General features: G+C 40.9%; 3 protein-coding genes across 4 annotated transcripts; all 3 read left to right on the top strand.

The window, feature by feature from the left end:
• Window positions 1–1,908: 1,908 nt before the first annotated feature.
• LOC138608262 (exosomal polycystin-1-interacting protein-like) lies at window positions 1,909–3,548 on the top strand. Its single transcript, XM_069680801.1, has one exon. The coding sequence runs from the start codon at window positions 1,909–1,911 to the stop codon at window positions 2,635–2,637; it is 729 nt and encodes a 242-aa protein (XP_069536902.1). The 3' UTR covers window positions 2,638–3,548.
• Window positions 3,549–7,206: 3,658 nt separating this feature from the next.
• On the top strand, window positions 7,207–17,780 carry crfb1 (cytokine receptor family member b1). The gene is made up of 8 exons (XM_069680750.1): window positions 7,207–7,306; window positions 8,096–8,202; window positions 8,329–8,449; window positions 12,067–12,227; window positions 13,661–13,812; window positions 14,173–14,329; window positions 15,674–15,759; window positions 17,151–17,780. Exons 2-8 carry the CDS (start codon window positions 8,106–8,108, stop codon window positions 17,778–17,780), a joined length of 1,404 nt encoding a protein of 467 aa, XP_069536851.1. The 5' UTR covers window positions 7,207–7,306; window positions 8,096–8,105.
• Window positions 17,781–23,781: 6,001 nt separating this feature from the next.
• On the top strand, window positions 23,782–60,533 carry LOC138608238 (interferon alpha/beta receptor 2-like). Of its 2 annotated transcripts, XM_069680772.1 has the most exons (13): window positions 23,782–23,844; window positions 24,455–24,604; window positions 25,243–25,372; window positions 27,857–28,032; window positions 28,143–28,288; window positions 28,433–28,592; window positions 28,843–28,958; window positions 50,975–51,110; window positions 51,838–52,026; window positions 52,601–52,746; window positions 53,377–53,542; window positions 58,020–58,125; window positions 59,668–60,533. In XM_069680772.1, the coding sequence occupies exons 2-13, from the start codon at window positions 24,556–24,558 to the stop codon at window positions 59,735–59,737; spliced, it is 1,590 nt and encodes a 529-aa protein (XP_069536873.1). In that variant the 5' UTR covers window positions 23,782–23,844; window positions 24,455–24,555; the 3' UTR covers window positions 59,738–60,533. The 2 variants fall into 2 exon arrangements, with proteins under 2 accessions (XP_069536873.1, XP_069536874.1); XM_069680773.1 differs by lacking the exons at window positions 50,975–51,110; window positions 51,838–52,026; window positions 52,601–52,746; ... (1 more) ...; window positions 58,020–58,125; window positions 59,668–60,533 and adding an exon at window positions 47,443–49,533.
• Window positions 60,534–72,089: the final 11,556 nt, after the last annotated feature.

Here is a 72,089-nt window from a genome sequence, read left to right as displayed (position 1 = left end):
TGTTCATCTGCAAATAGCTCCACTTGCTGTCCGTCTCAGTGCTCTTAACCATCCAAAATTCCCAGAAGAGTAATGTACATAAAGTATTGTTATACAAATTTTACCTTTTTGAACCATACAAAGGGTAAAAAGATAATTAATAATGTACACGAATCATGAATAAGGAGAATACTGGAGTTATTGCCTTGACCAGGCCAATGTTCTGTTATTATTTAGCACTGAAAAACAAATTGCTAGCTTCATGGGAGGTTTGGAGCTCTGGACAGGGCGAACACCCTTACTGCAAAGAGCTTAGCAACAACAGCTTAGCTACATCAGGTCAGAACATAGCTAAGTGTGCAACGGGCAGTCTCAATAAACAGTCCAGATCCACTTGTCAGAGCTGGGACTGACATTGCAAAAGGTGACGTCTGACTACCCTAACACACGCCAAGGTCTGGCCTGCAGCTACCACCTGCTCTCTCATCACAGAAGAAAGATCTGAGGAAGTCATTTATAGCTCAACTGCAAAGCGGCGGCAGAATCATTCAACCGGGTCTGCACAGCTATAGCTTTATGTAGTTCAGCAAGCAAGCCATTCATAACCCTGCAGTTTTTGCTAGGGCAGGTGGCCTTGCCAAGCATTGAGCTGGAGGGAGAGACCAACAGAGAGAGGGCTTTCAGGGGGTGTTATATTAAGGACCTTGCTGCCCTGCCAAAGAGCTCAGCTAGGAGAGTACATTTTTCAATATCCACTTCATCTGAATCTTCCTCCCGTCAGCTATTTTTCCACTTATTTGCTTGGGAACCTCAGGGAGAGAGAGATTGGCCTGGTTCAGCAGCAATGTCCATGCACGACTGGGGGTTCTTCCTGGACAATATTGCTTGTTGGTGCCCCAAACACAAATACACATTTACCATGGCCATCCTCGAATGGCATAGCACAGCTAACACAACTATGTCCCTTCGTTTTTAGTTTGAAGGGCTGGGACCGGCAGTAACCCAGACAGCCGGAGACAGGAGCACTTTACCTGGGGACCACCAGTAACAGTGCAACCAGTAAAAGAAACAAGAACAGGTGAACAGCAAGCCTGAGACAAGCTCCCACTTACAACATGTAGGTGGACTAACTGCTGTAACCCCACACACTTGCTCTATAATTTTTGCTTTGTTTGTTTGAGGTATCATTGATTGTCACACAGCACCCTGACTGAGGTAGAGATCTTTCTGATTCCACTGGTGTATCTTAAAGAAGTATCCATGTACCCTGACGGCAGAGGAATCATTCTCCGTACATCTGGAATATTTAACTTTAATCTGATTCCAGTGCAAATATATGTTAAAAGGATTTTTTGTTACCAAATCACATCACAGACAATTTTTTGGACAATAAAGCAGACTGTGTGTAATACAGAGTGAGGAAAAGTTGACTAAATTTTCCCCCGTTACAGAAATGAAGAGGTCAGTGTTTGATTGCTCTCTTTCAACCACAGAGCACCAAACAACAGGAACTAACAAGCAGCTGAGCACCAGGAACTTTAACAAGCAGCTGAGCACCATCTACAGATCCACAGCAGCCTGAAGTATGGAAGAAACTCTGCACTGAGAGGCTCAATTGTGTGTGTGCGTGTGTGTGTGTGTGTGTGTGTGTGTGTGTGCGTGTGACTGACTGGAAATAAAGAGCTGCATTCAGTGTGCTGGCCTCCACATGTTGTAAAACAGCAGCAGGTTACTGCAGGGTACAGAGAGAGAGAGTGTGTGTGTGTGTGTGTGTGTGTGTGTGTGTGTGTGTGTGAGTCATAGAGGGGGGAGTTAATGTGTGACTGTGCTGCTCTCAGTCCTGTGTGTCCACAAGCTAACTCTCTTCCTCTCTGCTTGCAGCTCGTCTCCGTCCATCCTTGTGGTGAAGATGTAGTCCGTCTCATCTCCATGGAGATGTCTCCACACATACCGTCCTCTTCCTGGTTGCCGTGGTTACTTTGGTTGCCGATCTTCCTGGCCTCCCCCTCTGAAGCCTCTCCGCCTGTAAACACCACCCTGTTGTTCGACAGCGGCGCCCCTGGCTGCAGCCTGAGGAACTGCAGCTGCTCCACCCCAGTCAGGGACTGCAGCGAGGCTCTGGCTAACTCTGTGTGCATATGTCACACAGTGCAGCGCTCTGCTCTGCCCCCTGCTGGCCTCAGGGAGCGTGGACACCTCAGTGTGTGGGTGAGGGAGCTGTGGATGCTGCAGGAGCTGCTCAATAGGAGCACCGTCGCACATCTGAGGCTGTCTTTCTGTGGAGTGAAACCGATGGACGGTCAGTACCTCGCTCTGCTGGGCCTGAAGACCTTCAGGATCCACAGTGCAGCTCCTGACGCCCCCTACCCCACCCAGGAGATCACAATTGCCCCCCCAGGAGCTGTAGAGGAGGCCCTCTCCTCATCCTTCTCCTCCTCCGTCCATGTGACCTTTGTGGATGTGTCGGTGCTGAACGGACACTCCGCTCTGAAGGCTTACAGTGTACTGGGCCCCCCAGCTCACAGCATCTCACAGTATTTTCCCCACCTGGACCTCCCCACAGCCCTCCACCCAACTGATGCTCCTGATGAACCATCAGACCCCAGAGGTCTGGCTGCTGAGAGCCTACAGAACCTGCTCCTCACATTTATCTACTAACCACATTGGTTGGATTGGAAGGCTAAAGAAGAGTGAGGAGCAAATATGTGACAAACCTCTGGAAAATTTGTAGTGTGGACTTGACTATGAACTTTTTATACAGCTGTCTGTCTGCCTCTGAGCAGATAAACAGCTGATATTTGGGTGGTCCTTCTTCCAGAGAGGGACCCTCCTGGTCCAGCTGCTGCTCTGTGTGAGCTCTGCAGCATCTGATCTGACAGGTGTGTCAGGTACACCCAAAGAGCAGGATGAGAGACAGGAAACAAGAGGAACAGAGAGGGGATACCAGCAGCACAGGGCTGAGGAATCAAACCTGGACCACTGCCATATGACTCAACCTTTGAACAGGTGCTGCATGCTCTACCAGGTGAGCTGGGTGCCTCGAGGAGGAGCTGTTTGACTCCGGGCAGAGACTACATGTAGAAACTTAAAACTCCTCAAACACAATGTCTGTTTTCTTATTTCAGTTGGTGTTTTGATGCATGATGCACATCTTATTTTTTATTTTAAGTTGTCACAAATGACTGACGTACATCAGAGTTTAGGACTTCAGACCTTCAGGTTAGTGTTTCCAGAGTGAGATCAGAGTCTGTGTAAGAGCTGGATGTTGTTCTGCTTTACAGACACTGTCAAAAGAAGACTGTCAAAGAGAACAAACAATAAACTGTTTTTCAGCTGCAGATCTCAGCCTGATTCACTGCAGATGGCCTCATAAAAACAGCTCTTGTGAAACAGGTTAAAATGGACGCCACGGGGCCCAGAGAGCAGGGTTAGAATCCTGTCTGGAGCAGGCCGACAGAGCTCTCTCTGGGGAGAATCAGAATCAGGGGAAGCTGAACACAGATTCCTACTTTTACCATGTTTGTCCGTGTGTCAGAACCTGCTGACGTTCTGAAGGTTTGTGTTTTTGTTTGTGGTCGTGTTAAAAATCAGAGGACAAAAACAAGTTTCCCTCTGAGTTTCTGTCTCCGCCTGCAGCTGAACGTCCTCACAGACACTGTTAAAGCTGCTCACACAGAGCAGAGCCAACGCTTCATCCAGCCCTGCTGTGTGTGCACGTGTGTGTGTATGTGTGTGTGCGTGTGTTTGCATTTATCCTCCCCTCAGTGAGAGTGCATGTGTGAAACATGCTGCATGTGTTGTAAACACGCTCTGACTCTGTTCCTGTGTACTCTGCTCAGCCTGCAGCTGAACACATGCACACAGGTAACTCAGGTGTCAGAGACACCAGCTGTCCCACCTGTGAAGATAAACAGCCCTGATGTTAAGGATCCATTATCATGTTGAATTTATCCAGATGGCTGCGACATGATTCTGAGAGGTTGGAAAGAAGTCATAATAGAAAAGTGCTTTCTTACCCTCGGCTCCTCATAAACCTCCTTGTGTCCTTGTCTCCTGGAGGAGAGGGAATGATCAAGGTTAAAGAGGAAGTGAGGAAGCATGGGTCATTTCTTAAAGGGACAGGTCCTTTGTTAAAGGGAAAGTGATTCTTAAAGTGATAATCTGGAAGATTTTCATGTCTCTCTCTCTCTCTGAATGAGGTAACACACGGTGACTGAGCCTATGGCCCACTGATGAAAGCCTTTACATCTGCAGTATATAGTATTATTATGGGCTGGGTGTCTGTGGCGGCGCCCAGTTAGTGACGCGTTTCCATCAGCCAGCAGTGGTTGGTCTGACAGAGAGGGTAGGCGGAGCTAAGCGGCTGCTTTTCCGCTCTCTGCAAGTGTTGCGAGTAAACAGTAATCTACTATGGCTGAACAAACAAAGAAAAGATGGACGACTACAGATACAACTTCAACAAGAAGTGAAAATCTCTCCTTCTTCTTCTCCTCCTCCTCCTCCTCCTCCTCCTCCTCCTCCTTCTTCTTCTTCTTCTTCTCCTCCTCATCCTTCTCCTTCTTCTTCTTCTCCTCCTCCTCCTCCTTGTTCTCCTTCTTCTCCCTCCTCCTCCTCCTTCTTCTTCTCCTCCTTCTCCTTCTTCTTCTTCTCCTCCTCCTCCTCCTCCTCCTTCTCCTTCTTCTTCTTCTTCTCCTCCTCATCCTTCTCCTTCTTCTTCTTCTCCTCCTCCTCCTCCTCCTCCTTCTTCTTCTTCTTCTCCCTCCTCCTCCTCCTTCTTCTTCTCCTCCTCCTCCTCCTCCTCCTCCTCCTTGTTCTACTTCTTCTTTGTCTTCTTCTCCTTACAGCACCTTAGGTTCTGCTTCAGGTAAAGGGATTATGTAAAGATGGGTTGTGGCTGTAGATGATAACCCACTGATTAATTTGTAATTATAATTATTTGGTAAAGACGACATGGATGGTTACTTCTGTCCACAGAGCATTAAAGGTTGAAAAAACTAGTTTGTGTTTGTGTTTCTTCAGTTTAATAATCATCCAGCAGACCTTTGAGCCAACATGAGATGGAGCTGAGACTTTAAAACCTCCACCTGAGCAGCTGGAGGACACAGGAAGTGTGAGCTCAACCTGCATACAGTGTAATATTCCCACCACAGATAATGTACAGAGAACTGTACTGGATTTTTAACATTATCGTTTGATCACAGACGGATTTCATCCACTGGTTCGGCAACTTCCTTTCTGAAGCCTGCCATCTTTGCCATCTTGTTCTTCTGGAGCCAGAAGTGACCATATTTGGACGAGAGGATGGAGCTGGGGAGGAGGGAGGGGTTAGCAAACGCTAAGATATCAAAGGTAAACAGTCTGGCTAATTCATTAGCTATTAATAAGCTATTTAACAAGCTAACAAGCCAGGTAAGGTGAGCTCAGACACAGATAGCTGCTTATTAGTTCTAACATATAAATAAAATAATAATATAATTTGACTGAGTATTAAAACAGTGTGTGAGACGTGTTGGACGGTCTGTTCGTCCAATAAAGCGCACACACAGGTCATCTGTCTGATCTTTACATGAACAAATCTCCAAAAGGCAACAACAGCACAAACACGGCCCAGAGGTTACGTTCAGTGAGGGAAAGAGAATAATTCTGTATTAAAACATCACATTTACAGTGTTTGTAACTATCTATGGACTCTTCAAGAGTGTGTTTACGTTTCATATCTCTGTGAGGACCGGAGCCAAACAAACAGTTCACGTAACAAGACAGCAGGACTCGGCAGACAGCTGAGCCACGGTTACCTGCTCCTACAGCGCCCTCTGCTGACACACACACGCACGCACACCCACACACACACACACGCACACACACACACACACACACACACACACACACACACACACACACACACACACTGCTCAGACTGGAAAACACCGAGTGACGCTTGGAAAGCGCACTCACACAGGAAACTGAATGACCCCGTCTTCAAAATAAAAGCATATTCTTCTATGGGACTAATGAAATAAAGTATTTCAAAATGGTTAAAATGCAGTTTTAAAACTTGTTAATGCTCAAGAAATGATCGATAAGCTGATAACACATCAAATAAAAAGTTTATCCATGACCTGTTGATGCCAAATAATGAGCCCAGTAATCAGCTTAATCACATTCATGCCAGCAAGTTCCTGACCATTGACCTCCGTTATATTATAACTCATCTAAGTTTCATCATTCAAATTAGAGAAGATTGCACAAGCAGATGAACAGATGCACACTCTAGGTGCTGATTTAATTAATTTTATTAATAAATGAGGAGTTTTTAAAACAAGACATTCAGTTATTAAATCCTTTCTTTATTCCTGTGGGAAAAACTGTGTTAAACTTGCTCTGATACAGAGTGACGCATGAGGAAATATACAGAGAGTAATGTTAGTTTTAATGTTGTTAGTACTAATGTTAGTTTTAATGTTAGTATTAATGTTGTTAGTATTAATATTAGTTTTAATGTTAGTATTAATATTAGTTTTAATGTTGTTTGTATTAATGTAAGTTTTAATGTTAGTTTTCATGTTAGTAATTAATTATTAGTTTTGAGCCACAGTCCTACCCGTCCGACATGGCCTGACTGACATCTAGCAGCCTTAGGGCAGTAGCCTATAATAAGAGCCACCTGACAAAAACCTACGCCTGTGTAGAAGCTGATCAAAAGGGTAAGTTTATAAAATTATATTCAAAATTAAACACATTTTATCATTAAAGTAATATAACATTCAAAAGCAAGCTCAAATTAATGAATTAAAGTTTAAATTTATTCTTCACAGAAATTGCTACAACACCATATAATACATTAATATTTTATGAGATGATATTCTGCTGACCAAGTTAAGGATCAAATAAGATTATTATAATAATCTTTGCACACACTGGTTAATATTAGGCTCATTACCGAGACATTACAAAAACACTGTACACATTTTAATAAAGTATTTCTGATTCTGGTCATTATAATATTTATGATTTATTTTCACAACATTAAGATAAAGTACAATCAGATATTTTGGTTCAGTCAGAGATACACGTTATTCATAATTTAGATCCTCTCACTTCGGCTCTTAAGTGTCACGTTGTTACATCAACAGTAAGACTTTTACTGTGAAGGTGACACAGAAAGTGTCGATGTGACGTGAACGACCCACAGTGTCGACAGTGGTTATATTACAGTCAGTCCGTGTGTGCGTGTCTGTGTGTGTATGAGTGTGTTGACAGCCGGTCGGTGAACGTCTCTGTATGTTTTTCGTTCTTGTTCCTCGGTCACAGCGGAGAGAGAGAGACGGTGAGTTACTGGACATTAGCATCATGTTTTCGCTGTGAGCTAACACCGCTTTATGCTAACTTACACTTTATGCTAACAGTACTTTATGCTAACAGTACTTTATGCTAACAGTACTTGAGTGAAACAGTCGGAATCAGGTGTAACGTTACCTCACTGTACCCTGAATGTGTTATTAATCTGACAGTGAACCAAACTGTTAATACAAACTATTAAACTTTATTATAAACTATGATTAAACTTTATTAATAAACGAATATTAACCTGTATTAAAAAACTATGGTAATGAACGACAACATAAATTCAACTGGGTCAATTTAACATCAGTATAAAGTTTAAAAACTGTATAAAGCCATATGGTAATTAATGGATGGTAATGATGGCAAATAAAGAGTTTTTGTATTGATGGTTTAATTAACTACTATCTAACTAACAAACTATTTAATCAAACCTCAAGGATTTATCAATTATCAGCACATTAATCAATAATATATATGTATTTCAGCCCTATGATGACCAGACTGTTTTCACCAGTAACAATTATCATGAATAATCAGTTTAACATTAATAATATTAATAATCTATTTGACAGAAATAATATTTAGCATATGTTTAACACGTGCTACACAGTGGTGCAGTGGTATAGATAATGAATGGATGGATAGATCTAACACCAATATGATTTATAATTAATTTAACTTTAATGATATTAATAGTATATTTAATGGTAATATTAGTAATCAGTTTCACATTAGGCTAATATTAATATTAATAACACCTTAACCCTCTCAGTAGGGATGTCATGTTGGGAGGTGGAGGCAGACACACCTGCTGCTGTCGGACAGAAAACATGAACTGTTTGCTTCTTGTACTGTGTGCCACCTGGCCGCTGCTTTCAGGTGAGTAAAGCCAGGTTTATAAAATACCTGAGATGCCATCACACCCACACTGCAGTCATTAGAGCACCTGTCAGGTGTGTCTGCACCTTGTCCTTTACGTAACTGAATGATCACATGTCCTCACAGCGCTCTCTTCACTTCCTGCTCCGCTCAACCTGTCCATGAACTCTGTCAACTTCCACCACCTCCTCCGCTGGGATCCCGGACCCCGGACCCCTCCAGGGACCAGCTACCAGGTCTATGGAAGGTAATCCCCCCTGTCCTCCATCTTATTCTCTGATGTAACTTCCTGTCACATACACCCTGCTGGGTATTTTTTTTCTCAGCTTTATGAGAAGTGACTGAAACTCGATGGATAACAAATATTCTTTCTTCAGTTTGTCTGCATTCAGGATCACAGGGATTACACAGAAGCAGCATTTACTTTACTACTTTACTACTGTTGTGATTGTACATCGTGAACATAAAACAGTGAGTGAAGAGCTCCCAGCTCTTCAGATAAAACACAAATATTAACAATATTAATAATTATTAAACATTACATGCAGCTGAACAGATAAGTAAATATAAGTTTATTGTCTGTCTGCACATACTCGTAGGGATGCCGGCTCATTTACACTGATGATGATATGTTCACACATATTTTCCAGAGAGCATCAAGTCTCTGCTGTCGAGGAGTTGACAGATTGTTCCGCCTCCCCTTAATTTGACGCAGCCACATAACAAAACACGCTCATTTCAATAGAAGAGGAAACAGGAAACCAGAGACCAGAGAAATTTCCCCAGGTGGACTGGAACCTGTGACGCTGTGGTTCATGGTTAGCAGTGGTACGCCCGCAGCGCCTCTACTTTCAGAGAACTCGGTCTGCTGCCGAGTGTCAGAGCTTCACTTCACATGTTGTTTACATCAGACAGAAACAGGAAGTGGACGTTTAATGTGCACCTGCTGTCAATACACACTGAAACCTCACAGGGCTGTGAAAGAACAAGAATGATTTTAGACAGGCAGACAGACTGTTGGGATTTGGTTATTAATAAAAAATATTATTGATAATAATTATGATAATTAATATGCATAAAAGAATATCTGTCGGAATGACTAATTACGGGGCATCAGCCTGGGATCAGGGGAAAATAACCGAAAGGAAGAAAAAGTTTCAATATTACACATAAAATAGCAATAATGTTATTAAATAATTAATATTTTAAATTAAAGGACGACTTCGGGATTTTTCAACTTAGACCCTATTTCCCATGTGTTTGTGTGTAAGTGACGAGTGGAGACAACAATCATTGAAATGGATCCAGTGTTCAGGGAGGGAGCACCGGCCAGCAGCCGCCACATGAAATACAATGTAACTAAACGGGGCAGCGCGCAGACGCCAATAGACAGCCACTACAAGCGCTTGTTTTTGCTCCTGACAGGCTCAGATCGTTATAATAAGTGTCTGACAACACTGTGGCAGCCATGCTACTTTACCTTATGCTCTCTGTTGTTGTCTGTAACCAAGTCTCGCTCACAGAGAAGTCTCGTGCTGAAATCTCGCGCGAGACCGTAGTTGTTGCAGGAAGAAGGAGAGAGGAGTGAATCGTAGAAATCAGATAAATCTTCAGCCATGACAATCTTTTAGATAGCACTGAGCAACGCTTTCTGTTCTCCAACACAACAAACGGCACTTCTCCCTCTTCGTCTTCTCTCACTCCTCTCTCCTTCTTCCTGCAACAACTTTGGTCTCGCGAGACTTCTCCGCGAGCGAGACTTGGTTACAGACAACAACAGTCATCACATGGGAAAATAGGGTCTAGGTTGAAAAATCCCAAAGTTATCCTTTAAGAGTGAAAAAGGGAAGGTATGAATCTGAGCAGTGACCTTCACAACCAGCCATAATCACAATGTAAAGACAAGTAATCACAAACAACTTCTCTTTAAATTATACACAGAATTTATTAAACGAGCAGCACCGATCAAAATCAATGTCACTTAATCAAACAGATTACTATCAAACCGAAACTAAGAGCAGTTATTTACAGAGCACAAAGCAGAAGCACACGTGTGTGTGTGAGTGTGTATATGTGTGTGTAGCTCCTTGGCATGATCCTCGGCGTGATCCTCGGCGTGATCCTCAGCGCGAACAAAGGTGGATCTGTGGACGGATTCGGGAAGATTGTCCGTGCAGGTGAAGAGAAAAAACAGCCGGAGTCGACTGTCTGTGTCGGTCCTTCTGCAGGTGACGAGACGCGGTGCAGCGATGTGTTCAAGTTACTAAAAAACTGTCTCTGTGTATTCAGCGTGGAGCTGATTGCGCGCTGGTGCAGCTAAAGTTAACTTGAACAAGAAAAATTACCTCCCACAGGACTCAGGGAGTCCAGCTCTGTGCCCACTACAGAGCCAGCCCTCCCCACCAGTCTGTCCTTCCACGCAGCGTCCCTCTTCTTGCTGCTTCCTCCCCAACACATCACAGCGTAGAGGAGAGCACTGGCCACCACAGACTGGACTGGGATTTCATTTGTATAGACAGAATTAAAAGAAAAATAATTTAAAGTACTTTTTAAGAACAAAATCAAGAGCACAAAATAAAAAATTATAAAGGCCAAAACAATTATTAAATAATAATATTGATAAGAATAATCTTGATAATAATAATAATAATCATGATCATCATAAGTAGAAAATGCAATTCCAGCACTAACTGTGGTGTGCATGCTGTATGCTGAAAAGCTGCTAATGCTGTGCTTGAAAGCTGAATGAATATAAGTAATGTATCTAAGAGGTAGAGGTGCTTGTGTTGAACGACAGATGTCGTGTAATTCAATATGTTGAAGAGCTGAGGTTAAACTGAATGGACGTGTTTAACGTGTAAAGAAGCAGTTGAAGGATGAAATGATGACGAGGATGGAGGAGGTGATGAAGATGACTGACAAGGTGATCAGGATGATGGGGGAGTTCACAATGTTAGACAGGCCTTGAAAGAAGCTTGAGAAAGTGTCTGTCGTGTGTGTGTATTTGTTTGTATATGTGTGTCAACTGAGCTCAACTGTTGCCGTGGTGATGGTTAATTAGTAACAGCTGTTTGACTTCAGGTGAAAACTCCATCTCAAACTTCTGTCATTATGCTAGACCGTAAATGCCATCAGCAAACGGATCACAGAGGAGACAGTGTTATATATATATGTTTATATAGTTATATGTTCATAAATGTATGTTTATAAATGTATATGTTTATATACTTATGTTTACAAATGTATTTCAGTCAGAGAACTCAGGTTGTTATAGTATGAAATGTTTATTGCAGCAGAACACAGCTTGTTTGGCGTCTAGGCTCCGACCTCATCACTCCTCGCTGATTTATTTTACATGCAGAGATTGAGGAGTGATGAGATAATATCTTAAACCCCCTATTCGGAGCATGCAGGTGGATGCTGGGGTGGTGGTGGGGCTGACAGTAAGAGCGCAGTACTGGTACAGGGCAGCGATGGCAATGACAGAGCAGAGGGAGAGACGGGAAATCTTGCAGCTTAAATAGCCAAGGTGATGTCAGGTGATGTGGAAGAGACGTATATCAATGATTAGATCAGTGCAGCTCGAGTTGTCTGCCTGAATTAGCTCGCGTCACCCCATATATGTTTATATATTTATATATTTAAATAGTTATGTGTTTATAAATGTATGTTAATATACTTATGTTTACAAATGTATATATTTATATGTTCATAAAGTTATATATTTATAGGTTTATAAATATATGTTTATTTACACCCACACTGTCTGGCTTCATATGATGTCACCATCGCAAGATGGCAGCGCCTATCACGGGGCTATTTTGGCATCAATTTCGTACAATGAGTGTGTTTGTGTGTGTGCAGTGTGAACTGGAAGAAATGGAAACTTCTCGGAAACACAACAAACACGTTCCTGAAGGTGGAGCTGACACGCATTATGACCTACAACCTCGCTGTGCAGGCGACCTACAACTACACCTCCTCCAGCAAGTCCAGAAACTACACCTTCAGCCCCATGCGCGACAGTACGTACACACAAACTACACCTTCAGCCCCACGCGCGACAGTACGTACACACAAACTACACCTTCAGCCCCACGCGCGACAGTACGTACACACAAACTACACCTTCAGCCCCACGCGCGACAGTACGTACACACAAACTACACCTTCAGCCCCACGCGCGACAGTACGTACACACAAACTACACCTTCAGCCCCACGCGCGACAGTACGTACACAAACTACACCTTCAGCCCCACGCGCGACAGTACGTACACAAACTACACCTTCAGCCCCACGCGCGACACTACGTACACACAAACTACACCTTCAGCCCCACCCGCGACACTACGTACACAAACTACACCTTCAGCCCCACGCGCGACAGTACGTACACACAAACTACACCTTCAGCCCCACGCGCGACACTACGTACACACAAACTACACCTTCAGCCCCACGCGCGACACTACGTACACACAAACTACACCTTCAGCCCCACCCGCGACACTACGTACACAAACTACACCTTCAGCCCCACGCGCGACAGTACGTACACACAAACTACACCTTCAGCCCCACGCGCGACAGTACGTACACACAAACTACACCTTCAGCCCCACGCGCGACAGTACGTACACACAAACTACACCTTCAGCCCCACGCGCGACAGTACGTACACACAAACTACACCTTCAGCCCCACGCGCGACAGTACGTACACACAAACTACACCTTCAGCCCTACGCGCGACAGTACGTACACACAAACTACACCTTCAGCCCCACGCGCGACAGTACGTACACACAAACTACACCTTCAGCCCCACGCGCGACAGTACGTACACACAAACTACACCTTCAGCCCCACGCGCGACAGTACGTACACACAAACTACACCTTCAGCCCCACGCGCGACAGTACGTACACAAACTACACCTTCAGCCCCACGCGCGACAGTACGTACACAAACTACACCTTCAGCCCCACGCGCGACACTACGTACACACAAACTACACCTTCAGCCCCACCCGCGACACTACGTACACAAACTACACCTTCAGCCCCACGCGCGACAGTACGTACACACAAACTACACCTTCAGCCCCACGCGCGACAGTACGTACACACAAACTACACCTTCAGCCCCACGCGCGACAGTACGTACACACAAACTACACCTTCAGCCCCACGCGCGACAGTACGTACACACAAACTACACCTTCAGCCCCATGCGTGACAGTACGTACACACAAACTACACCTTCAGCCCCATGCGTGACAGTACGTACACACAAACTACACCTTCATTACACACAGTACACACAGAATGAACACATGTATGTAACTGTAAATGTGACATGGAAACAGTGTAAAGTCCAGGTTCAGATTCACACCGTGACATCCGTCGACATCTCATGAAGCTAATTTAATATTAAATGTGTCGTTGTTGTGTGCAGCTAAAGTCAGTGCGGCTCAGCTGTCGCTGTCTGGATGTGGAAACTGCATCAGAGTGAACATTTCCCTGCCGCAGCCCGACACATGGCCGGACATCCAGAGCTTCTTCGACCCCACATTCAGAGTGCTGTGGAAGAAACGGGGCGGAGCAGAGGTGGGAAGAACAACAGGTTAATCTGTGGGATTTACATGGGCCAGGTTTACAACAGGTTTCAGTGCTCTTCCTCAATGAGGAGAGCGGGCGAACAACCGTTCATTTGGAGCGGACATCTCCGCAGAGTCGTTTCATTGAAACTTCAGGACATTTTATAAATATCTGAAGCAGCGGCAGCAATAATTTTGTGGTTGTGGGCCGCTGCCAATAAATATAAGTAGAGGAAACACTGGATCATATCATAGATGAAAGAATGATGCTCAGGGAGAACAAAGGGATGAAGCATCTGTAAAGCACTGAGTGCTGTGGTTTTTATAGAAATAACTTTTGTCACATTGTTTCTCCATATTTTACCTGCAGAATGTTTATGAAACCAACAACAAGACTTTTAAACTCACCAACCTGGAGAAGTGGGTGGAGTACTGTGTTCAGGTGGAGACACACATACGAATCAACAAACACACAGAGCCGTCCGCCTGGAGCTGCACCTTCACCAGCGTGCTGCAGCCCAGCAGAGGTGAGCTCGATGTGTATTTAGTAACAAGCTGTGAGGAGCATTAAGGGGCTCCTGTAGCTCTCTGTGGAACATAGAGCTGCCATCGCAGGAACTTTCCCAGGAACCTTTGAAAGAACCAGGGTTGAGTTTTGGCATAGTAGTTGCTTAGTGCAGTAATGAATAACCGCTTTTCCATCCGTCAGTTAGTTCATCATCATCTTCACAACAGGCTGGGGAACCTTTTAGATACAAGCAAAGTAGTTCCCTGAACTGGAGGTTGTGGTTCTTTGGGGTACCATGGGAAATGTTTTAACTTCCTATGGTCTTTTGGTCATCATCTGGTTCTTTGGAGCTAGAAGTGACCATATATGGATGAGAGGGTGGAGCTGCACAGGAGCGAGAGGTCAGCAAATGCTAAAATATCAGCCAATGCTAATGCTAGCTTGGTTAGCTGGGTGCATCCATAATTAGAGGTGATATTGATAAGATGCTAATTTTGGCTAGCTAAAATCTTTAAACAAAATGTATGAACTAAATATATACATTTTCGACTGATTATAGAATGCTGAATTCCGTCACTCACAGGTAGCCCCACCCTAAACCCTCCCTTCACACTGCTTTTACAACCAAAGGAGTCTCCCCCTGCTGGACATTAGAGAGAATGCAGGTTTAAGGGACTTCATAAATACAGTCTTTGGCACTTACAAACTGCGTGTGTGTGTGTCAATGACTGTATAGATGAACAAACGTCTCCATCCCTGTGATAGGCGCTGCCATCTTGCGATGGTGACGTCACATGAAGCCAGAGCTGTGCAGTAGGGATCGGCGGGTGGAGTCGCTGTAGCCACTTATATTCATGCTGATGGAAAGTTCAATGACTGTAGTGTTAGTGTTAGTTACGTCTCCTCTCGCCGTTCCTCCTCTACTCTGCTACTCGGGAACAGAACGCTGCAGGAGCCCCATTTGTCCACAGAGCTGTCAATCATGAGGCCACACCCCCTTCTTATAGCATCAAATAACTAATTAAAAATAAACCTGTCAGATAAATGAACACTTGGACATAAATCAGCATGATAAGAACTAACTATAGTGACAGAAACCATGTTTGAGAAAAATGTATTTGACGTGTATTTTGATTTTATATTTTGACTCATGTCCCATCTGTTAACATGGAGGAGGCAGGCTTTATGAGCTATACTGCAGCCAGTCAGCAGGGGGCGACAGAGAGGTTTTAGGGAGCTGTCATGTCGGCCATCTTTATATACAGTCTATGGTGTGTGTGTGTGTGTGTGTGTGTGTGTGTGTGTGTGTGTGTGTCAGTCCCTGTGTTTCTAGCTGTAGCTGCTGTTCTCCTGATCTTTGCAGTCAGTGTCCTGATGAGCTTCCTGTTTTGTCTCTTCTACACTGGATTCATCTGCAAACTGAAGGACAACCTGCCGCAAGCTCTGTTGGTAAAAAACGTGTATAAACATGAATCTGTTTACTTCCTGCTCTTTGTGCTGATTTCATACATTTCTCTAGAAGTCTCTCAGTTACCGTCGGACAGATGCAGGCGAGCTGTTTCCCCCCCATTTCCAGTCTTTGTGCTAAACTAAGCTGACCTAAAAGGCGCCCACTCACGGGTTGTTTATTCGCCCCTGCAAGTACAAAATGTTAGTGTTCCAGTAGATGTGTTCATCCTGCAGCAGTGAAACAGGCTGTAATGGCTGCAACATAATCCTTGATGGATCAAAGTGCATCCACTAAAAGTTGACAGGCTCAGATTGTTGTTCTAAGTGTGTGACAACATTACAGAAAAGGGGGCGCTGGTTTAGCTCAGTTGGTAGAGCAGGCGCCCCATAAACAGAGGCTACAGTCCTTGTCGCACTAATCGCAGGCTCGACTCCCAGTCTGCCGATCATTTGGTGCATGTCATCCCCCACTCTCTCCTCTCAACATTTCCTGTCTGTCTATCTTCAGCTGTCCTATCAATTAAAGGCAAAAAGCCCAAAAAATAATCTTACAGAAAAAACCATTACAGAAAGGATCCCTACAGAGATAGACCTTTTTGTTACAGAGGAAGATGATTTAACCACAAACAGACGTTACATCGCTCTCTGCAAACACACCAGACTCCATTAATAAAAACAGTGATTTAAGCTCACAGGACACAGGAGCTGCTGGTCTAACAGTCAGGGGGGGATCCAGAGGGGTGGCCAGGAGTGGCCTGGGCCCAAATCAACTATTTGGGCTGTGTTGCAACAGGCTGCTCGTAGCGTTCTTTGCATTTCAGTGAGTCACATTTTCTTTTGTTAGTACTTTGAATTGTTACTCTGGACCTACATCATCTTTTTGAGTCCTTAAAGAATTAAGCTTACAGGATGTATATGTTGCCACTCAAAACTACCTTCATCATCTTTTAGATACTTTAATGTTATTAGTCAAAGTAGATATGATTAGTGGAGATAGAAAGGGTAAATAAATGCTATTCATTCGTGTGTATGTTTGTGTGCAGACATACTGCATGCCACCCCTACATAACTCAGTGCCCTAGTTAGGCCACCCCAGTCAAAGAAGTCTGGATCCGCCCCTGCTAACAGTAACTCTAGGTTAGTTTGTTTGTGTTATTGTGTGTTCTCAAATATTGTGCTGGACCTGAACTATTTAAAACACAAAGGTCAGAACAAATTAACTTCCTGTTGAACCTGTGACACTTAGATACTTACATATTTCAATGAGATCTGGTCCAGGTTTTAGCTCCAAAGTTTCCCTCTGAACTCTCTTTGCCTCACATTACTTCCAGCAGCATCATGTGATCTGTGTATTATTGAGTCACTGTCCTCTTCCTCCTCTTCCTCTGCAGGCGGCTCTGGGCCAAGGATACACCCTGACCCCACAGACCACCGCCCCAGACCACATCTCCATCAGCTCAGAAAAACACCTAAGACTCTACAACCCACCGGAACCACAGCCTGCACACGGGGGGGAGGAGGAGGAGGAGGAGGAGGAGGAGGAGGAGAAAGAGTACATGAACAGAGGAGCAGAGCTTCTCTCAGGAGACAGATCCTGCTGTCAATCTGCCACAGGGGATTCTGGGAATTTCACAGCGGACACAGTCTGTAAGGGGGGGGTCACACAGGGGGGGCTCAATCAGGATGAAGATGAAGAATTGGTGGAGGTTTCTGTCCGACCAGAGGAGGGTCAAACTGGACGACAGGGTCATGTGACAGGAGAGGAGGAGGAGATGGAGGTGTGTGACAGCTCAGGTAACATCAACCTGTTGACAATCACACTCGCTGCCCTGCCCGGTCATGTGACAGGAGAGGAGGAGGAGGAGGGGGAGGATGAGGATGAGGGGGGGGAGGGGCAGAACCCGCACACAGCTGTCACTCACCTGACTGAGGCATACACTCACACCTTCTGTGAGGAAGAGGAGGAGGAGGAGGAGGAGGAGGAGGAGCAGCAGTTCTCTGGGTATATGAGACACTCGTGAGGCTCTGATGTTGCATTCCTCTTTGTTGAAGTGAAGTTAAAGATGTCGATTTTATTTGTTCTTTGGTTTATTTTTGTATTTTAAAGAAAAGCACACATGAGCATGTGAATGTTAAACCCACAGACTGTATAAAAAGATGGCCGACATGACAGCTCCCTGAAAGTGAAGCCAACCGCCGCCGTGCGGGATCCTTGCTGTTTTTTGGGAAGTTAAGTGTGTGTTTTGGTTAGCGGAAGTGGCTACGGCCGCTCCACCTACCGATCTCTACAGACTCTGGCTCCAAATGACGTCACCATCACAAGATGGCAGCGCCTATCACGGGCTATTTTGGCATCAGTTTCGTACAATGGGAGCAGACGGAGACGCGTTGTCCATCTTTAAATATGTAGCGGCTCAAAGGACTAATAATTAATAACCAATTAATATCAAATTATGTAACAATAATCCATAACTCAAAGTTTTGCATTGTTATTACAGACATCGGTGTTAAAGCTGAAGGAGAGCGAGGGCACTCATCTTCGGCTCCTAGAAACAATAAGTTCATCACTAAATAACAGAGTTTAGGTTTACCTTAAATTCAATGTTGGACGCCACCCAATTTTGACAAAACAGGGAAAACGTATAATTAGTTATTAATCAATTTAGGCTCGTGATCCCAGGGTTGCTACGAGGTTCTTGGCCATGGTGTACAGTGACTTTACCATTTCATACACACACAAATCACAGAATCAAGGTCTTTATAGATGAGATATTTATCAAACTACTGACTACATGATTAAACTACTAAACAGAAAATACATGAATGAATGATGATTAATTTCTCAATTGGTAATTTAGCATCAGTTGTCTGACATCAACTCTTAACATTTGAAATAGTATTGTTCACCTGACGATGGGCTGAGTGGCAGCAGCAGAAGTTCTTCCTGGCGGCCTCAGCATTTTGGGTCCCACGTTGCAGACTGCAGCTTTGAGTCTGTGTCTCTCCATCTCTGTCAGCAGCAGCTGGATCATCTCTTCATGTCCTTTGGCTGACGGGGGTCATAATGGCAGCTTTGCCATATTCATAGTCTCTTCTGTTCAAAGTCTTTGTCTCTAACGTCATCTTCATTCAAAAGCTTTTACTCAATAGTCGCAAGATTTGGCTCTCAGGCAAGTTCAGTGCAACTTAGGATTCAGGATTCAGGAGTCGCAGCAGGCGGCGTTTTCTGGCCCAGCATTCCGCAGGGCAGCATCAAGGTGAGAACCAGAGGCGAAGAGCACGAGCAGCAATAAGGGATCCTGGCTGGCAGGACTCTAAGTTGTAATTGTTTCCGAAATCAGAAGTTTTCTTCACGGGTTGGTTGGATGTCCCTTCCAACATGCTCGGTGTGGCTAGAACGCTGCAGCGGGCCTTGGGCGGCCAGACGGCAGGCTTTACCCCCCTCTCTCCGGCCTTCGGCCATGAGGCCAGAGAGAGGGAGAATCACATCAGGACCTCAGTCCTGGGGTCTCAGCAGAAGAGCCACAGCAGAAGACCAGTCTTATCCCTTCTCTTTGGGTATTATCCTTTGTGATAGGGGTGTTTTGCATTGGCGGGAGCTGCTGACCACTCCCCATCATAAACCATCTGTTGATTCTTTCAGTTAAACTTCTTTTACAAACTTAATATTAATTCGCTTCACCTTTTTAATTCTACCATATTTGAAAGTTTTGCTCTCTCTCCTTTGAAATAAGACCAAATACTTAATATCACTCACCGAATAAAACTTCATCAATTGAAATAAAAGTATTAAACGATTTCAACAACCACATAGATGACGACCTTAGTTGTTATAACAAATATGTATACCTGTACACATACATTTCATCTATATGCATCTGTATACCCTTTGTACACCAAGTGAGTGAAATAACTTCAATAGTCTTATCAATGCTCCCTCTGCCACAGGAACGTGTCTGTGTCCTGTGATGTGCAGAGGTGCTCAGAGAGATCTTGCAGGCAGATAGATTCACACAATATACAAAACACAGGAAAGGCAACCATTGTCGATTAGTGTCCTTATCAACCGATTCTTGTTGATTCCCTTTGTTTTGTCTGAGCGTTGTTCAGTCCATAAGAAAGTGTTTATTTGTTAATCCCTTGTTAGGGGGTCCATGGTATAAGAGGTAGAGGGGTTGTTGCTGTTTAACCCCTGTATCTTCTGAAAGGTCATTTCCTGAGGTGTCCGTTTTTGTTAAGGAGTTAATGATTTTAATTCTTCATCATCAGATCATCCGCTACAATATACAGTCATTGGTTAAAACGCCCTGCAGTCTGACAGTCTTTGGATGCAGCACAGGTTCATCCACACAGTGACTACAGGAGCCTGTGCAGTCAAAAAGAGTTGTTTTGCTTTATTTCTGGTTGACGTTTCAAACAGTCTGAAGGATGATTTGTTTCAGCAGAATTAAAGTACAACCGAGTTTCATGTTAATCTGAGGTTTGTTTCTTTATGATCGGCATCGCTGACGGCTCTCCTCGTGTCTCTGCACGTTCACCTCCTCAAAACCAGTCAAACCAGCTGAGTGTGTTATTAAAAGGATTCATGTCATGACTCAATGGAGCCTGATGTTGGGATTTGGTAAGAGCAATTTGGTTATTAATACAACTTATTATTATTATTATTATTATTATTAATATTAATAAAATAATATCAGTCGGAATGACTAATTACGGGGCACCACCCTTGGATCAGGAGATAATAACCAAAAAGAAGAAAAAGTCTCAATATTACACTTATAACATATCAATATTGTTATTAAATAATCAATATTTTAAATTAAGAGTGAAAAAGGGAAGGTGTGAATCTGAGCAGTGACCTTCACAACCAACCATAATCACAATGTAAAGACAAGTAATCACAAACAACTTCTCTTTAAATTATACACAGAATTTATTAAACGAGCAGCACCGATCAAAATCAATGTCACTTAATCAAACAGATTACTATCAAACCGAAACTAAGAGCAGTTATTTACAGAGCACAAAGCAGAAGCACACGTGTGTGTGTGAGTGTGTATATGTGTGTGTAGCTCCTTGGCATGATCCTCGGCGTGATCCTCGGCGTGATCCTCAGCGCGAACAAAGGTGGATCTGTGGACGGATTCGGGAAGATTGTCCGTGCAGGTGAAGAGAAAAAACAGCCGGAGTCGACTGTCTGTGTCGGTCCTTCTGCAGGTGACGAGACGCGGTGCAGCGATGTGTTCAAGTTACTAAAAAACTGTCTCTGTGTATTCAGCGTGGAGCTGATTGCGCGCTGGTGCAGTTAAAGTTAACTTGAACAAGAAAAATGACCTCCCACAGGACTCAAGTCGCTGTGGAAAGGGAAAAAGCACCTCCTAATGCAACTCTGGCTACACATGAAAGGCAAACATATGTGGATCTCACTGTCTGTTATAACCTGCATGAAATCCTGGCAGTGTCACCCCAGGGGATCCCAGGGGAAATAAAGGCTTTTAAAAAAAACAACTATACACTGCAACATTGAGTAGTGGCTGTACCACATACTGACTATAATATCACTGCTCCATCATCAGAGCACCACACACTGACTATAATATCACTGCTCCATCATCAGCACCACATCCTGACTATAATATCACTGCTCCATCATCAGCACCACATCCTGACTATAATATCACTGCTCCATCATCAGAGCACCACATCCTGACTATAATATCACCTGTGTGTTACATTACATGCATTTATAACAGACTTATTCTCTCAGCTGTATCAAACAGACTTATAGAGCTAATAGAATAAATATAAAAGCTCAGTTTAAAGCAGTTTAAAGTTTACTTTCATATTTTAGAAGTCCAACAGGTACAAGGCTTCAGTGCTGTGATCAGTCTCTGTTGTGGGAGCCGGCAAATTCAGTACATGTGTGAATCTCAGACAGAGCCTCTAGTTGGTGGCTGGCCTCAGTAAGTGTTTCAAACAAACATATGTTAGTCGTTCCTTTACTTCAACTACACCACTTATAGTTGGGTTCCTAACTGACCGGTATCTACAGGACCCTATCACAAAGATTTAGGTGTCTCATTTCGGTGCCACTTCTATCTAATCCTGAAGCTGTCGATCGAAATATTTGCTTGTGTCATTCACAGCTTGTGGAGATACGTAGTTATACTTTACAGTAACTGTGCGCGGACATACAGACAGATGGCGACCTTATTGAGCCAGGTACAGAGCATGAGAAACACACAGATCTGTTATCTCTGCTCCTCTCCAAACATCTGAGGTTAAAAAGAAAAAAACAAACCTGATTTTTGCCGTTGATTGTGTCAGCCCTATATCCTAACTGAGTTTGTTCAAATATGTTGTAATGTTATGGCTATGGGCCTACAATTCTAATAGTATCAGCCTATTATATGTCTGTTGGGATTCTGACAGCCTATTGATATTGAATGAAAATAGTGAGTGGAAGTTTGTTGTTGAGAAAGACAGATATTTTTTTTCTTTGATAGAAGCCCATTTTCTACTACATGCTCTCTGTGTGTGTGTGTGTGTGTGTGTGTGTGTAGCCATATCTCAAAGACTAGTTGACAATGTTCAATAATGTTCATAAGAAAGACTGAAATGGAAATTCTAGCTACATTTAACGTATTACTTATTGGCTCGGCCCCTCTGTGTTACAGCACTAGTTTTAATGTCCCCATCATTTTGCTAATCTTCACCCTAGTCTACCACTATTATTGGCATTGCAACCATAAGTATGTGTCTGTTGTTGTTCATGTAACAAGGACATATGTTGTTGTTGTAACAAGAACTTATGTTGTTGTTGCTCTCTTTGCCTGTCTCTATCCTGCATCTCCTTCTATGCCATGTTTGGCCCATCCAGTCTCTTCAGATGTTCAACATGAGTCTGGTTCTGCTTGAGGTTTCTGCCTGTTAAAAGGAAGTTTTTCTGCCAATGTGCCGAATATTGCTAAGTGCTACTCATGTTGGGCCTCTCTTTAAATAACAGAACAAAGAGTCGGTCTAGACCTGCTCTGTCTGTAAAGTGTCTCGAGATAACTCTGGTTATGATTTGGAGCTATACAAATAAAATTTGATGATGATTGATCAGGAACTGAACAGGTTCAGGTCCTGCAGGAGGATCTGTAACAAACATCAGGGTTATTAGGAGTATTCTGAATATTCCTGACTGTGTAATGATCATTTTTAAAGCTGGTCAGGCTCTAAGCTACCTGATGATCCTGTCTGCTGCTTTCAGGTATGTCCTTCAGGTGGGTTCTTTAAGTCGAGGCTAAAATCTAAAGACCTTTCAGGGCCCCTCGGGTGTGGAGCAACCAGACACAATGGTGTCTTAAACCAATCTATCTTTATGTTTTACTCTTTTAACCTTTATTTATTCATGTCTGCATTTTTATTTTTATTTTTAATGATTTTGAAACTTCTTTTTTGTCCTTCTGTCCTCCGCCATGTTTGAGTTTCTGATGTGTTGCCTTTGTTTCAGATTTAACATCAGAGTGAGTGAGGCTGACTGCAGATTGGATTCACATCATCATCATGGACGCTGCTTCCCTCTACTCCGCTTGTAATAGGTCACGTGATTTCCTATCATTACTGTTTAGGATGTTGCCTTCTGGAGCCGCCGGACACATTGAAATCAGCCCTACAGCGGAAAAACCACAAGAGCCACATGACAAACAGATTAAACATAACTTGTAATGGGCGGAAGTTCAGACACCTGGAGAATGTGTGCATTTTATGAATTATTTCGTATTGTGTTACTCACTATAGCAGAACCCTGATTTGTTTTTTGTGTTTATTATTTGTTATTGCCACTGTTAGAGTTTCACCTAAAGAATAAATAACACCTGATCTACATCCTCATTCCCACAGACAACTAGGTCTGCAGACTGGCACATCCAAGAGTATTGTTGTAATGTCATCATTTTAACTATGTCTAGTTTGCGTGCTAAAAGCGAAAGCGCCTGTATACCTCTGTGTACAGTTTTCCTGGAGGTCCCTGAAGGCAGCAGCAGCAGCGTGACTGTGTGCTTTAACGTTAGCTGGAGGAGAAACTTCGAAACGATTCAGGTACGTGTGATATTAAACCTTACATTACATTTATACAACAGAATTGGACCCTTTTAAATCTTCTTCCTCATACTAGCTTATATGCTAACAGTCTTAGTGCTAATCCGTTAGCTCACTTAGCTAACGAGCCGTTTCCGGTGGATGGGCGTCTGAAGATAAATACTCAGGAAGAACCGTTTTTTACTGATTATTATTATCTAACACTGCAGTCTGCACCACAGTTTAGGTATTTAAAAAAGTAACGTTAGATACTGTTATTAATGTGTGTACATGTATGTGTACAGCACTGCGGGACACTTTAGTTGATAAAGACAGTCACGTTAAACATCTTGTTTTTAGGCTGTACAGATACACAGAGTGGCGGCATGAATAACAATAAGTAATTACTATTATTGTTATTATTATTATTAGACATGCACTGTTGATATACGCCGAGCCTTGTTTGCATTTAAACAGTTTTAGACACTTATATTCACGTCATTCCTGAGCGGTTATAATACCTGTTTTAAGTTAATACAGGTATTATAACTACCTACAGGTATTATAATTACCGGTTAATACTATTAACCTCCTCTCAGTGAGCTGACTACAGGTGTGTCACGTCCCACAGTGTCATATGGAAAGTGAAAGCAGCACGGCCACACAGGTGAGATGCTGAGCAGGTGACGGTGTGAGGGCAGACGTCAGAGCAGCAGAGATGGTCAGTCTGTCATGGCTGCTCTCTTATGGATGCTCACGTCACTGTTTCAGGTGCTGCCAGGTGAGTTCACACAGTCAGGTGATTATCTGTGTCAGCTAGCCCACCTACACGTGTCCCTGAACACAACACAGATGTGACATGAAGCCCAGGTATAATGTATGTTTCTTGGGGGCGTGTAGAATAAACAATATGAAGTCACTGTGTTTATATTGTTGTTTTATGATATCATACAGGAAGCATAACACTGATCTAAATACACACAGCACTATAACTGTAAAACTTCATGTGCAGTCTTTTTTGTTAGTGGTGGTTGTTAGGTGAATGGCAGTCAGCATTATAGGAAAAAAAACCGTTATACCTTTTCTTTTCACTGTTAGCTTAATCATTTATGCTGGCTAAAATCAACATTATTGGCCATAATTAAGCATTATGGCTCACGTTAGCTATCATTAGTATTTATTAGCAATAAAGTTAGCTAGCAAATAAGCTAAGGTTAGCCAGCTGGTTGTAACTCAGCTATGCTGCTTGAATCTGGTGTTGGTTGCTCCAATACATGAACTGATAAAGTAGCTAATTAACACACAGCTAGCAGTTTGTCCCTGTTTGTAACAAGCTAACAAATGTTTCTCTTTGCCTCTGGGTATTCTAAACGTACTGTCTAACTGACGCTGCCTGTATATCCATGTATTGTCCTGCAGCTATGACTGAACTCCCCCCGCCGATCAACTTGACCCTGACCTCAGACCATTTGATTCACCTGCTGCGATGGCAGCAAGGAGCCGCGACCCCCACGGGGACCTCCTACAGCGTCAGCGTTTGCCCAGAGACGTATGCTCACACACTTTGTACCTTATGTTAGCTGTGTGACCCAATGTTAGCAGTGACCCAATGTTAGCTGACTGAATGTTAGCTGTAAGTGAATGTTAGCTGACTGAATGTTAGCTCTGACTGAATGTTAGCTGTAAGTGAATGTTAGCTGACTGAATGTTAGCTGGAACTGAATGCTAGCCGACTAAATGTTAGCTGACTGAATGTTAGCTGGAAGTGAATGTTAGCTGACTGAATGTTAGCTGTAAGTGAATGTTAGCTGACTAATTGTTAGCTGTAAGTGAATGTTAGCTGACTAAATGTTAGCTGACTAAATGTTAGCTGACTGAATTTTAGCTGCAAGTGAATGTTGGCTGTAAGTGAATGAAAGCTGTGACTGAATATTAGCTGTAAGTGAATGTTAGCCGACTGAATGTTAGCTGTAAGTGAATGTTAGCTGACTAAATGTTAGCTGACTTAATGTTAGCTGCAAGTGAATGTTAGCTGACTGAATGTTAGCTGACTGAATGTTGGCTGTAAGTGAATGTTAGCTGACTGAATGTTAGCTGCAAGTGAATGTTGGCTGTAAGTGAATGTTAGCTGTGACTGAATATTAGCTGTAAGTGAATGTTAGCCGACTGAATGTTAGCTGTAAGTGAATGTTGGCTGTAAGTGAATGTAAGCTGTGACTGAATATTAGCTGTAAGTGAATGTTAGCCGACTGAATGTTAGCTGTAAGTGAATGTTAGCTGACTGAATGTTAGCTGTAAGTGAATGTTAGCCGACTGAATGTTAGCTGTAAGTGAATGTTAGCTGTGACTGAATGTTAGCTGACTGAATGTTAGCTGTAAGTGAATGTTAGCTGTAAGTGAATGTTAGCTGTGACTGAATGTTAGCTGTAAGTGAATGTTAGCTGTAAGTGAATGTTGGCTGTAAGTGAATGTTAGCTGACTGAATGGTAGCTGTGAGTGAATGTTGGCTGTAAGTGAATGTTAGCTGACTGAATGTTAGCTGTAAGTGAATGTTAGCTGTAAGTGAATGTTAGCTGACTGAATGTTAGCTGTAAGTGAATGTTAGCTGTAAGTGAATGTTGGCTGTAAGTGAATGTTAGCTGTAAGTGAATGTTAGCTGTAAGTGAATGTTAGCTGTGACTGAATGTTAGCTGACTGAATGTTAGCTGTAAGTGAATGTAAGCTGTAAGTGAATGTTAGCTGTGACTGAATGTTAGCTGACTGAATGTTAGTTGTAAGTGAATGTTAGCTGACTGAATGTTAGCTGTAAGTGAATGTTGGCTGTAAGTGAATGTTAGCTGTAAGTGAATGTTAGCTGACTGAATGTTAGCTGTAAGTGAATGTTAGCTGTGACTGAATGTTAGCTGACTGAATGTTAGCTGTAAGTGAATGTTAGCTGTGACTGAATGTTAGCTGTAAGTGAATGTTGGCTGTGAGTGAATGTTAGCTGACTGAATGGTAGCTGTAAGTGAATGTTGGCTGTAAGTGAATGTTAGCTGACTGAATGTTAGCTGTAAGTGAATGTTGGCTGACTGAATGTTAGCTGTAAGTGAATGTTAGCTGACTGAATGTTAGCTGTAAGTGAATGTTGGCTGTAAGTGAATGTTAGCTGACTGAATGTTAGCTGTAAGTGAATGCTAGCTGTAAGTGAATGTTAGCTGACTGAATGTTAGCTGTAAGTGAATGTTAGCTGTAAGTGAATGTTAGCTGACTGAATGTTAGCTGTAAGTGAATGTTAGCTGTGACTGAATGTTAGCTGACTGAATGTTAGCTGTAAGTGAATGTTAGCTGTGACTGAATGTTAGCTGTGACTGAATGTTAGCTGACTGAATGTTAGCTGTAAGTGAATGTTAGCTGTGACTGAATGTTAGCTGTAAGTGAATGTTAGCTGTAAGTGAATGTTAGCTGTGACTGAATGTTAGCTGACTGAATGTTAGCTGTAAGTGAATGTTAGCTGTAAGTGAATGTTGGCTGTAAGTGAATGTTAGCTGACTGAATGTTAGCTGTAAGTGAATGTTAGCTGTAAGTGAATGTTAGCTGACTGAATGTTAGCTGTAAGTGAATGTTAGCTGACCGAATGTTAGCTGTAAGTGAATGTTAGCTGACTGAATGTTAGCTGTGACTCAATGTTAGCTGACTGAATGTTAGCTGTAAGTGAATGTTAGCTGTGACTGAATGTTAACCGTAAGTGAATGTTAGCTGACTGAATGTTAGCTGTGACTCAATGTTAGCTGACTGAATGTTGGCTGTAAGTGAATGTTAGCTGACTGAATGTTAGCTGTGACTCCATCAATGCCGGAGCTGATGTGATAATTTCCCGGGTCTACTGCAGAGTCACTTGACCCGGGTCTGAATGCCGATTGTAGCCTTTCCCATTAATCAAAAAAAGTGGGTGTTAGCAGGTTTTTTGACCAGTGGTAAAGCAGCTTTACAGAGGTGTGTCTCCCCCCCCCCCACCCCATTACCCCCCATTACCCCCCCGGTGCTCCTGCAGAGGGACTTCCTGGCTTCCTGTTCCTGGATGTCAGACTGTTCAGGACCCACTGGTCTGTAACCTCACAGAGGCCTTCTCTGACCCCCACCAGGCGTACTTCACCCAGGTCACGGCCCAGCTGGAGGGTCAGACCTCACAGAGTGTCATCCACCAAGGATTTAAGCCAATCAAAGACAGTGAGTGAGCTGAGGGGGGAGGAGGAGGGGAGAGAGGATGAACACACCATCTTTTTCATGGTTAGGTTGCGATGAAAATGTGACTGTTTCTCCTGTGTGTCTCTCCTCAGCTATTCTGAACCCCCCCCTGCTCCATGTGACCCCCTGTGGGAGGAACTTGTGTGTGGACCTGCAGCCCCCCCTCCCTCACCTGAGACACATCTACACACACCTGAAGTACACACTAAAGATCACCAGCTCAGAGGACCGAGTGCAGGTGCTGCTCAGTTATCAACATAAGAGAACGGTTATCCTGCTTGTATTATAGACATATTTATATTCAGTGTGTGTGTGCGTGTGTGTGTGTGTGTTTGTGTGTTTGCGTGTGTGTGCGTGTGTGTGCGTGTGTGTTTGTGTGTAGTTCTCTGAGGATTCCGTGTCTCTGGGGCGCCGGGTTCTGGAGAGACTGGGTCCCAGCAGGCGGTACTGTGTGTCTGTGTGTTTGACGGACAGTCTGGAGCTCAGACAGTCAGACTACAGTCGGCCTGTGTGTGCCTTTACCCCGAGCACCTTCAGTGCAGGTAAGACTCACCGGAGGGGGCGGGTCTTCAATGACAGTAATCCTCATTAGTTTTATTTGTAGATTCATTCCTCACATGTTGTTAACAACAGTGTCAGTGTTTTGATTGTGATGATGATGATGGTGGTGATGGTTATGATGATTAAGATGGTGGTGATGATAATAATGGTTATGATGGTTATGACGATGAAGATGATGATGATGGTTGTTTTGATGGTGATGATAATTTCAGACCCCCCCCCCCCCTGCAGATGCTGTGATCTCGGCCCTGCTGTGTGTGCTGCTGATGTTTTTTGTGTTCACTGTCGCTCTGCTGGTCTATGCTGGTTTCATCTGTCTGAAGAGGAGGCCCCTCCCATCAGTTCTGGTGAGTCATTCATATTGTTTGCTTAATTTAGACTGTATATAAGAAGTGGGCTTGACTACATTGCTTGAACCAGAAGTGACCATATTTGGGCTAGAGGGTTGAGCTGGAGAGGAGGGAGGGGAAACACTAACATGTCAAAGATAAACAGTCTGAGCCTGTGGCTAATTCATTAGCAGCTACAAGCCGAGCTCACAAGGCATGTATGGTGAGCACAGACATATTGGACCGTCTGTTAGTACAATGCTGCATCACTTTAAGCCTTAATATAATGTAAACAGGTGAGCTGTATAAAGATTCTCCCTGTACAGTTGTCATGAAGAGAGAAATGAGCTATAGAGACCCAAACAGTTTTTTTGTACCAGGCTGTAAACATGTTTAATTCTGCTGTAAAGTTTAACATGGGGCTCTATGGGGACAAATCTCGGATCCCATTGGCTACATTCTGAGACGATATAGCGTCTGGGCACACCGGTGATCATGCCGGGCGGTAAGCGATAAAAGACTTCCCGTCACGGCTTCCTTTTCCGCGTGCTGCGTTGCGACAGAAAGAGAAACCCTTTCCTTGTGATTTACACGTTATTAACCGGTCTTACCTTTGCCCAAATTTCAACATCATGATGCAGATTTGTAAGAAGTAAAAATTCAAGCTTTGGCAGGTCTGTCCTCAAGAGGAGAAGAAAGCTAAATCGTCGTCAGATTATCCTGATGGGAGCCGGGATGGCATTACGGCGGATACATTTCTATGTAGAATCTGTAAATAGAGATTATATATGGGGACTGACTCACTGCTGGAGACAGTGAATAGTGTTGTTAATATATCAATCTCTGTGTTCCAGTGTTTTTTGGACTTTTCGTATCAGAAAATTCTTTGAGCAGATTATTTCTTAAAAGGTTTCTGGAGTGAATCTTTCATCATTTTTTTAACATTAATTTACATTGAGACTGAAACAAGCTCACAGATTATCTTTATTTTTTGTTGGCTATATGAGGCTTCTCTCATAATGTTAAATAAACAGATAAAATACAGTCTCTTTAGAGGAAGTACGTCTTCATTTCGCTTCTTGTGAAATGTGTACATTTTACCAGGAGCAGAAGGTGTGAAGAGGATCTGTGTTCTGTCTTCATGTTGGTGCAGGTTCCTTAGAAGTTTCAGGCCTGTCTCAGTTTTCTGTGGTTTGTCAGAGAGCAGCTCAAAGCCAACGTTTTCTCAGTAAAGAAACAGGAAAGAGCTGCAGGCGGAAACACAGCCAACCACTGTGTGTGTGTAATCTCTTCTCACACACACACACACACACACACACAGATATGTATATAACAGATTTATACTGATGCAGATACAGACAAACACAGATAATTACAGATACAGATGTATTAAAACACCGTCCTCTTGGTCAGAGGTTCCCAACCTGGGGTCCGGGCCCCCCTTAGGGGGGCGCCAAAGATTGCTGGGGGTGCGCGAGGCTTTGTCTGCACTGAGATTGTCAAGATTAGATTTGTACATGTTAAATAAGATCTTTAAGAAAGCACTTACTTGATCAAAAGTCTGTTCAACTATTAAAAAATATGTATGTTTGGTCCTCATTCAAATATAGTGGCTACTCTGATTATTCATCATATTTAATGAGTCTGCTGTATTGAGATGTATGGCTCTGAATAACCGTTGGAAAAAGTGACTCTGTTGTTCAGTTTTGACTCATTGTTTTAGTGTCACAGTGGTGCGTTCTGGGATATCAGATGTGGGCGCCGTCACAGTTGACCTTTAATAATCCTGCTGTTTGTCTCAGTTGGGGGTTAAAGATGCTGTTTCACGTTCAGTTATATAATCTAAGAGGGGTTTCCCCCCTCACTGGGTTTATATGTGGAGGAGACGAGAGTTTGCCCTGCAGACAGAATCTCACTTCCTGTATAATGACTCAGAAACGGTCCATGAAGAAGAAAAACAGTTTGACTCTGAGCGTCATCAGTAGGATTAAACTAGGGATGCACGATATTGATTTTTTGAAACCGATACCGATATCGATAACTTCCTGCTCCTCAAGACCGATAACCGATAATAATATATATAGATTTTTTATTATTGTTATTATTTTTAATGTATATTCACCTGTAGTTTTTGCACACCTGGAGATCAAAAAGACTAGTAGTGAGTAAAGCTGGATTTAGCATAGCTTTGACGTAACCTTACCAGATTTATCATGACGACATGAGCATTACTACTATGAACAAAACAAAGCCAAGAACAGTTTTTGATTCTTCAAACAAAGTGTGACCATATTTATTTTTCTAAATAAATCTCACAAACAATAATGGCGGATGAGCTGAGTGGAGAGGAGCGCTCATGATAGCTTTGCTAGCTGTGCACATTTTAACCACTTATGAAAACACGTATTTATATAGCAAAACTATTTGACAACCTGTCAAACTTGTAAACATTGTCAAATGTAAACATTTGCCATTAAGGTGCATCACTAAGATAAAAATATAATAAAATAAAGGCCTCTAAAACGTTGCAAATCTTTGCATAAGGATTCAAGAAAAATCAGACATGTCTTAGGTAAACACAAACTGAACAGTAACAAAAAAAACATAAAGGTAAACAAGTTAGACATGTCTATGTAACAAACTGAAAAAGTGCATGAGGTTCACAAAAAAGCATGAGGTTTCAAAGAGAGCGAGAGAGATTCACACTGAGCAGGTAACTATTCTGCTATTTTTTTTTTTTTAATTCTTGGATCAGTGGGAGATTTCTTTTTACAAAGAGCAGCATCTCTGCCTTCTCGCATGAGAGTCGGTTTCTTTGCTCGGTCATCACGTTTCCAGCAGCAGAAAACAAACACTCGCTGTCAACGCTAGTGCAAGGCGCTGACATATAATTACGAGCAAGTTGGGCCAGGCACTCGTAACAGGAGTGGTTGCTTCTCCAGGATTTCAGCGGGCATGGGCTCAAGGGAAGCGTGGGCTCCGACAGATTTGACTGGAGCTAACAGTAAAAAAACAAAAACACAGAAGAACAACATCTAATTATGATGATGTTCTGAATATCCAGTTCCGTTTTAACACAAGTAATACAGTGTTCATAAAACATGAATTAAAATAAAATACAAAATATAAACACTTACGTCCGCATCCACTCTGCTGTTTTCCTGATGGTCAGATGAAGCCGCTGCTGTGTTCTCTACGAGGATTGCCTCAAACATTCCCAAGAAGGAGTTGCTGTTCTCGTCTTCCCTGCTCCTCCTTTTTTCGCCGGCTCGTCTGGCTGGCGGCCCGGGGGGTGTCTGTGGCACTGCAGTGTCTCTCGATGTTGTGCAGCCGTTCCCACAGCATTTCTGTAGCTTATTGTCCCCTTAAGGAAATTTGTCTTGGACTCCAATGCTGCACACACTTCACTGCCAATACAGTAGGATCAGAAAATTAAAGACAAAACACAATCCACATGTAGACAAGAGAACATGCCAGTGAAAAACCACAAACATATATTGCACGTAACCCAAATTGCACAGATCCATATAAAGGAAGGCATTAAGAGGGGAAAAAAAATAAAAATAAAAATAACAATATAAAAAGTAGAAATATAACAATAAAAATAGAAATATATAGGAACACCATGATGCTATTGCACAATCCACAATCTATATCACCTCAGGAAGCATTTACATTTTTGATCGACGTGGGCACAAACAAATTTTTAAAACGGTTTAGTTTGCATCTGAGGACTCTGTATCGTCTGCCGGACGGTAAAAGTTCATATTCCGACTGAAGGATGTGAGACGGGTCAGACAGAACTCTCTGGGCTCGCCTGAGGACAGACTGCTCATATACTGACTGCAGGGAAAAGTTTTCCGTCCTCCCCACAACCTTCATGGCAGTCCGTACCAGGTGAGCCAACCTAGATTTCAATTTAACAGAGAGACCACCGTACCACGCCGACATCCCGTACCTAATAATGCTCTCTAACACAGCCTGATAAAATAAGAACATTATCTTCTGGTCCACCCCAAACACTCGCAATCTGCGTACAAAATACAGTCTCTGCTGTAAGCGAGAAGACAAACTGTCCACGTGGGTTTCCCAGCTAAACAGGTCATCTAGGTGGATGCCCAGATACCTGTAAGAGCTTACCTGATTGATTTTTTTGTCAAGTATAAGCACTGGGGTATGATTACCAACTGACCTCGGGTCCACTACCATTTCCTTTGTTTTAATGACATTAATTATTAGATGGTTGTCATCACACCACCGGACAAAAGTCTGCACCTCAGTTAGATATGGTGCTAGATCTTTGTCCCTGTACAGCAAGCTGAGAATGGCAGTGTCGTCTGAGAATTTAAGAATTTTATTCTCTGGGCAGTTGTTGGTGCAGCCATTAGTGTATAATGTGAAAAGGACAGGTGAACTGACACAGCCCTGAGGTGCACCTGTACTGATAGACCTGGAATCTGAGAGTGTGTTATTGACCCTGACATTCTGGATTCTGTTTGTTAAAAAGGAGTAAAACCACTTGATGACAAAAGGATTAACCATCATCTGAGTTAATTTTCTAATCAGCAAGTGAGGCTGCAATGTGTTAAAAGCTGAACTAAAATCAATAAACAATATGCGTGCATAGGCCTTTGGGTCTTCAAGGTGCTTAAGAGTCAGGTGAGTAATGCTATTGATAGCATCATCTGTACCCCGCCCCTGCCTATAGGCAAATTGTAGTGGTTCCAAGACAGGATTTACCTCAGCTTTCAGTATGGACACCATATACATCGAAACATTTCATAACTACAGAAGTTAAAGCCACAGGTCTAAAATCATTATTTTCAGTTGGACAGGGTTTCTTTGGAATCGGGATACTTGTAGATTTTTTCCAGAGTGCAGGGACAGTGTGTGTATCCACCGACTGCTGGAAAACAGGGCACCAAGCTGGAGTGAGCTCTTCTACACAAGACTTTAAAAGAAAGGCAGGGATACCATCTGGGCCTGTTGATTTATTTTTGCATACATTACTAAAAAGTGTCTTAATTTTGAGAGGGTCAACGACCAATCTGGTACAGGAATCAATACAAATGTTCTTTAACACATTTTCACATTCTAAAGAAGTATCCTGTGACTCAAACCTCAGAAAAAAGTCATTGAGTTTGTTTGCTTTTTGTAGTTCGTCATCTGTTAGAAGGCGCTTCCGATTTGTCGTCATGTTGGTTGCAGCCTTCATAGAGTCCCAAAGCTTTTTGGAGTCCATAGAGATAAAACTCTGTTCTATTAAGTCCCTGTGTTTCCTCCTCGCATCCCTCAGCATTTGATTGAGTTCCTTCTGCACTGTTTTTACACCTACTCTGTCATGATTTTTAAAAGCCATTTTTTTACGATTAATACAGTCTTTTACTTCTTTACTTATATAAGGCTTATTGTTGGGATACACTGTAACATCCTTTTTAGTAACCGCACAGTCAACACAAAACATAATATAATCTGATATTGTTTCAGTGGCCTCATCAACTCCCGAATTGTGAAAAATGTCCCAGTTTGTGCAGAGGAAAGATCCCTTAAGTGTCTCTATGTCGTCCTTCGACCACACGGTCACAGTCTTGGTATGTGGTTTCCTGCTCTTGAACACAGTTTTATAGGTTGGGATCAGGTGAACAGTATTATGATCTGAATTTGACAGAGGGGGCTTTGGTCTGGCACTGTATGCATTTTTTATGTTACCATAGCATTTATCTAAAACCTTGTTATCTCGAGTGACACATTTAACATATTGCTCGAAGCCAGGGAGGGACATTTCTAATTTGCAGTGGTTTAAGTCCCCCAGGATAAAAACAGGGGCTCCAGGTGTACGTTGCAGTTGCTGGTGAACACAGTCTGATATTCGAGCTGCTGCTCGAGCCGCGTTTCCACTGGGAGGGACATAAACAGCACAAACTATAATATTTCCGAACTCTCTTGGAAGGTAAAAAGGTCTCAGAGAAAGGCACAGTAGTTCAACGTCAGTGTTACACGCCGTCTCCCTCACCGTGTACTGTCTGCACCAGCTGTCACTGACAAACACACAGATGCCTCCCCCGCGGCGCTTCCCCGACGTTTCATTTCTGTCCGCGCGAGCAACAGAGAAGCCTTCCAGCTCGATCAAGGAGTTTGGAATATCCTTGTGAAGCCACGTTTCTGTGAACACCATCAAGTCCGATTCCCGGTACTCAAAACATACCCTGGCGTTGGTACGAAGCTCTTCCATTTTGCTTCTCAGAGACCGCGCGTTGCAGAGTATCATACCGGGCAGCGGTGGTCTACTGCCCCTGCGGCGGAGACGCCGGCGTATCCCCCCTCGCCTGCCTCTCCGTCGCTGTTGTACTTTGCGAGCTGGCCGCACTTTCACCGCCTCGGGCAGATCCACAGGTGGTATAGACCCCCTGGGGCGGAGGGACAGCAGTGCATCTCTGGTGTATGTGAGCGGCAGCTCACCCTCCATGTGTGGAAATGTTTGACACGTCCTCATCCATTGCCAAATAATCAGTGCCAATAATAGTCCTTGAGCAAATAACGCCATGGTGCTCCTTACACACTTAACAGAGTCACACACAAGCAGCTAAAAAGGGACAAAAATAGACATTAAGGCAGAAAAAAGAAAAACGGGGCAGAAGCAGCGGCAGCACAAGAGTCTCGGTCGCCAGCAGGGCAGCGCCACCGGAAGGAAGCTAGTAAGTAGCGGTCCTTGTACCTCGGGTCCGGTATAGTTGAGAGATAATACAAGGGCTTTTCCTCGATGTCACCAAAACGCTTTTGGACTGCATTTAAAAGGTTTTCCTTTGATATTTTCACTCCGTGGACTGTTGGAACTGTTTGTTTTAGCATGCGCGTTAAGGCTTGGATGGAGGGGATCACGTCGGCAGTTGTGGCTGGATCGAGGATGGTCAACATGTTTTCAACCAGGGTCCATTGGGTGGCGTTGAGTGTTGCTGGTATGTAGAATGTACTGTTCCAACATGTGACCACATCTTGTTGGAGTCATGATGCGGGTATTTTCAGGTCCGCCATTAACTGTTCCAGGGCGGTGGTCGCTACTTGGGATTGTTTAAAATGTCCAACAATCTTCCGCCCGATGGCAACACAGTCAGACACAGCTCTTTGGCTGAGCACAGCCTCGTTCACGGCCAGCTGTAAAGAGTGGGCCATACAGCCCAGGCTAGCAACTTCATAATCAGGCACGGCCTTTTCCATAGTACGTGCGTTGTCTCTTAGGACAACATGGACCATCTCTTTCGATATGTTCCATTTCTGAAGCATGGCTTCAAAAGCCAAACGGACCATATCAACAGAGTGTGAACCTGGTAGCTCCTGAGAATGTAGCACCGCTCTGTATAGTTTGAAGTCTTTGCCCAGCCACTACACCGTCAGACCTAGCATGCTAACAGGGCTTACATCACAAGTCCATATGTCTGTGGTAAAACTTATGTCCTGTACATCGTTGTCGATCAGAGTATGAAGGAGTGTGGCTATCTCATCATACTTGGCTGGTAAACACACGTCAGCATAGTGGCGGGGGCTTGGGATTATAAACCTGGGCTCCAAATGATGAACTAGCCGAGTGAATCCTTTGTCTTCGACGAAGGAAAAGGGCTATTCGTCAAGCACCATCATTTCTGTGATCAAGTCACAGATCGCTTTAGCCCTTGGGTCATCTCTGGCAAACTTCTTGCATTTTTCAAACGCCTCGTCGATAGGTACACGCTCCGCCAGTGCCTTTGCAGCTTCTTTAGCAGCGCAGACGGCATCATACACTTTTAACACACCATCGTAGCGATGGTGATGTTTCAGGTGACTTATCAGGTTGGATGTATTATAGCTCGTTGCCTTTTTCCCTCCTTGTGGAACTTCTGCATTGCATTTGTTACAAATAGCAAGCGAATAGTTTTCCTCTGAAAGTTTGAAATAGTCCCACACTATCGACCCCATGTTTGTTTTCTATCCGGGCTACCTTCACTCAGCGCAGACAGTTTACGTCACAGCCAGGTATGAGAAAGGGAGCGCTGGATTTGTGAAAAACTGTCTTCTCTTCTCTCTTCCTAAACCACTGATACCACAGTACTGGCAAAACGGGAGGAGCCTAGAGAAAAACTAACGCCCCTCATCCCAATCCACCCACACTGCAGTATTCTTTTTTTGACCCAAAACATATATTATATATTATCGGAGCTATTAATAATTTTCAAAATCAGTTTAAATGTTCAGGTTAAATGTTCAGTTTAAATCTGTTTAAATGTTCAGTTTAAATCAGTTTAAATCAGTTTAAACGTTCAGGTTAAACGTTCAGGTTAAATGTTCAGGTTAAATGTTCAGTTTAGATCAGTTTAAACGTTCAGTTTCAATGTTCAGTTTCAATGTTCAGTTTAAATGTTCAGGTTAAATGTTCAGTTTAGATCAGTTTAAATGTTCAGTTTAAATCAGTTTAAATCAGTTTAAACGTTCAGGTTAAACGTTCAGGTTAAACGTTCAGGTTAAATGTTCAGGTTAAATGTTCAGTTTAAATGTTCAGTTTAAATGTTCAGGTTAAATTTTCAGTTTAAATCAGTTTAAATGTTCAGGTTAAATGTTAAGTTTATATCAGTTTAAATGTTCAGGTTAAATGTTCAGTTTAGATCAGTTTAAACGTTCAGTTTAAATGTTCAGTTTAAATTTTCAGTTTAGATCAGTTTAAACGTTAAATTTAAATGTTAAGTTTATATCAGTTTAAATGTTCAGGTTAAATGTTCAGGTTAAATTTTCAGTTTAAATCAGTTTAAATCAGTTTAAATGTTCAGTTTAAACGTTCAGTTTAAATGTTCAGGTTAAAGGTTCAGGTTAAATTTTCAGTTTAAATCAGTTTAAATGTTCAGGTTAAATATTAAGTTTATATCAGTTTAAATGTTCAGGTTAAATGTTCAGTTTAAATCAGTTTAAATGTTCAGGTTAAATGTTCAGTTTAAATCAGTTTAAATGTTCAGGTTAAATTTTCAGTTTAAATCAGTTTAAATCAGTTTAAATGTTCAGTTTAAACGTTCAGTTTAAATGTTCAGGTTAAAGGTTCAGGTTAAATTTTGAGTTTAAATCAGTTTAAATGTTCAGGTTAAATATTAAGTTTATATCAGTTTAAATGTTCAGGTTAAATGTTCAGTTTAAATCAGTTTAAATGTTCAGGTTAAATGTTCAGTTTAAATCAGTTTAAATGTTCAGGTTAAATGTCAAGTTTAAATCAGTTTTAATGTTCAGTTTAAATCAGTTTAAATCAGTTTAAATGTTCAGGTTAAAGGTTCAGGTTAAATTTTGAGTTTAAATCAGTTTAAATGTTCAGGTTAAATGTTAAGTTTATATCAGTTTAAATGTTCAGGTTAAATGTTCAGTTTAGATCAGTTTAAACGTTCAGTTTAAATGTTCAGTTTAAATCAGTTTAAATGTTCAGTTTAAACGCTCAGTTTAAATGTTCAGTTTAAACGCTCAGTTTAAACGCTCAGTTTAAATGTTCAGTTTAGATCAGTTTAAATCAGTTTAAACGTTCAGTTTAAATCAGTTTTAATGTTCAGGTTAAATGTTCAGTTTAAACGTTCAGTTTAAACATTCTTAAATTATCAGTTTAAACATTCTTAAATTATCAGTTTAAATTATCAGTTTAAACGTTCAGTTTAAATGTTCACTTTAAATCAGTTTAAATGTTCAGGTTAAATGTTCAGTTTAAATCAGTTTAAATGTTCAGGTTAAATGTCAAGTTTAAATCAGTTTTAATGTTCAGTTTAAATCAGTTTAAATCAGTTTAAATGTTCAGGTTAAAGGTTCAGTTTCTATCAGTTTAAATGTTCAGTTTAAATGTTCATTTTAAATCAGGTTAAATGTTCAGTTTAAATATTCAGTTTATATCAGTTTTAACGTTCAGTTTAAACGTTCAGTGTAAATCAGTTTAAACGTTCAGGTTAAATGTTCAGTTAAATTCAGTTTAAACGTTCAGTTTAAATGTTCAGTTTAAACGTTCAGTTTAAATGTTCAGGTTAAACGTTCAGGTTAAATGTTCAGTTTAAATGTTCAGGTTAAATGTTCAGGTTAAATGTTCAGTTAAATTCAGTTTAAACGTTCAGTTTAAATGTTCAGGTTAAATGTTCAGTTTATATCAGGTTAAATGTTCAGGTTAAATGTTCAGTTTGTATCAGTTTAAACGTTCAGTTTATATCAGTTTAAACGTTCAGTGTAAATATTAAGTTTATATCAGTTTAAATGTTCAGGTTAAATGTTCAGTTTAAACGTTCAGTTTAAATGTTCAGGTTAAATGTTCAGTTAAATTCAGTTTAAACGTTCAGTTTAAATGTTCAGGTTAAATGTTCAGTTTAAATCAGTTTAAACGTTCAGTATATATCTGGTTAAATGTTCAGTTTAAATATTCAGTTTATATCAGGTTAAATGTTAAGTTTATATCAGTTTAAATGTTCAGGTTAAATGTTCAGTTTAAATCAGTTTAAATGTTCAGGTTAAATGTTAAGTTTAAATCAGTTTTAATGTTCAGTTTAAATCAGTTTAAATGTTCAGTTTAAATCAGTTTTAATGTTCAGTTTAAATCAGTTTAAATCAGTTTAAACGTTCAGGTTAAATGTTCAGTTTATATCAGTTTAAACGTTCAGTTTATATCAGTTTAAACGTTCAGTGTAAATATTAAGTTTATATCAGTTTAAATGTTCAGGTTAAATGTTCAGTTTAAACGTTCAGTTTAAATGTTCAGGTTAAATCAGTTTAAACGTTCAGTTTAAATGTTCAGGTTAAATGTTCAGTATATATCTGGTTAAATGTTCAGTTTAAATATTCAGTTTATATCAGGTTAAATGTTCAGTTTAAATGTTCAGTTTAAACGTTCAGTTTAAATGTTCAGTTTAAACGTTCAGGTTAAATGTTCAGTTTAAATATTCAGTTTATATCAGGTTAAATGTTCAGTTTAAATGTTCAGTTTAAACGTTCAGTTTAAATGTTCAGTTTAAACGTTCAGGTTAAATGTTCAGTTTAAACGTTCAGTTTAAATGTTCAGGTTAAATGTTCAGTTAAATTCAGTTTAAACGTTCAGTTTAAATGTTCAGGTTAAATGTTCAGTTTAAATCAGTTTAAACGTTCAGTTTAAATGTTCAGTTTATATCAGGTTAAATGTTCAGTTTAAATATTCAGTTTATATCAGGTTAAATGTTCAGTTTAAACGTTCAGGTTAAACATTCAGTTTAAACGTTCAGTTTATATCAGGTTAAATGTTCAGTTTAAATGTTCAGTTTAAATGTTCAGTTTAAACGTTCAGGTTAAATGTTCAGTTTAAACGTTCAGTTTAAATGTTCAGGGTAAATGTTCAGTTAAATTCAGTTTAAACGTTCAGTTTAAATGTTCAGGTTAAATGTTCAGTTTAAATCAGTTTAAACGTTCAGTTTAAATGTTCAGTTTATATCAGGTTAAATGTTCAGTTTAAATATTCAGTTTATATCAGGTTAAATGTTCAGTTTAAACGTTCAGGTTAAACATTCAGTTTAAACGTTCAGTTTAAACGTTCAGTTTAAATCAGTTTAAATGTTCAGTTTAAATCAGTTTAAATGTTCAGTTTAAATGTTCAGGTTAAATGTTCAGTTTAAATCAGTTTAAATGTTCAGGTTAAATGTTAAGTTTAAATCAGTTTTAACGTTCAGTTTAAATCAGTTTAAATCAGTTTAAATGTTCAGTTTAAATCAGTTTTAATGTTCAGTTTAAATCAGTTTAAATCAGTTTAAACGTTCAGGTTAAATGTTCAGTTTATATCAGTTTAAACGTTCAGTTTAAATGTTCAGTTATAATGTTCAGTTTAAACGCTCAGGTTAAACGCTCAGATTAAATGTTCAGGTTAAATGTTCAGGTTAAATGTTCAGTTTATATCAGTTTAAACGTTCATTTTAAATGTTCAGTGATAATGTTCAGTTTAAACGCTCAGTTTAAATGTTCAGTTTAGATCAGTTTAAACGTTCAGTTTAAATCAGTTTAAATGTTCAGTTTAAATCAGTTTAAACGTTCAGTTTAAATGTTCACTTTAAATCAGTTTAAATGTTCAGGTTAAATGTTCAGTTTAAATGTTCAGGTTAAATGTTCAGTTTAAATCAGTTTAAATGTTCAGGTTAAATGTTCAGTTTAAATGTTCAGGTTAAATGTTCAGTTTAAATCAGTTTAAATGTTCAGGTTAAATGTTCAGTTAAAATCAGTTTAAATGTTCAGGTTAAATGTTCAGTTAAAATCAGTTTAAACGTTCAGTTTCAATGTTCAGTTTAAACGCTCAGTTTAAATGTTCAGGTTAAATGTTCAGGTTAAATATTCAGTTTAAATGTTAAGTTTAAATCAGTTTAAACGTTCAGTTTAAATCAGTTTAAATCAGTTTAAATGTTCCGTTTAAATGTTCAGTTTAAATCAGTTTAAATGTTCAGTTTAAATCAGTTTAAATGTTTAGTTTAAATCAGTTTAATCGTTCAGTTTAAATCAGTTTAAATGTTCAGGTTAAATGTTCAGTTTAGATCAGTTTAAACGTTCAGTTTAAATGTTCAGGTTAAATGTTCAGGTTAAATCAGTTTAAATGTTTAGTTTAAATCAGTTTAATCGTTCAGTTTAAATGTTCAGGTTAAATGTTCAGTTAAAATAAGTTTAAACGTTCAGTTTCAATGTTCGGTTTATATCCGTTTAAATGTTCAGTTTAAATGTTCAGTTATAATGTTCAGTTTAAACGCTCAGGTTAAACGCTCAGGTTAAATGTTCGGTTTATATCAGTTTAAACGTTCAGTTTATATCAGTTTAAATGTTCAGGTTAAATGTTCAGGTTAAATGTTCAGTTAAATTCAGTTTAAACGTTCAGTTTAAATGTTCAGGTTAAATGTTCAGCTTATATCAGTTTAAATGTTCAGTTTAAATGTTCAGTTTAAATGTTCAGGTTAAATGTTCAGTTTCTATCAGTTTAAACGTTCAGGTTAAACGTTCAGGTTAAATGTTCAGGTTAAATGTTCAGTTTCTATCAGTTTAAACGTTCAGTTTAAATGTTCATTTTAAATCAGGTTAAATGTTCAGTTTAAATATTCAGTTTATATCAGTTTTAACGTTCAGTTTAAACGTTCAGTGTAAATCAGTTTAAACGTTCAGTTTAAACGTTCAGGTTAAATGTTCAGTTAAATTCAGTTTAAACGTTCAGTTTAAACGTTCAGGTTAAATGTTCAGTTTAAACGTTCAGGTTAAATGTTCAGGTTAAATGTTCAGGTTAAATGTTCAGTTAAATTCAGTTTAAACGTTCAGTTTAAATGTTCAGGTTAAATGTTCAGTTTATATCAGTTTAAATGTTCAGGTTAAATGTTCAGTTTATATCAGGTTAAATGTTCAGTTTATATCAGTTTAAACGTTCAGTTTATATCAGTTTAAACGTTCAGTGTAAATATTAAGTTTATATCAGTTTAAACGTTCAGGTTAAATGTTCAGTTTAAATGTTCAGGTTAAATGTTCAGTTAAATTCAGTTTAAACGTTCAGTTTAAATGTTAAGGTTAAATGTTCAGTTTAAATCAGTTTAAACGTTCAGTTTAAATGTTCAGGTTAAATGTTCAGTATATATCTGGTTAAATGTTCAGTTTAAATATTCAGTTTATATCAGGTTAAATGTTCAGTTTAAATATTCAGTTTATATCAGGTTAAATGTTCAGTTTAAATGTTCAGTTTAAATGTTCAGTTTAAACGTTCAGGTTAAATGATCAGTTTAAATCAGTTTAAATCAGTTTAAATGTTCAGGTTAAATGTTCAGTTTAAATCAGTTTAAATGTTCAGTTAAAATCAGTTTAAATGTTCAGGTTAAATGTTCAGTTTAGATCAGTTTAAACGTTCAGTTTAAATGTTCAGGTTAAATGTTCAGGTTAAATCAGTTTAAATGTTTAGTTTAAATCAGTTTAATCGTTCAGTTTAAATGTTCAGGTTAAATGTTCAGTTAAAATAAGTTTAAACGTTCAGTTTCAATGTTCGGTTTATATCAGTTTAAATGTTCAGTTTAAATGTTCAGTTATAATGTTCAGTTTAAACGCTCAGGTTAAACGCTCAGGTTAAATGTTCAGGTTAAATGTTCAGTTTATATCAGTTTAAACGTTCAGTTTAAACGTTCAGTTTATATCAGTTTAAATGTTCAGTTTAAATGTTCAGGTTAAATGTTCAGTTTCTATCAGTTTAAACGTTCAGGTTAAACGTTCAGGTTAAATGTTCAGTTTCTATCAGTTTAAACGTTCAGTTTAAATGTTCATTTTAAATCAGGTTAAATGTTCAGTTTAAATATTCAGTTTATATCAGTTTTAACGTTCAGTTTAAACGTTCAGGTTAAATGTTCAGTTAAATTCAGTTTAAACGTTCAGGTTAAACGTTCAGGTTAAATGTTCAGTTTACATCAGTTTAAACGTTCAGTGTAAATATTAAGTTTATATCAGTTTAAATGTTCAGGTTAAATGTTCAGGTTAAATGTTCAGTTTAAACGTTCAGTTTAAATGTTCAGGTTAAATGTTCGGTTAAATTCAGTTTAAACGTTCAGTTTAAATGTTCAGGTTAAATGTTCAGTTTAAATCAGTTTAAACGTTCAGTTTAAATCAGTTTAAACGTTCAGTTTAAATGTTCAGGTCAAATGTTCAGTATATATCTGGTTAAATGTTCAGTTTAAATATTCAGTTTATATCAGGTTAAATGTTCAGTTTAAATATTCAGTTTATATCAGGTTAAATGTTCAGTTTAAATGTTCAGTTTAAATGTTCAGTTTAAACGTTCAGGTTAAATGATCAGTTTAAATCAGTTTAAATCAGTTTAAATGTTCAGGTTAAATGTTCAGTTTAAATCAGGTTAAATGTTCAGTTAAAATCAGTTTAAATGTTCAGGTTAAATGTTCAGTTTAGATCAGTTTAAACGTTCAGTTTAAATGTTCAGGTTAAATGTTCAGGTTAAATCAGTTTAAATGTTTAGTTTAAATCAGTTTAATCGTTCAGTTTAAATGTTCAGGTTAAATGTTCAGTTAAAATAAGTTTAAACGTTCAGTTTCAATGTTCGGTTTATATCAGTTTAAATGTTCAGTTTAAATGTTCAGTTATAATGTTCAGTTTAAACGCTCAGGTTAAACGCTCAGGTTAAATGTTCAGGTTAAATGTTCAGTTTATATCAGTTTAAACGTTCAGTTTAAACGTTCAGTTTATATCAGTTTAAATGTTCAGGTTAAATGTTCAGTTTCTATCAGTTTAAACGTTCAGGTTAAACGTTCAGGTTAAATGTTCAGTTTCTATCAGTTTAAACGTTCAGTTTAAATGTTCATTTTAAATCAGGTTAAATGTTCAGTTTAAATATTCAGTTTATATCAGTTTTAACGTTCAGTTTAAACGTTCAGGTTAAATGTTCAGTTAAATTCAGTTTAAACGTTCAGGTTAAACGTTCAGGTTAAATGTTCAGTTTACATCAGTTTAAACGTTCAGTGTAAATATTAAGTTTATATCAGTTTAAATGTTCAGGTTAAATGTTCAGGTTAAATGTTCAGTTTAAACGTTCAGTTTAAATGTTCAGGTTAAATGTTCGGTTAAATTCAGTTTAAACGTTCAGTTTAAATGTTCAGGTTAAATGTTCAGTTTAAATCAGTTTAAACGTTCAGTTTAAATCAGTTTAAACGTTCAGTTTAAATGTTCAGGTCAAATGTTCAGTATATATCTGGTTAAATGTTCAGTTTAAATATTCAGTTTATATCAGGTTAAATGTTCAGTTTAAATATTCAGTTTATATCAGGTTAAATGTTCAGTTTAAATGTTCAGTTTAAATGTTCAGTTTAAACGTTCAGGTTAAATGATCAGTTTAAATCAGTTTAAATCAGTTTAAATGTTCAGGTTAAATGTTCAGTTTAAATCAGGTTAAATGTTCAGTTAAAATCAGTTTAAATGTTCAGGTTAAATGTTCAGTTTAGATCAGTTTAAACGTTCAGTTTAAATGTTCAGGTTAAATGTTCAGGTTAAATCAGTTTAAATGTTTAGTTTAAATCAGTTTAATCGTTCAGTTTAAATGTTCAGGTTAAATGTTCAGTTAAAATAAGTTTAAACGTTCAGTTTCAATGTTCGGTTTATATCAGTTTAAATGTTCAGTTTAAATGTTCAGTTATAATGTTCAGTTTAAACGCTCAGGTTAAACGCTCAGGTTAAATGTTCAGGTTAAATGTTCAGTTTATATCAGTTTAAACGTTCAGTTTAAACGTTCAGTTTATATCAGTTTAAATGTTCAGGTTAAATGTTCAGTTTCTATCAGTTTAAACGTTCAGGTTAAACGTTCAGGTTAAATGTTCAGTTTCTATCAGTTTAAACGTTCAGTTTAAATGTTCATTTTAAATCAGGTTAAATGTTCAGTTTAAATATTCAGTTTATATCAGTTTTAACGTTCAGTTTAAACGTTCAGGTTAAATGTTCAGTTAAATTCAGTTTAAACGTTCAGGTTAAACGTTCAGGTTAAATGTTCAGTTTACATCAGTTTAAACGTTCAGTGTAAATATTAAGTTTATATCAGTTTAAATGTTCAGGTTAAATGTTCAGGTTAAATGTTCAGTTTAAACGTTCAGTTTAAATGTTCAGGTTAAATGTTCGGTTAAATTCAGTTTAAACGTTCAGTTTAAATGTTCAGGTTAAATGTTCAGTTTAAATCAGTTTAAACGTTCAGTTTAAATCAGTTTAAACGTTCAGTTTAAATGTTCAGGTCAAATGTTCAGTATATATCTGGTTAAATGTTCAGTTTAAATATTCAGTTCATATCAGGTTAAATGTTCAGTTTAAATATTCAGTTTATATCAGGTTAAATGTTCAGTTTAAATGTTCAGTTTAAACGTTCAGTTTAAATGTTCAGTTTAAACGTTCAGGTTAAATGTTCAGTTTAAATGTTCAGTTTAAACGTTCAGTTTAAAAGTTCAGGTTAAATGTTCAGTTAAATTCAGTTTAAACGTTCAGTTTAAATGTTCAGGTTAAATGTTCAGTTTAAATCAGTTTAAACGTTCAGTTTAAATGTTCAGTTTATATCAGGTTAAATGTTCAGTTTAAATATTCAGTTTATATCAGGTTAAATGTTCAGTTTAAACGTTCAGGTCAAACATTCAGTTTAAACGTTCAGTTTAAACGTTCAGTGTAAATATTAAGTTTATATCAGTTTAAATGTTCAGTTTAAATGTTCAGTTTAAATGTTCAGTTTAAACGTTCAGTGTAAATCAGTTTAAACGTTCAGGTTAAATGTTCAGTTTAAATGTTCAGGTTAAACGTTCAGGTTAAATGTTCAGTTTAAATCAGTTTAAATGTTCAGTTTAAATTAGGGCTGTCAATCGATTAAAATTTTGAATCAAGATTAATTGCATGTTTGTCCATAGTTAACTCGTGATTAATTGCAAATTAATTTTTACCTGTTGTAAATGTACCTTAAAGAGAATTTTTTTCAAGTTTTTAATCCTCTTATCAAATTGGGAATGGACAAATATGCTTCCTTTATGCAAATGTATGTTTATTATTACTGCAACATTTCAAAACAATGACAAATACTGTCCAGAATATTCTACAGAATAACCTCAAAGGTACTGCATGCTCAAAACATATGCTGAAAGCAGAACATGGCAGTCATTGCATATATCAATGATTTCTGTGAGAAGCACATCACATGTAGACTTACTCAGTCTGGATTACCCTCTTTCTAGATGCTTATTTCTTACTTCACTTTGCTTTGCTTTAGTCCCCTAACACACCTGCACCTCTGCTCTCCGCACAGCTGCTGGCCCCTCCCCCTCTGTCTGTCTGTCTGTCTGTCTGTCTGCTGTGTTGACTGTCTTCATTAGCAGTCTGTTTCATTAAGTCACAAAAGTTCAATATTTTCTCTCGCAATTCAGTTCTCACAGCACGTGAGCCGCGTGTGCACGAGGGACCTTATTTATGACGTAGCGATCAAAACGATCAACCTTTTATAAGCTTTATAAACAGAAACAATCAATGCATTTACAATAGGGACATAAAGAGATACACAGTATGTGTGCGGACAGAGATCGTCCTGGTGTCCTGTGACTCTGTCACTGTTTCAGTGCTCTTCCTCAACAAGGAGAGCAGGCGAACGACCGTTCATTTGGAGAGGAGTTGTTTAATTGCACAGAAATGTGAAGCAGCAGCGGTGCCGCGGCAAAATGTACGTAGCGGAAACACTGCCGGTGATAACTCCGTTCACATCGACAGGAAATACAAATAACTTTTGTCTTGTCCAGAGAACCATCGAGCAGGGCTTTGAGGCTGAATGTGCCATTTAAAAGTTTGTTTCTGCATGCTAACCACAACATTGCGGCCGCATCGCTTCCTGATTTATCAAACTACGGAGCGGACGAATGTGCGTTAACGCGTTATTAACTTAACGTTAACTTTGACAGCCCTAGTTTAAATCAGTTTTAATCAGTTTCAATCAGTTTCCTGTTCAGTCTCTAATGATCTTTCGTCTCTCTGTGTTCAGACGTCTCTCCACCACATAGAGGAGGTGCTGATCCTGGCTCCTCCCTGCAATTCCTCCTTGTCTCCTCTTTTCAATGTTAAACCAACAGCGCCCTCTTCAGGAGACAGGGGGAGCCACACATGTCCATCAACAGAGCACAGTGAGGAGGAGAGCGACACAGAGAGCTCAGGAGGAGAAGGAGATTATAAACAGAGGGCAGCCGCTAACCTCCTCTCTTCCTCCTCTTCATCTTCGTCTGTGTCAGCTCCTTCATCACCTCCCAGCTCCTCCTCACACTTCCCATCAGACTCCTTCACTTCTGGAGCTCCATGTTCAGTGGAGACAGCACCGTCTGCAAACCGTACTCCTCCCTTACAGACACTCACAGACACACACAGTCCTCCTGCAGGAGGAGGGAAGGAGGGGAGAGTCAGCCTCAATGTGAACCTCCTCACTCTGACCTTCGGCAGACATCAGGAGGAGGAAGAGCAGGAGCCGGAGTCCTCCTCTAACATCACTCCATTCCTGCCCAAACAGAAAGTCAACGTAGAAACAGTTTCCTGTCCTGATGATGATGATGATGATGATGATGATGATGAGGAGGAGGAGGAGGCGGAGGAGGAGGAGGAGGAGGAGTCCTCTGGATATATGGGGCGATAAAGTCTCCTGCAGGAGGTCCTGCGAGTAACAGACAGAACGATGAGTTTCAGGATGAAAGTCAGACACACTCCAGCTTCAAACCAGATCTGCAGCTAATGACTCCCTGCACGATTAATCGATTGAACAAATGATTAATCGATTGATCATCTCTTATCAAACCAACAGTTCAAAAACTTTTTCAAAAATGACAAAAAGCTGAAAAATCTGAAGTTAACAAATCACACAAACAATTTATTGTTAAAATATTTGATTTATATTCTTTGGGTTGATTGATTAATCTTTGAATCAATCTAAAAGTTTGGACTGACCCGTGCACGTCAGGTGTTTATTTCAGGATCCCCCTGCAGGTTAATCGATTCGTATTCCAGAGGTGATCACATGGTTTCATATAAACTCCTCAGTTAAACATACCTTCATTTTCATTTGTGAAACACGTCAGAAAACTACACGGCCATCAACATCTCATTAGATCATATCCTTCCAGTAATGACGTTATCAATGCAAATGTTTGTTTTTATTGACCCTTTATTTTAGAAAAGCAGAGCGAGGAGAGCGAGACAGCAGCACCAAAAGGTCCACGTTAAAAAGAAAAACTCACAAAACCGTGTCAAAGTAATCCAGATGAAAGAGACTCTGAAGCTCTGACAGGACGACGAGAACACAAGTTCACAAGTGAAATCGTGATGGATGAAAAAGATTTCTGACAATTCAAAACGAAAATGTCATCAATTTGATGATAGACCCTCCCCTCTTCCTGGTCTGTGTGACTCTCAACGGGAGCATCAGTGACTAAATGAACTTCATGCTGTTCTGAAGAAGACTTGAAACTAGAGACTGAGACCATAAACTCATTAGGAACATGTTTACTGAGGGAATACATCAGGAGAGGAGGAGGAGCATGTTCTCATAGACTTCTATAGGATTACACCTCTTTTAAACCAGTGGAGTCGCCCCCTGCTGGACATTAGAGAGAATGCAGGTTTAAGGCAGCCAGAGTCTTATACACAGTCTATGATCACTTCATGGAGCTGAAAGTGAATCTGTGGAAACAAGAAACAAAATGGTTGTAAAAACAGTTTGATGCTTTTAATGTTTTTATTTCATTTTATTCTTTTCACTGAGAATGCAGAAAGTGTGTCTGTGATGTGTAACGGGACAGAGTCAGCCAGCCAAAGAACCATGTCACATTTCAGGTTTGAATGTTTGTACAGTTTTTATAATTCAAATGAATTTCACATGTTTTTATGTTTCACATTATCAGCGGTGCACATGAGCCTGTGAGAGAACCATCAGTGTATTAGTTTGATGTTACTTTTACTTCTGCACTGCATCAGGATATAAGGGCCATACATATTAACATATGAACATATTATTACTGCACGTTACAGGAAAGAGCCTACTGTATTAAACTGTATTAAAGTGTGTTTATATTAAAACCTCAGTGAACTCTGATTAAGTGTTTGAAGTGTTCACTGATGGCCGATCGTCTGTGTCGACAGATGAAAACAAGGTAAACCACACACACACACACACACACACACACAGGTTTAATGTGTGTGTGAGTTGTGTGATCAGTATGCAGGCAGGATCTGAGCGGTGAAAACACACAGGGAGGGACTTCTGTGGAAACAGAAACTCAGCCCCCGCCTCCTCTATATGTTTGAGCTACGAGCTGAACGCTGCAGCTTTAACGTCCTGGAGGAGGATGGAGCTGCTTCTTCTTCTTCTTCTGCATCAACAGCTCGGTACGAGGGCGGGGGGGATTAAGATAAGTTAAGAGACGATAAGATCAGATAGTACTTTATTGATCCCCAGAGGGGAAATTCGGTTGTGGCAACAGCACAAAGACAAGAAGCAAGAAGGCAAATACAAATAGGAATAGATAGAAATGAGATTAGAGGTAAACAAGTGGTACACAAAGTGACATAAGACAATGATATGGATTATTAAGTCAATAACAGTGTATATTACAGCAGCAATGTAATGTAAGACTGTGTGTGTGTGTGTGTGTGTGTGTGTGTGTGTGTGTGTGTGTGTGTGTGTGTGTGTGTGTGTGTGTGCGCGTGTGTGTGGACGTTTGCAGAAGTAAACTCAGTAACCGTTTAACTTTGCACTGTGAGCTGGTATTCAGCAGATTTTCTGTTTATTTAAATGTACACACACACACACACACACACACACACAGATGTACACACACTGACACACACACACACACACACAGACGTACACACACTGACACACACACACACACACACAGACGTACACACACACACAGATGTACACACACTGACACACACACACACACACACAGATGTACACACACACACACACACACACACAGACGTACACACACACACACAGATGTACACACACTGACAAACACACACACACAGATGTACACACACTGACACACACACACACACAAACACACACAGATGTACACACACACACACACTGACACACACAGACACACACACACACACAGATGTACACACACACACACACACACACACACACACACACACACACACACAGACACACACACAGACACAGACGTACACACACTGACACACACAGACGTACACACACACACACAGATGTACATACACACGCACACACACACACACACACTGACACACACACAGATGTACGTACATACACACACACACACACACACAGATGTACAGACAACGAGAGTTGTTTTTTGTTGCCGTGGTAATGAAACACGTATTTTTTATTTAGTTTAAAATCGTGGTATCGTGAAAACGCTCGATAGGGGGGAACATTCATTTAATCTTCTGTCTTCATGTTGTGTGTGTGTGTGTGTGTGTGTGTGTGTGTGTGTGTGTGAGATGCAGAGTTTTTTTTGAATGATGTCTTCCTGTGAACTCAGCAGGTGTGTGTGTTCCGCTCCCCCCTCCCTCCAACGTCTCCATCTCCTCCTTCAACATGGAGCACACGCTCAGCTTCCTGCCCGGCCCACAGAGCTCCCCCCACACCCGCTTCACTGTTCAGACCCTCAGACTCAGGTAAACAGGTAGACCCAAGAGCTCAGGTAGAGACCCCTCCCTCAGTGCTGTGTGAGACTGACAAACAGGAGCTCTGACTTTGAGTGTGTTTGTACTTTTTGTTTGTTTTCTCGTACACAGTATTAGCAGGTTTAGCCTGTTAGCCTGCTAACACTTCAGTAAACACAGAGTAGAGCTGTGGCTGATGGGAATGTTCTGACTTCTGTGTGTTTAATCTGAAAGTAAACAGCTCAAACTAAAGATTATTTCTGTTATATTTTATGATTCAGTTTCTCAGAGGTCAAAGTGACGTCAGAGCAGCAGTTCAGCACCACAGACTGTATTTACTGTCACAAAGACGTTATTGAAGCCAGAGAAATCTTTTTATTTCATCCGGCGACAGGAGCGAAGTCAGATGATCAGTTATTCGTATTTATCCTGACAGTCATGAATGTTCCATCGTCCCCCTGATGGAGAAGTAATCCACTGGAGGAACAAACAGACGGTTTAGTTTCAGTCAGGAGGAGGTGAATAATGATTTATCTGGATCTGTGACAGGCTGCTGCACTGTGAATGTGGTGATAGTCCAGAGTGTGATGCTGCGATACACATCATGATACACGGGTTATTATGAGTCAGTATATTGTGACATATTGTGAAACTAGCCAGATTTTCACTTCTTATTCAGTGATGGCTTAAGTTTCCTTCTGATGCTCTCTGAGCTGTCAGCTTATTCTAACAGCTCCAGTTTCTATCAGCAGGAGGATGTCGTGGAGGCCAGTTGCTTCTTGTTCTGAGCTGACGGCTGGACAGACGTGTGACCTGACCCGAACCTTCAAGGACCCCTTTGATTACTACCAGGCCCGCGTGAAGGCCTTCACCTCCAGCCAGACCTCCAACTGGTCCGAGTCAAGAAACTTCCAGCCTGTGACAGACAGTAAGACTCCATCACACACATCACAGATGATATATGACCATGTTTGTAGTGATCCTGTAGTGATCCTGTTGTGATCCTGTATCGCTCTTGCAGTGATCCAGTAGTGATCCAGTATCAATCTGTAGTGATCTTGTCGTGATCCTGTATCTATCTTGTAGTGATCTTGTATCGATCTGGTAATGATCCTGTAGTGATCTTGTAATGATCTTGTAGTGATCTTGTAGTGATCCTGTTGTGGTCTTGTAGTGATCCTGATGTGGTCTTGTAGTGATCTTGTAGTGATCCTGTAGTGATCCTGATGTGGTCTTGTAGTGATCTTGTAGTGATCTTGTAATGATCTTGTAGTGATCTTGTAATGATCTTGTAGTGATCTTGTAGTGATCCTGTTGTGGTCTTGTAGTGGTCTTGTCGTGATCCTGTAGTGATCTTGTAGTGATCTTGTAGTGATCCTGTAGTGATCCTGATGTGGTCTTGTAGTGATCTTGTAGTGATCTTGTTGTGATCCTGTAGTGATCTTGTAGTGATCCTGTAGTGATCTTGTAATGATCCTTACTCTTGGTCTGTGTCTCGTCAGCTGTGTTGGGACCTCCCGATGTGTCCGTTTCCGGCTGTGGAAACTGTCTGCTGCTGCAGTTAAAGTTTCCGGCCACAGAAGGGCTCCTCAAAGACCTGTACAGGAAGCTGGTCATCCAGGTTAAGAGGACCAGGGACGGTGCACAGGTGTGTCAGGTATTCATTACTATATAAGAACAATGTGCCAATAAAAATTGGCACAAATTTACCAGAAAAAAAAAGGATATTATTATTATTATATTATTTTAATCTGAATCTGAATCAGAAATACTTTATTTATCCCCAGGGGGAAATTCAGGAAATCATATATTTTATATTATCTGGGTATGAAGCCGTACAGTTACCATAAAAACACAGACACTCTCTGAGGTCAAAGTTTTAAATTTACAGTAGAGTAAACTGTAGTTATTCGAGCAGTAAATGTAGTGCCATGACTGTTGAGTTGGTTTAATTGTCAGTAGTTTGTGTCATTAAAAAACTGCAGGTGAACTTTGATCCTCTGTGTTTAAAAAAATGTTTTTAGTCTTTTTTCTGTTTTCATGGAGACGTTTTATATATTTTTTTAGATTAAAAAAGTGTTGAGAAAATACCTTTTGGAGGATGTTTTTATGTTTTATAACTGTAAACACAGTTTGTGTATGTGTCACATTCAGTTTAAACAGTGATGATGATGTTTGTTCTCCACTGACAGACTCAGCTCCACCATAAAAGACATTAATCATTTTATTTACATGCAAATCACAGTGATTAATATGTGTGTGTGTGTGTGTGTGTCAGTTCGTGCTGAGCATGCCCTATACAGAACAGACGGTGATCTCGTACCTGCAGAGAGGTGTGGAGTACTGTGTGAGTGTCAGTGTGAGCGCTCTGGTTACCTCCACCTCCATCTCCAGTGAACCTCAGTGTGTCTTCACCAGCAGGTCTCCAACTGAACACACAGCAGGTATGTGTGTCTGCTATCTGACACACCTTATAACACACACACACACACACACACACACACACACACACACACACACACACACAAGGAGGAAGAACACGGGGAAACAGGGGGAAACATGAACTAAACAGAGATCCAAAGTATGCATAACATGACAGTTTTTCCAAAGTATATGTGCAGATACTTGTGTAAAGCATACTTACAGATACTTGTGTAACGTATACTTACAGATACTATGTAAAGTATACGTACAGATACTTTTGTAAAGTATACTTTTAGATACTTGTGTAACGTATACTTACAGATACTATGTAAAGTATACTTACAGATACTTGTGTAACGTATACTTACAGATACTTGTGTAACGTATACTTAAAGATACTTGTGGAAAGTATACATATAGATACTTGTGTGGAGCATACTTATAGATACTTGTGTAAAGTATACATACAGATACTGGTGTAAAGTATACTTACAGATACCTTTGTAAAGAAATTGTAGATACTTGTGTTAAGTATACTTACAGATACTTGTGTAATGTATACTTTCAGATACTTGTGTACCGTATACTTACAGATACCTTTATGAAGTATATGTATAGATACTTGTGTAGAGTAAACTTACAGATACTATGTAAAGTATACGTACAGATACTGGTGTAAAGTATACTTTAAGATACCTTTGTAAAGTATTTGTACAGATACTTGTATAAGGTATACGTACAGATACTTGTGTAGAGTATACGTACAGATACTTGTGTAAAGTATACATACAGATATATTTGTAAAGTGTACATACAGACACTTGTGTAAAGTATACATACAGATACTGGTGTTAAGTATACGTAAAGACACTTGTGTAGGGTATACATACAGATACCGTTGTAAAGTATACGTACAGATACCTTTGTAAAGTATACGTACAGATTCTTGTGTAGAGTATACGTACAGATACTTGTGTAATGTATACTTACAGATACTTGTGTAACGTATACAGATACCTTTGAATTTGTACAGATAATTTTGTTAAGTATACTTACAGATACTTGTATAAGGTATACGTACAGATACTTGTGTAAAGTATACGTATAGATACTTGTGTAGAGTATACTTACAGATACTTGTGGAAAGTATACGTACAGATATCTTTGTAAAGTGTACATACAGACACTTGTGGAAAGTATACGTACAGATACTGGTGTAAAGTTAGTAACAGATACTTGTGTAAAGTATACGCACAGACACTTGTGTAAAGTATACATACAGACACTTGTGTAAAGTAAACATACAGATATTGGTGTAAAGTATACGTACAGACACTTGTGTAGAGTATACTTACAGATACTTGTGGAAAGTATACGTACAGATATCTTTGTAAAGTGTGCATACAGACACTTGTGGAAAGTATACGTACAGATACCTTTGTAGAGTATACGTACAGACACTTGTGTAAAGTATATGTACTGATACTTGTGTTAAGTATACTTACAGATACTATGTTAAGTATACTTACAGATACTTGTGTAAAGTATACATACAGACACTTGTGTAGAGTATACTTACAGATACTTGTGGAAAGTATACGTACAGATATCTCTGTAAAGTGTACATACAGACACTTGTGGAAAGTATACGTACAGATACCTTTGTAGAGTATACGTACAGACACTTGTGTAAAGTATATGTACTGATACTTGTGTTAAGTATACTTACAGATACTATGTTAAGTATACTTACAGATACTATGTTAAGTATACTTACAGATACTTGTGTAAAGTATACTTTCAGATACTTGTGTACCGTATACTTACAGATACTATGTAAAGTATACTTACAGATACTTGTGTAATGTATACTTAAAGATACTTGTGGAAAGTATACATATAGATACTTGTGTGGAGCATACTTATAGATACTTGTGTAGAGTATACATACAGATACTGGTGTAAAGTATACTTACAGATACCTTTGTAAAGAATTTGTACAGATACTTGTGTTAAGTATACTTACAGATACTTGTATAAGGTATACGTACAGATACTTGTGTAGAGTATATGTACAGATACTTGTGTAAAGTATACATACAGATATCTTTGTAAAGTGTACATACAGACACTTGTGTAAAGTATACGTACAGATACTGGTGTAAAGTTAGTAACAGATACTTGTGTAAAGTATACGTACTGATACCTTTGTAAAATATACTGGTGTAAAGTTACTTACAGATACTTGTGTAGAGTATATGTACAGATACTTGTGTAAAGTATACATACAGATATCTTTGTAAAGTGTACATACAGACACTTGTGTAAAGTATACGTACAGATACTGGTGTAAAGTTAGTAACAGATACTTGTGTAAAGTATACATACTGATACCTTTGTAAAATATACTGGTGTAAAGTTACTTACAGATACTTGTGTAGTGTATATGTACCGATACCTTTGTAAAATATACTGGTGTAAAGTTACTTACAGATACTGGTGTAAAGTATATGTACAGACCCTTGTGTCAAGTATATCAATCAATCAATCAAAATTTATTTGTATAGCGCCAAATCATAACCAGGGTTATCTCGAGACACTTTACAGAAAAAGCAGGTCTAGACCGACTCTTTGTTAAGTTATTTAAAGAGAGGCCCAACATCAATCCACCATGAGTAGCACTTAGCAATTCGGCACATTGGCAAGGAAAAACTTCCTTTTAACAGGCAGAAACCTCGAGCAGAACCAGACTCATGTTGAACAGCCATCTGCCTCGACTGGATGGGCCGAAAATGGGATAGAAGGAGATGCAGGATAGAGACAGGCAAAGAGAGCAACAACAACATATGTTCTTGTTACCACAACAACATATGTCCTTGTTACATGAACAACAACAGACACATACTTATGGTTGCAATGCCAATAATAGTGGTAGACTAGGGTGAAGATTGGCTAAATAAATAAATAAATAAATAAATTAGCGAGAGAAGCAGAGTAATGATAAAGGCTGAGGTAATCGTAATTGTAACAGTTGAAGTCAACAGGTCTACTATTAGCATTAGCAGCAACAATAATGATACTATGGGGAAGGCTGATGTTAGTAGTTGTTGCAGTCGAGCAGGTCCACAGCAGCAGGTGGTCTGCAGCAACGATCCTCAGGAACCTTCAAGACAAGGGAGCACAAGAACTCCCGGGAAGATATGTGGTTAGTAATGTTAATGGGACCAGAAGATACAGAGTTAATGAGCTGCATTAATATGACAGAGAGAGAGAGAGAGTCAGAGAGAGAGTCAGAGAGAGAGGAAGAGAGAGAGAGAGAGAGAGAGTCAGAGAGTCAGAGAGAGAGAGAGAGAGAAGCTTGGTGTGTCAGATCCCCCCGGCAGTCTAAACCTATAGCAGCATAACTATGGGCTAGTCCAAGCCTGAGCCAGCCCTAACTATAAGCTTTATCAAAGAGGAAAGTTTTAAGTCTACTCTTAAAAGAAGAGAGGGTGTCTGCCTCCCGGACCTTGACTGGTAGATTGTTCCAGAGGAGGGGGCCCTGGTATATGTACAGATACTGGTGTGAAGTTACTTACAGATACTATGTAAAGTATACTTACAGATACTTGTGTAATGTATACTCACAGATACTTGTGTAACGTATACAGATACCTTTGTAGAGTATACGTATAGTGTACGAATTGCTAAGTGCTAGTCATGGTGGATTGATGTTGGGCCTCTCTTTGAATAACTTAACAAAGAGTCGGTCTAGACCTGCTCTTTCTGTAAAGTGTCATACAGATATCTTTGTAAAGTGTACATACAGACACTTGTGTAAAGTGTACGTACAGATACTTGTGTAAAGTATACATACAGACACTTGTGTAAAGTATACGTACAGATATCTTTGTAAAGTGTACATACAGTGACTTGTGTAAAGACTACATACAGACACTTGTGTAAAGTATACGTACAGATACTGGTGTAAAGTTACGAACAGATACTTGTGTAAAGTATACATACAGATACCTTTGTAAAGTATACGTACTGATACTTGTGTAAAGTATACGTACTGATACCTTTGTAAAATATACTTGTGTAAAGTTACTTACAGATACTGGTGTAAAGTATACGTACAGACACTTGTGTCAAGTATATGTACAGATACTGGTGTAAAGTTACTTACAGATACTATGTAAAGTATATATACAGATACCTTTGTAAAATATACTGGTGTAAAGTTACTCACAGATAATTGTGTAAAGTATACTTACAGATACTTGTGAAACGTATACTTACAAATACTTATGTAACGTATACAGATACCTTTGTAAAGTATACGTACAGATACTTGTGTATAGTATACATACTTTACACACACACAAACACACACACACACACACACACAAACTTTTTTATTATCAGGGTTTCGTTAATCCTGCAGACTTTCTGATAAACTAAGAACTGTAAAGCTTGTTGGTCTGATCTGTGTGTGTGTGTGTGTGTGTTTCTTAGTGGTGCTGGTGTTCAGCCTGCTGGGAGTGCTCTGTGCACTGCGCCTCCTGTCCATGGGTCTGCTGGGGTTGAGGGCTCAGGGGAGCTTAAGGAGATGCCGCCTCAGGTAACACCCAGGGCTATTTCACAAAAGCAGAATTCATAAATCCAGGAGAAGAGAAAAAGAGAGGATTGATTGAGTCTGGCTAGTGCATCCTGGTTTAATCCTTTTCACGTAGGCCATGCCACGCTGAACAAGTGCAACTAGGTCAAACCGGGTGGAAGTAATTCTCATAAATATGCTTTCATTGTTTTCTTTAAAAGACCATTGGACCGATCACAGATTTACTGATGCTCAAATGGAAAAGATGCAGCATACTTCACACCCATCGAGCAAGAGCTACTAATGGAAGTTTGTGATGAGGTGAAACACATAATATTTAAAAAAGGAAACACCACTGCTATAATAAAACAACAAGAAAACACACGGCAGACTGTTGCGGACCGACTGAATGTGCAAGTAGCCTAAAAATAGCCGATACATTCACCAACCACTACTCTTAATTAAAACTGTCATGGTTATAAAATACAAGCAATTACTTGTCATTAAGAATTGAGCAGTGAAAGTTAATGTTACTCAGGAAATGTACCATCAAGATAAATTACAACCACTCATCCACAATGCTACAAAATATTACGACCCTGGACAGCATATATGTAGCTATATTATGAGCAAACCTCTGTCTCTCTGTCCCTGTCTGTGTGCGTATGTTATAAAGACAAAAATATTCTGAATAATTGGTTTTACAGTGCAATGGTGTAGCGGGTCCGACCTGTCTCAAAAAACCCTTTCCCGTTGGAAAGCCCTTCTCAGAATAAGTGCTTCATCATCAATTACATTATTTAAAGAGGGCACGCCATTGTAACGGACGAAACACATGTAGCCTATGTAGGACTTTATATACTGCCCTAATCACAGACTTCAATGACTACAACTTAGCAACTTGTCAGCCATTTCTGATCAACTGCAATAATATATTCATCAAACTTCTAAGAACAAAATTAACAAGTCTATATAAGCCCAAACAGTAACAATGACTATCACAAGAACAATTATGAAGATTATAATGTCACAATGTTAAAATAATAACAGTATGGTACTTAACTGAATGGCAGTATTGAGTATTTCAATGCAGAAATACACAGACCACATAAGAACTTGGAATAGCCTAACTGTAATAAACATGTTGGTTTCTGATCGCAGTGACTGCCGAGTGAACTGATAACTGGTACCAGGATTAATCAAGCCTGGCTGTTAGCCTGGTCTGGAGCAAGCTAGTTGCACAGAATAAATCTCCATGGTAACTTATGTGCCTTCGCTTTAGTGACACCGAGTCACAACTAAATTCAGCCAGGATCGCTGGAAAATCCTGGCTTAATCCGCTATCTAGGTTTTTGTGAAATAGCCTTCTGGTGGGATGTTACCTGTCCTCAGTATGAAGGGTCAGACACACCTGTCCTGTTTACATCCAGATTCTTACATGTTTTATATGTTTAATTTGTTCAGATAAACATCCAACTGTCAACATATCTACACACACTCTGTGTTACAGGTGTGTCTATCCTCCCCTCTCTGTCTGTCCATCTCTCTCTGTCTGTCTCTCTCCAGTTGTACCTCCTCATCCCCGGTCTGCATTGAAGGACGTTCCCCACCTGACGTCTCCTCTCAGGCTTCCTGAGCTCCCAAAAGAAAACTCTGATAACTGACAGACAAGAGGAGAGACAGGAGGAGAGACAACAGGATAGACAGTGATATAGACAAGAGGAGAGACAGGAGGAGAGACAACAGGATAGACAGTGATATAGACAAGAGGAGAGACAGGAGGAGAGACAGTGATATAGACAAGAGGAGAGACAGGAGGAGAGACAGTGATATAGACAAGAGGAGAGACAGTGATATAGACAAGAGGAGAGACAGGAGGAGAGACAGTGATATAGACAAGAGGAGAGACAGGAAGAGAGACGGGAGGACAGAACACTGTTCTGTTCACAGAGAGCCTGTGATCCTGTCAGTGTTTGAACTCTGATGACATCTGAGACTGTCAAAGAGATGAATGAGAGACAGACAGACAGACAGACAGACAGGAAAGTGACTGTAAGTCAAAGTGACTGTATACTCTACTTTGAATGACCTGTAAACTTTGAATGACCTGTATACTTTGAATAAACTGTAAACTTTGAATAAACTGTAAACTTTGAATAACTTTATTCTTTTTTTCAGACCCTGGAGGATCCATATCGCAAAACACAAAAAACAAACACACACACAAAAAAAAAAAAAATACAAAGCCTTCCCAATGTTCAATGTCTAACATACAGACATGTTCGCAAATGATTCCACAGTCTGGAAGAAAATCTGACAGAACTGCGTACAGGGTTAGCCAGAACTGTAATCTCACTGCACACACTGGGTCTCATTCATGAAACGTGAGCTGAACGAAGTTGTGTGTAAACTGTTCGCAGACGGAAATGTACGTGCATCTCCGCATTCATCAATATTTTAGTAGCTCCGATCTTCTCATAGCTACTAACAAAATCTACACGTGCTGCTGACCACGCGTAGTGCTTGTGTAAATTTAAGAATGCACATAAATAATGCTGGTCACTATTGGAAATTACAATTTTAATTCATATTGCGCTCTGTTATGAACACAATACGCAGATGCCTTTGAAACACGTGATATAGCCTAAACATGACAAACAATTAAAATATAACACATTTAGAAAATTATTTGAGACAACACGTTTGTTTTTTTGTTTTTTTTGTGTGGCTCTTTGATCATCTGAAAGAAACCTTTAATAAATCTGATTTGAAAAATATTTAATTTACGTTGGCTGCAGACGGACTTATTTGGAGCTGTATGAAACAGAGCTTTAGGCGATGCATACAAAACTGCTGTGGGCTATATGTTATCCGTATCCTTTGTTACAATAGATGTTAAATAGCTCTACACTCGACAGCCATCACTGATTCAGATTTGATCCATTACGCACAATATAACATTTCTGGTTTCCCGTTTCCACTTCATTCAATCCGGAGAGAAAACCCCACAAATGAATCTTCTGTTTGTTTGGTGAGACTGTACGACCTAGGTTAAACTACACTGACCACTAAGCTATCAGTGATGGTTTAATGTATTATGATACAACACTTATCACCTTACCATCTGGGTTTGATGTTGACTCCAGTGGAGGCATGTCGCTGTCTCCGTCAGGTATAATTCCTGACAGAGAGGTCTCCCCAATTATGCCAGCGATGCGCTCGTCTGCAGCTGATAGTTGTGACTGTGAGCCTCCTCCTCCTGTGGCTGATGTATTTTTTTTGTGCTTATGTGTTTCTTTGCCTCCAGTTTCATGTGAAACCATTTACGCTTCACCTCGGACACGGTTCTGTGGACTACAGAGACAACATTAACGGCATCTGTCACCTCCCTCCAGGCCTTCGCTCTGCCTGTCCCTGTCACACCACTGCTAACAGATGAAAATAAAATGTGTTTTCTTAACTCCACTTCACCCAAAATTATTTCTATCTCTGCTTCGGAAAAATTATTTTTTCTTTCTCTCTCTTTCTTTGTTTGTGCCATGACTGACAGGTCGACTGGATGCATCTACACCTCCTTATATGGTGGTCATTGGCAATTCATGGGCGTGGATTTATGCTAATAGCTGATTACCGGGAGCGCGCTGTCACTTTACGGTGGATTGGCATTCCTGATCATACACGTGTGTTTACGATCAGATCTGAGTTTCCCGCAGTGTTCATGACTCCGGAGTAGGTTTTTAGTAGCGTAGGCTTTTATGTGCAAATCTACGCACACGTTTACTAACGTTCCATGAATGAGACCCACTGAGTGCAGTGCCAGACAGATGGAAGTCAGGGAAGGTTGACTGTCTGTCTTCTCTACTTCTGACAATCATGATCTTACTCTTTTTAGCGTTTATTTTATATCATAATCAGCAACATTGTCACAACTGAACAAGGACTTGAACCCAAATGCACGACTCAGGAGGCAAAAGTAAAAAATAAACAAATCTTTAATTATTAAAGTGCAACAGAAAATCACTCACAAGGAGGAAAAAGATAACTATTAAAGAACAACAGAAAATCACTCACAAGGAGGAAAACCTACTAACAAAACCAAGGGCTTGACAAAGTATCAAAATAAAAGTACAAAACCTGACAAGACGGGCATGGAGCAAATGCTGACAATTCCTGAAGTGATGACGGCACGGAGCTGGTTTACTGGCACACGAGACAAGACGAACTGGCAACAGACAAAGGGAGACACAGACCATATATACACAGGGTAATGGGGAACAGGTCGAAACAATCAGGGCAGGGAAGACAATCAGACTGGCGGGAAAAACAGAAGGGGCAGGGCAAGTTACCTGAAACGAGAGGAGAGTAGAATTTCAAAATGAAGCAGGAAACCATAAGACAACATAGACACAAGACATTTAAACACCGCCAGTTTTCTTGGCCATGACAGTACCCCTCCCTCTAGGGACGGCTCCTGACGGACCAGGCCTCTGAGGGTGACTGTTGTAAAAGTCAGAGATGAGATCAGGGTCCACAATGAAGCTCGCGGGGACCCAGGAACGTTCCTCAGGACCGTAACCTTCCCAGTCCACCAGGAATTGCCTGCCCCGGCCCCTGTTGCGCACAGCAAGAAGTTTCTTAACCGAGTAGACTGGGCCACCGTCTACCATCTGGGGGGGTGGAGGGGGTTTTGCTGCAGGGACCATGGGGCTCTCCTTAACTGGTTTGACCCGGCTGACGTGGAAGGTTGGGTGGACTCTCAGGGACCGAGGCAGACGCAGACGAACAGAGGAGGGGCAGATGATCTTAGACACAGGAAATGGACCCACAAACCGTGGAGCCAGTTTCCTGGAGACATCATGGAGAGGCAAGTCCCGTGTAGAGAGCCAGACTTTCTGGCCAGGTTGGTACACCGGAGCAGGTCGGCGCCTCCGATCGGCAGCCCTCTTCATGCGGTCCACACTGCGTAGGAGGACCTTGCGGGCGGCTGCCCAGATGCGGTGGCAACGCCGGACCATGGCGTGAGCTGACGGGACAGTGATCTCCCTTTCTGCCTCAGAGAAGAGAGGGGGCTGGTAACCGAAGACACACTGGAATGGTGACATACCGGTGGCTGAGGTGGGGAGGGAGTTGTGGGCGTATTCCACCCACACCAGGTTCTTGCTCCAAGAAGCCGGGTTCTGTGACACCAGACATCGAAGGCATGTTTCCAACTCTTGGTTGAGACGTTCTGTCTGGCCGTTAGATTCTGGGTGGTACCCAGAGGTGAGGCTGACGGTGGCTCCAATGAGTTTGCAGAACTTCTTCCAGAATCTAGAGATGAACTGGGGCCCCCGGTCTGACACGATATCCTTAGGAAATCCATGGATACGAAACACATGAGTCATCATAACTTCCGCTGTCTCTTTGGCAGAGAGCAACTTAGGCAAAGGAATGAAATGAGTCATCTTAGAGAATCTATCCACCACTGTGAGAACAGTGGTGTTACCTTCAGAGACTGGGAGCCCCGTGACGAAGTCCAGAGAGATCTCAGCCCAAGGACGAGTAGGGATGGGGAGTGGCTGCAGCAAACCCATCCGTGCTCCGGAGGAGGTCTTGTTGCGGGCGCAGATGGGGCATGCCTCCACATACTCCCGGACCTCTTGCTCCATGGAGGACCACCAAAACCTCTGGGAAATGGCGTGCATGGTTCTTTTGACACCCGGATGGCAGGTGAGTAGCGAGGTGTGAGCCCAATGGATCACCTGTGGACGCATAGTAACAGGGACAAACAAGCGATTCACTGGACAACCACTAGGTGTTGGGTTCTCACCATTAGCTTGCTTCACCTCAGATTCTATTTGCCAAGTCACCGCTCCAACCACACGGTTCAGTGGTAGGATGGGCTCAGGTTCCTTGGCAGTAGGCTCGGGGTCAAACAGACGTGACAAGGCGTCGGGCTTCGTGTTCTGGGACCCCGGCCTGTAAGACAGCACAAAGTTAAAACGATTGAAAAACAATGTCCATCTGGCTTGACGGGAGTTCAGTCTTTTAGCTTTGCGAATGTATTCCAAATTTTTATGGTCAGTCCATACAACAAAAGGATTCTGCGCCCCCTCTAGCCAATGTCTCCACTCCTCCAGAGCCATTTTGACAGCCAGCAACTCACAATTCCCAACATCGTAATTCCTCTCAGCCGGCGAAAGCCTCCGAGACAGGAAGGCACAGGGGTGAAGCTTGTTGTCCTTCTCAGAGCGTTGGGAGAGGACCGCTCCTGCCCCATCATTGGAGGCATCCACCTCCACCACGAACTGTCGGCTGGGATCAGGAACTGTGAGGATGGGGGCGGTGGTGAAGCGTGTCTTAAGCTGCTGGAAGGCCTCCTCAGCTTGAGGGGACCACTGGAACGGAGTCTGTGGAGATGTGAGGGCATGGAGAGGTGCTGCTATGGTGCTGAAGTTTCTGATAAACCGCCTGTAAAAGTTAGCAAATCCCAAGAATTACTGAACCTTTTTGCGGCTATCAGGTGTAGGCCACTGAGCCACAGCGCTAACTTTAGCCGGATCCATTTGCATCTTTCCAGGGGCTATGATGAAGCCAAGGAAAGATACAGTGCCGGTATGAAACTCACTCTTTTCAGCTTTAACATACAACTGGTTCTCCAGCAACCTTTGGAGGACCTGGCGTACATGGCCAACATGAGAGTCCGAGTCTGGGGAATAGATCAAGATGTCATCCAAGTAAACATAGACAAAGTGGTTCAGGAAGTCTCTCAGAACATCATTGATCATGGCTTGGAACACCGCAGGAGCATTGGTTAAACCAAATTGCATAACTAGGTATTCATAATGACCACTAGGTGTATTAAAGCCTGTCTTCCATTCATCCCCCTCTCTGATACGAACCAGGTGATAAGCATTTCTCAGGTCCAATTTGGTAAAAATCTTTGCTTGTTGAAGCTGATCAAAGGCAGATGACATGAGTGGCAGAGGATACCGATTTTTAATAGTGATGTCATTAAGTGGCCCATAGTCAATGCAAGGTCTGAGGGACCCATCTTTTTTCCCCACAAAAAAGAACCCTGCCCCTGCCGGAGATGAAGAGGGGCGAATAAGGCCAGCCTTTAATGACGACTCAATATATGCCGTCATGGCCTCCCTTTCAGGGCCAGAGATTGAATACAGTCTACCTCTAGGAATAGGGGCCCCAGGGATCAAGTCAATGGGGCAATCATAAGGTCTGTGAGGAGGAAGAGAAGTAGCCTTACTTTTGCTAAAAACTTCCCCCAGCTCATGGTAACATTTCAGAACTGATATCAGGTCAGGGGGTTCAGGGTCTGTGTCAGGATGAACAGAGACAGTGTTAAATACAGGTTTCATACTCAAATCATGACATGACTTAAAACACTTCTTTGTACAACCCTCAGCCCAGTTCAAAACTTTCCCAGTACTCCAGTCAATGTGTGGGTTATGTTCCTTTAACCACGGGAAGCCCAGAATAAGAGGGTACTGGGTAGAATGAAACAAGTGAAAACACATGAGTTCATGGTGGTCACCTACAATGACTTTGAGAGGTTCAGTCTTATGAGTCACTTTAAATATCAAGCTCCCGTCAAGAGCACTGGCCTCTAATGGCTGGGATAATTGTTCAGTGTTCAAATAAAGTTTTTGGGCAAAATCCCAGTCAATGAGACTCTCATCAGCCCCTGAGTCAATGAGCACCCCAAGAGAAATCGTGGTGTCGTGATGTTTTACCTTGATATCCGATAAGGCTCGGGGAGGGAATTCAGAGGAGGAGAAACGGCTCACCAGTACCCTCCCGACTACTGGCGAGCCTGCCCTTTTGCTGGACACGTGGCGAGGAGATGACCTTGCTGCCCACAATAGAAGCACCGTCCTTCCTGCAGACGGCGACGACGCTCCTCTGTTGACAGTTTGGCTTGTCCCAGCTGCATGGGTTCCTCCTGCCGAGGAGCCGGTGGAGGGAAGCGTGTAGGGCTCTGCCAAGTGGCTGTAGAAGATGCAGTATGGGTTCGATGGTGATCAGCCAAAGATGTCATCTGGTTGCGGTTCTGTTTGCGCTCCTGTAAACGGTTGTCAGTTCTTATGGCTAGAGTTATGATGGCGTCTAGGGAAGATGGTAGGTCCAGAGGCACTAACAAATCTTGAATCTGGTCAGAGAGTCCTTTAAGAAAGACATCATAAAGAGCCGTGGAGTTTCATCCACTGTCAGTGGCTAGGGTCCGAAAGCGGATGGCATAATCACAAACTGAGTCCATACCTTGTTTGATGTTACTCAGTGCACGAGCTTTCTCTCGGTCGGATGAGGTTGGATCAAAAGCTCCCCTCAGAGCCTCTATGAATTCATTGAGGGACCCACAGATTGATGAACCACGAGATCACTCAGCCGTAGCCCATGCCTTCGCTCTCCCGGTGAGATGGGAAACCATGAACGCCACCTTGGACCGTTCTGTGGGAAATGCTGATGGCAGGTGTTCATAATACAACCAATCTATTTTCCCTACATCAATGCCATCATCCACAGGCAACAACACTGGTACATTGCCTGTGTTCTACACCTTAAGAAAGGGTATATGGTCCTTATTAGCCAGATCATAATCAATTTTATCACATCGATGGAGTCATGGGCATCCACTGTACAAAGGCAGGGTTCTAGCCGGGAAGTAGAGTGCCAGGCCTCGCTGATATAAGTTTAACTGTCATTTGGCAATAGTACCTTACTAGATGACATCAGTCCACTGTCTGAACAAAACTGAATTAAATGATGACCAAATAAAGAGTTGGCATCAGTTACATCAGCATTCATGTCCCCAACAACATAGATGCAGGTAGAAGGATTGTCCTGTATATAAGACATGATAAAGCCAGTCTACTGAGGTACTCATCCTCATTTTTTATGCACTCATATGGTGTATAGACATTCAGAATTGTTATCTTGTTATCATTACAACACAGCTCAATGCCAAGAGCCCAGTCAACTCCCAGTCTTATAACATTAACCAACTGGTCATATTTTTTATTCCACATCGTGGCTACCCCCCCCCTGAAATCCTCCTCCGGACCACTTTAGCACTTAGGTCAGTTGTTGATTCACCTGCCCCATGAAAGTCCCTATGTATAGAATTTAGTCCTTCCAGGTCTTGTTTGGCCAGAAACGTCTCCTGGACACACAAAATGTCACATCTCTCCATCAATTTGTCCACAACAACACGGCGTGATTCATCAGTTTCCCTGTGGCCAACACGCAGCCCGCGCATTGTAAGACACCACACAGATGTTCATAGGGAGATTAGTTCATATCATAGCAGCTACTATGCAGACTGGCTCTCGTGTGGAGCTGCAGGTGTACCATGGCAATTCAGTTCACTCCCCCCCTCATTACCAAAAACCTTGGGGCCAACAAAAGTCCCGGCGGGCCAGAGTTTTGGATCGTACATATCAGCAACATTGTTACATTCAGCGGTGATGTGAAGTGAGCCGTACCTGCTGCGGGCCGACTCGATCTTTCGACACGTCACTGTTTCATTCTCCAATTTCTCAGATAAATAGTCACGTAGTGTGTCTGCATCCAGAGCGGGAGAAAACCTAGTGGCAAACACATTCACCAGCTTTGTTTTCACCACTCTAATGTTGCTCTCAGTACCGGTTCCAGTTATTCATTCCTCTGCTCACGTTTCAAGTGAGCTGTTTGTCGTGGGGTTTTGGTGGCACAGTTGCTTTAAGGGACCCCGACTTCTGCGACCTTCTTTGAAAACAACGCTCCACTGTGGGGACTGTAGTTGTGATCGTGGCTCGATGTTACTGCTACATCCAGGAGCTCCTGTTGTTAAGCGGAGCCCACCAGCCCCTTCACCCCCCTGCGTGAGGTGCTGGCGATTCCGGGTGTCCTGTCCCAGGAGACGAGACTTCCCAGCGGGAGGCATTGTTGACTCCTCCTGACGAACAGGGCCTACTAGCCCCGCACCCCCTCTCGTGCGGTGCCGGCAGTCCCAGGGTCGTAGTCGGATGTGCGGTGCGTCTCCACCACAGTCATTCGATTCTCACTTACTTCTACCTGTGTTTCCAATGCCCTCCTCAGGCCAGAGACTTCTTGGCTCAGCTGCTCCACTCGACTAAGCAGCGCCGAGGCGTCCATATTACCAAACCCGACAGGTGGCAGTTCATCAAGTAATGTGAAACAAGCCGCGGAATATTTTCACCGCACTCATTTAGAACCTTCAGACAGGCCTTGATATTATTCATGTCCTTCTGTGGGCCTTTGTGTGCGACACAGCGTAGCGTGGTATTTGGGCATACATCAAACAGAAGCCGCTTGGACTCCTCAATCCACTCAGATGAAAACTTGTTTGTCGTCAACAGAATTTCATCATGGCTTAGTGTCTTCATTTTAACCAGGATAAAGTTTAACAGTTCATCTTCCACTATCTCCTTCCCATTATCCGTCTTGTAAATTGCGGGTTTTGTGCAAGGGCAAGCAGAGCCTCCACCAGCAGCACCCACCGCCGGCACCATCTTGTTCTACTTCCTACTAATAACTGTAAACTTTGAAGAAACTGTAAACTTTGGATGAACTGTAAACTTTGAATAAACTGTAAACTTTGAATAAATGGTGAATGTAATTATTCAGTTTTTCATTTTCACAATAAACACAAGAACAGGTGTTTTTGTTTGTTATGATACAAATACGTTTCTTTCCTGTCATTAACGATAACCTGATCCGGAGGTTTATTGTGTTTTATAGTGTGTAATATCTCATAAATGGTAAACGGTAAATGGACTGTACTTCTGTAGCGCTTTTCTAGTCTTTGCGACCACTCAAAGCTGCTTTTACACTACATATCACATTCACCCATTCACACACTGATGGCAGAGGCTGCTATGTAAAGTGCCCAACTGTCAAAACAAAACACAGGAAAGACAACCATTGTCAATTAGTGTCCTTATCAACCGATTCTTGTTGATTTCCTTTGTTTTGTCTGAGCGTTGTTCAGTCCATAAGAAAGTGTTTATTGGTTAATCCCTTGTTAGGGGGTCCATGGCCCATTAGAGAGGTAGAGGGGTTGTTGCTGTTTAACCCCTGTATCTTCTGAAAGGTCATTTCCTGAGGTGTCTGGGGACCTGGGATATCACCGGGAAGCATCACTTTTGTCATCTTTATGACTTTGAGTGCAAAGCCCATGAGGAGGTGTCAGGACGTCTGCTCAAACATCCTCCCTAGGTTTATGCACTAATGTGCACATACATTCCTATCAGAGACTTTAGGAAACATGTCACAGAAATATAAGTCTAACACGATAATGTAAAATAATTGAGGTAATAGAATACGTATTAATTAAGGTTTCGGACAATAGGTTTAGGAATGGTCTGTTTCTTGAACAACTGAAATTCAGAGAGTCACAGAACTGTAGTATCTGTAGGCAAAGGGGGGATGAGGGGGAGAGTGGGCAGATAACACTCATCCTCTCTGTACATTTAGAATCAACAATCAACATTAATTCAGTCCAGTAACTTCAGTTGGTTATTACACATAACATATTAGTAAATCTACATTTTAATCATAAAGTTCTTTATTTTCATACAGTTTTTGGATATCTCCATCTTGTTGCTCGAGTGAGTCTTTTGATGTTAGCCAGAAATCAAGGAAAGTCGGCCTCCTACAAGAGCCATAAATTAGCTGGCTTCACTTGTCGTTATTGACCCAGAGGTCATGTGAACAGGAAGAAAAAGATTCCGTTTTTGTGAAGGAGTTAATGATTTTAATTTTTCATCATCAGATCATCCGCTACATCTGATTTAAAATATTATTGTCTGTTTTCAGCCAGTGGACTGAATCTGTAAATTAGCTTGTAGCTTTCTCTGCTGAAGCTAACAACATGTGAGACATTTAAATTCCCCTGCTGCTCCAGACACACCCCTCAACAAAATCTCACAGAGATCAGAGTAAAGCTTCAACAGTATCAAGCTATCTACACACACTGGGTCTCATTCATGAAACGTTAGTAAACGTGTGCGTAGATTTGCACATAAAAGCCTACGCTACTAAAAACCTACTCCGGAGTCATGAACACTGCGGGAAACTCAGATCTGATCGTAAACACGCGTGTATGATCATGAATGCCAATCCATCGTAAAGTGACAGCGCGCTCCCGCTAATCAGCTATTAGCATAAATCCACGCCCATGAATTGCCAATGACCACCATATAAGGAGGTGTAGATGCATCCAGTCGACCTGTCAGTCATGGCGCAAACAAAGAAAGAGAGAGAAAGAAAAAATAATTTTTCTGAAGCGGAGATAGAAATAATTTTGGGTGAAGTGGAGTTAAGAAAACACATTTTATTTTCTTCTGTTAGCAGTGGTGTGACAGGGCCTGGAGGGAGGTGACAGATTCCGTTAATGTTGTCTCTGTAGTCCAAAGAACCGTGTCCGAGGTGAAGCGGAAATGGTTTCACATGAAACTGGAGGCAAAGAAACACATAAGCACAAAAAAAATACATCAGCCACAGGAGGAGGAGGCTCACAGTCACAACTATCAGCTGCAGACGAGCGCATCGCTGGCATAATTGGGGAGACCTCTCTGTCAGGAATTATACCTGACGGAGACAGCGACATGCCTCCACTGGAGTCAACATCAAACCCAGATGGTAAGGTGATAAGTGTTGTATCATAATACATTAAACCATCACTGATAGCTTAGTGGTCAGTGTAGTTTAACCTAGGTCGTACAGTCTCACCAAACAAACAGAAGATTCATTTGTGGGGTTTTCTCTCCGGATTGAATGAAGTGGAAACAGGAAACCAGAAATGTTATATTGTGCGTAATGGATCAAATCTGAATCAGTGATGGCTGTCGAGTGTAGAGCTATTTAACATCTATTGTAACAAAGGATACGGATAACATATAGCCCACAGCAGTTTTGTATGCATCGCCTAAAGCTCTGTTTCATACAGCTCCAAATAAGTCCGTCTGCAGCCAACGTAAATTAAATATTTTTCAAATCAGATTTATTAAAGGTTTCTTTCAGATGATCAAAGAGCCACACAAAAAAAACAAAAAAACAAACGTGTTGTCTCAAATAATTTCCCAGCTGGCGAGTGCTCCTCCCATGACGTGGCTCCACCACCTTCTGCCCCTGCTGCTCCTGCTGCACCTGCTGCACCCAGGTACCGAGGCCGAAGAGGTGATCCGGCTGTCCTTACGGATGAGGTCCCGAGGAATCAAGAGGCTTTACTTACAGCAGCTAACCAAATGAACACATCCCTCCAAGAAATGAACACCAGCTTGAAGGGAATCTGCGAGGCACTTTTAAAGCGTTATCTTGTATCGTGTGATGTCTGTGGTTATCCTGGGAAAACACTTGAAACAAGATCATCAAGCTGCTCTCTTTTATTCTGATAATTAAATGTAGCCTGTTTGTGAGCATGACATTAAAATGAACTGATGTAGCCTACTGAAACAATCAATGTCGTTTCATGTTTAACTAAATGTGTTATATTGTTAATCGTTTGTCATGTTTAGGCTACATCACGTGTTTCAAAGGCATCTGCGTATTGCGTAATTCCCAATAGTGACCAGCATTATTTAAGTGCATGCTTAAATTTACACAAGCACTACGCGTGGTCAGCAGCACGTGTAGATTTTGTTAGTAGCTATGAGAAGATCGGAGCTACTCAAATATTGATGAATGCGGAGATGCACGTACATTTCCGTCTGCGAACAGTTTACACACAACTTCGTTCTGCTCACGTTTCATGAATGAGACCCGGTGTGTGCTACAGGTGTGTGTTATTCATACAAGGTCTTTAAGATTTTCTGAACAGTTGATGTGGATTAGAAGAGGACCTGGAGTGTAAAACTCGTATTTTCCTGTTGCCACTAGGTGGCGCAATGACTATAACTGAATATCGACATCTCAATGTGTTCAGGCAGGAACCTGATCGTACATGTGAAGTTTGGGTCAGAACATGAACAGCTGAGTTATAAACCACTTCC

The sequence above is a fragment of the Semicossyphus pulcher genome, unplaced genomic scaffold, assembly GCF_022749685.1.
Source record: "Semicossyphus pulcher isolate SPU_LCO1_2020_fin unplaced genomic scaffold, fSemPul1.0.p SCAF_41, whole genome shotgun sequence".
Classification (NCBI taxonomy): Eukaryota; Metazoa; Chordata; class Actinopteri; order Labriformes; family Labridae; genus Semicossyphus; species Semicossyphus pulcher.
This window is presented reverse-complemented; position numbering and strand designations above follow the sequence as displayed.

Excerpts from the sequence above, each read along its gene's own strand:
- LOC138608262 (XM_069680801.1), top strand. The coding sequence starts at position 1,909 with ATGGAGATGTCTCCACACATACCGTCCTCTTCCTGGTTGCCGTGGTTA.
- crfb1 (XM_069680750.1), top strand. The coding sequence starts at position 8,106 with ATGTTGGGAGGTGGAGGCAGACACACCTGCTGCTGTCGGACAGAAAAC. Across the intron at positions 8,450-12,066 it reads AGCTACCAGGTCTATGGAAG|TGTGAACTGGAAGAAATGGA; the intron begins GTAATCCCCCCT and ends GTGTGTGTGCAG. Across the intron at positions 13,813-14,172 it reads AGAAACGGGGCGGAGCAGAG|AATGTTTATGAAACCAACAA; the intron begins GTGGGAAGAACA and ends TTTTACCTGCAG.
- LOC138608238 (XM_069680772.1), top strand. The coding sequence starts at position 24,556 with ATGGCTGCTCTCTTATGGATGCTCACGTCACTGTTTCAGGTGCTGCCA. Across the intron at positions 28,289-28,432 it reads GCTCAGAGGACCGAGTGCAG|TTCTCTGAGGATTCCGTGTC; the intron begins GTGCTGCTCAGT and ends GTTTGTGTGTAG. Across the intron at positions 28,593-28,842 it reads CCCGAGCACCTTCAGTGCAG|ATGCTGTGATCTCGGCCCTG; the intron begins GTAAGACTCACC and ends CCCCCCCTGCAG.